A 72,089-nucleotide genomic window follows, 5' to 3' on the forward strand; every position below is an offset into this window, starting at 1 on the left:
TAAGTGAAATGAAGTTCTTATTTAAAATTCACTTTAATGTTGCCTCTTAAACTTTATTTAGAGGTTTTTTACATAATGTACTTAAACTAAAAATGCACTTTTAATTACAGGGAGGTTTTAAGGACAATAGTAATTGCAAGGAAAAGATTTAATTTAGATCCTGAATGTTCAAAACTCTCCAGAGAACAAAATATGGCTAAATATTTTTATACTATATATATATGTTTTAACAATTTGTATGAGCTCTTCTGTGAAAATAGTAATTGCTTCTTCTGAATTTGCCTCGTTGGGATGCCATTGGCCTACACTGAGCAGCCCTATCGGAAACAGACCTGTGAGACTCATAGCTGTGCTTGTTGAAAGGAAATTACTGAGACATTGTTCAAGTATATTGTAGGGTGTCCTCCTGATAGTGAACCCTTGGGAGAAATTCCTTTCTGGTCTTGGCAAGAACATGTGTGCTCTTGCATAGTTAGTTTGCTTTTAAACTACAAAAACTGGAAATTGAGTAACTGACCAGGTTTTCCTCATTACATCAACTGCTAGAAACCTAAAGTTCAGTTTGTGGCCTACCTAAAAAAAGCAGTTATATCATCAACACTCAATGGTAAATGCAAAGGACTCTGGTATTTAGTTTTATAATAGCGTTAGGCCTTGGTCATATACCTCTCTCCTTAAACTTTTCTTTTTTGCCTTCTTTTAGACCATATAGAGGGAACTTTTTTCTCATGTTTGTTTGTTTATCTGTTTACAAAATTTAGATTATACTATCTAAACCTGTTGGCCTGAAATTTTTTCCCACTGAAATTTATTTTAGATACATATTTTCAAGTCAATACCTAAAGATCTAACATACTATTTTTAGAAATTTCTAAACAGATGTTCTATTATCATTATAATGCATTATAGTTTGTTTAGTCATTTCTCCACTGATTGGCATTCACTAGAGTCCCAGTTTGACCACATTATTATACAATACATATCCTGTTCATAGATAGTGGCATCCTCATATAACTTTATCCCAGAGACCTTATTCTCCAAAATCTTACTTACTGCTATTTTATGTCATTTGATTATTTTATATCTTTTTTAGTTACTTAATATATTTTTTCAGAACAAGTTAAAGCATAATTCAACTAATTACATATATTAAAGCTTACTATGTATGCCATTAAACCTTTCCGTCTTATCCTTTCTGACTTCTTCAAAATTTAGAGTAATCAGCCTTCCACAGACTTGATATTCAAATGCACTTTCTCATTTTAACATGATTGATTTTTAAATGTTTATCTTTACTTCTGTGTTATTCTGGGACAGAAATTAAATTTAAATTATATTTACCAGTTTTTCCCAAAGTACTTAATAAACCTTGTCTTCTTGTCTACTGCCATTGCCAATACTTTAGTTAGACAACATTTACTTAAGGCAGCCAGACCCTGTAAATAGCTGTCTTGACTAAATCCATTCAATCCATCCTCTTTCTGTGTATTATATTTGGCTTTCATTCGAATTCATTCCTTTATTAATATCTATATTTAGAACTTACATTGACTATTCCATATATATTCAGTTTCTATTTTGTGAAGACATTGGCTAGGTACAAGAGATGTATTAGGGAACATATAGATATGGTCCCCGCCCATATAGATCTTAAAGTTGTTTGGGAAAGACAGACATTAATTAAGTGCATATACAAGTATACAATTATAACTAAAATATAAATAAAATTTACCTGTGATCTCTCTTTCCCACATAACCTCTTAGAAATATATGTTTTTCAATTATTTGAAAATTTAGTAATTATAGATTTGGTTGAGGAAAGGGCTATTTGAAATGAAAAAAACACATTGAGAAATGAAAAGAAGACAGGATTCAAGTGTTAAAAATACAAGACACTACAGCTATATGGGGAGCACTACACTATTACGTTGAATAATAGTGGTATAAGTAGCAACAGCATTCCCAGCTCTGTCTATGTGCCAGGCGATGTTTTTAGTGCCGTACATGTATTGATACATTTATTCCTCTCAACAATCACTCTTCAGAAAAAAGGGCTGTGTGAATCCACAGTACTGAATAAAGCTTGAGGGCAACTGAAATGATAAATAAAAAATGTCCTATGGAATTATGAAGCAAACAATGAGGACGCAATCTTAACACAAAACACTTCAGCTGTGTATTGGAGCAGAAGCTAGGTGAGAGACTCCATAATGGTTTCTTCTAGGTCTTGGCATTTGTTTGATAGTAAAGATCTCAAGAGAAGCTACTACTAAATAGATTACATTGCAAGTCGTGCTCATAATAGAAATCGATTATGAAACTAAATGACATATTTGGCCCTTATTGCTAAAAAACCTTGATTTTACTAATAAAAGTAATACTCTTGGTAGTAAAATAATAGTTAAGGCCAGGCGCCGTGGCTCACACCTGTAACTCCAGCACTTTGGGAGGCCAAGGCAGGTGGATCACCTGAGGTCAGGAGTTCGAGACCAGCCTGGCCAACGTGGTGAAAACCCATCTCTACTAGAAATACAAAAATTAGCTGGGCATGGTGGTGCACGCCTGTAATTCCAGCTACTCAGGAGTCTGGGGCAGTAGAACCACTTGAGCCTAGGAGGCGGAGGTTGCAGTGAGCCGAGATTGCATCAGGGCACTCCAGCCTGAATGACAGAGTGAGACTCTGTCTCAAAAAATAAAATAACATAAAATAAAGTGATAGTAGAATGAAATTAGTAGGATACAAATATAATAGAGAAGAGGATAGATAAGTTAAAATGGTAATGTCATTAATAAAAACATATGTGATACTACAATCATTATATTTGATTGATAAATGCAGGTACTAGCTACATACCTTATAAAAATAAGAATTTATCCGGGAGGCTGAGGCAGGAGAATGGCGTGAACCCAGGAGGCAGAGTTTGCAGTGAGCCGAGATCGCGCCACTGCACTCCAGCCTGGGCGACAGAGTGAGACTCTGTCTCAAAAAAATAAAAAATAATAAATAAATAAATAAATAAATAAATAAGAATTTACCTTTAATTTGTCATAGTATGAAAGACAGAGATCTGTATAGTTATCACATAAACAGAATAGTTCTATTCAAATAATAAACTGCAAAGATTCTGTAATCTTTTCGGACAAGATTTTATCTGAGAAATAGTGATAATTCTGCTCCCAGGATTCTTGAGAAATCCTGTGTCTCACAGTAAATTTTTGTTTGTCAAACTGAATTTGACTTTAGTTATCAAATACAACAAACCACTACAGTACATTTGTTGTTCTGTCTGACTTCCAGGGCCTTTGAGTCACATAATTGACAAGTACAAGGAAATAACAACTCTAAATTTATTTTATTGTCACTGAATAAACTATATTATGTTGATAAATAAGTGAATGAAAGATTCTGATTATTTTCTTGTTTCCCTACTCCATATTAAGAATTTAAGTGATCACTGCAATAAACCTTGAATAAGTCATAATTGACAAAAAATGTGAGTTATTTTTCAAAAAAATTATCTACATTATAATTTCATGAAGGAATTCTAATAGTAATTTATTTCAGTTCCCTGTGTAGTGAAAAATGAGGTTGTAAACTCAAAACTGAGTGAGATTTATGAATAGCTCAATTGTGCTTGAAGATAAAACTAGATCACTAATTTTCTAGGAGTTCTAAGTTGACAGAATTACAGCACTCTTTTCATATTGCCTAACTTTGATGTTGTCCTTTATTTATTTTCTTTTTTCTTGATGTGATTATTTATTGTCCAGGTGTTTGAAGCTATTACTAACTTGAGATTTACAGTTCCAACAGATGGTTGAAAAGAAAAAGATGGATTCAACACTCCTATAATTGTTGTCTTACAGTTCTTTTTAAAACTATATAACTGAAGCTACTCTATCAATGCCTATCTTTGGTACATATCATCTATCTAAAAGTATCTATAACCACAGTGAATCCATTATTTGCAACTTCTGGCACTTAAGACCATTTTGAAGGTCAATCTGATGTCTCTTTCAAGCCCGATTTCTCACTGCTCCCATGTTTGTGTGTTGCCCTGCAGTTAAGTGAAAAACTCACTATTCTCTGGCCTCATTTCACACTTTCCTCCTTACATGGCTTTTGTTCATTCAGCCAATATTCATTTATTGAGTACCAAGAATTATGCTAGCCGCTTTAGCTGCAGTATGAAGCAAGATATTAACAATTATAGTCATTTATCTTAGTGAATCTTTCAAATGAGAAAGTAGGGAATATAACATAATGTGATTTTTCCCCTCTTCCAAAATGCTTTCCATTGCTCCATTTTAACAGCAAAGATATTAAGCATTTTTCAAAATCAACTTATATGGAAACTTATCACATAAAGTTTTGCTATCTAGTTTCTTCTGTTACTGCTTATTATTGGAATCACTAAATTATTGTCTGAGGACATTCGGTACCAATTTTGTATCCTCAGTGGTGCCCCAGTGTGCAGTTTTGCACTTTGTAATAGTTTAAATATTTGTATGACATTTTAAAATATGATGTAATAGGCCGGGTGCAGTGGCTCACACCTGTAATCCCAGCACTTTGGGAGGCTGAGGTGGGTGGATCATCTGAGGTCAGGAGTTTGAGACCAGTCTGGTCAACATGGTGAAACCCTGTCTCTACTAAAAATACAAAAATTAGCTGGGCATGGTGGAGGGCGTCTGTAATCCCAGCTACTCGGGAGGCTGAGGCAGGAGAATCGCTTGAACCCGGGAGGTGGAGGTTGCAGTGAGCTGAGATTGTACCATTGCACTCCAGCCTGGGTGACAGAGCGAAACTCCATCTCAAAAAAGAAAAGAAAAGAAAATGTTGTAATAGGCACATAGTTCAGTAATTTTTCCCTTAGAAATGTTGGTATCCTTGCATTTTAATGCAATTGTGATTCTATTTTAGGGAAAAGCATAACATCTTTAAAATTTTAAGTCAAGGTTTAAAGTAGCATTATAGGCAAATTTAATAATTTACCTCTCTATAAAATTTGTACCAACCCAGAGTATTTATTTCAATTGTACTATTCTTCCAATTGCAAAAGTATTTACTGTAGTCTTTATGTTTTAGTACTGCCTTTTCTCCACTTATAGTATTTGTGCTACTGCTGACTTCTAAGATAATCCGTAGCACAGACTGCAATATATCTTATATCTTGAAATATTTTGTCTTTCCTAGAGTCTAATAAAAGTCACTTTTTAAGAACACTTGTTGAGCTTCAATCCTGCTTTAGTCTACCTTCATGAAGAAGATGAACATTTCAGATTATGTCCTGATTAGGCACTTTAATTTTAACAAATAGATATCATCTCTGTTCTTCTCACAAATGAGTGTTAAACGACATCTGCTTGTAGATGGTGCTACAGAATTTCTTTACTTCAGTTTTCTGATGAAGAGAATAACCTTGAATTATCATTAACTCAAGAATGAAAAATGTTATTCATGGAAAATTTTCTGAAAAATGGAATAATCTAGTCTAAACTTTTATCCTTAAATAAGCCAGAGAAATCTAGAATTTTCTTTATTTAAGCTAGGCTTTATCATTGACCTCATTTAATAATATAAAAACAGTCTTATGAAAATTGCCTTTTAACATACTTTATGGATACCATTGAAGGTTGATGCTATTCTACGGTTTCTCTTTTATGACAGTTGGCAGCAATATCCCATCTGTCCCTAAATCTGTGTTACTTCTAAACAGCAACTTTTCTCTCATCTTACAATGGCAATGAAGTCCAATGATCAAGGGTGGGTGCCTTGATCCAAATCCTGTGACCACCACTTATGTGTGACTGACTTTGTTTTCTCTTTTAGAAATCAGTGAAAAAGTAGTTTCTACCTCCTAGGATTATGAAAGGAGTAAACTATATCAAGCCTACAAAGCATCTACAAAAATCCCTGGCACAAAGTGGGCGTTCCTTGTTAGCTGTGATTCTTTGGAAAATGATAAATTTTGAAACTTTTTTTCCTGGCTTCTAAAAAATGTAAAGTCAAATGTGTTGCCTTTCTGACACTTTGGAAATGGACACAAAATCTTCTACTTATTTTTCTACTTTTATTCTCCCTTAATCTACAGTTATTTAATGTTATTCTCTGTCATATCACATACTGTTGGGTATAATTGTATGCTCCAGTATTTTAGGTTGAATTAAGAAGAATAAAAAGTGTGTATGCATAATATATTTTCATTTTAATCTTTTGCTACTTCAAGAAAAAATCTTTGGAATTAAATAGCTATCGAAAGAGGGAAGAAGAGAGTTCCTGGAAATGTCCTTGTTCTTGATTCATGTGATCAATTTGTGATAATTTAGTGACCTATAATTTTTGTATATTTTTCTATATTCTTACTATTATTGATGCATATTTCACATTTAAACATTTTTAAAACAATGAAAGTATTGTACCTTCTATACCTATTTGCACTGATTCTTCATCTTCTTTAACTATTTGCGCTGATTCTTTTTCAAACCTAATAAAAGAAAGTACATTTTCTCTATGTTGGGGTCAGCCGCCTCATTTTTCTTAGGCAAGGCTTAAAGACCAATTCTATAATTTCAGTTACAAATAACAAAAAATCAACTCGAAAAGACTTAAACAAAAAAAGGTAATTTTTCTGTTCACATAACTTCAAAATCCAAAGGTGGTTTATATTTTCAAGATGGTTTTTGTCAGGGCTTCTGCTGTTGTCTTCAACCATTTTTCCCAGGCCTCTTCTGTGATCCAAACTCACCTGCCCACTACCTCCATGACCCCAAAGTGGCTCCCAGCACCTATCAGGGCTGCGTACTGCCTTAAATGCATCCCCAATACAGAAGAGCAGCACTCTTGAGTTTCTCTCTAATAGGAATTACTTAGGTAATGTAACCCCTAAACTATTCACAGTGTCAAAGGAGAGATAGTTTTACCCTGGTTTAATCAAACCAACTAATTCTATCTCAGAAGCTGAGCACAGCAGCAACCCCACACAAAGAACATGAAGATTTTGCAGTGGAGAGCAGTGAAATAGTCTTGGGGTAGGAGATTAATTTATAATTACTGCCTTTTCTACATCTTGAACTTGTGACCGTGAAACCATTTATACTAATAGACAGGGCCATTAGTAGCTATTAGCACTAAGGGCAAATGTGTTGATTATTTCATTGGTTCTTTCATTCCTTTATACAACAGAATCTGCTGAAGTCTCTATGTAGACAGCCATTATTACCTAAGTCTTTGGGACACAAAAAGTCTAACTGGCTTCAATAGAGTGGTATGATGATAAGGGTGTGGAAAAAATTACTGGAAAACACATCAGTTTGCTTAGTGATATAATAAAAACATCAAAACTCCCCCTGTGAGAAGCATCAAAGCAATTTTACCCTCCTTGATAATTTTGCCCTTCCATTTGCTTTGCATCATGTGGCTTCAGTTGTAACTCAAGCATAGCTATCACGATTTTGCTCAGAACAAATTCTTAACTTATTTTATGTACTTTCTTTGGATCCAAAGAAATAGATTCTGAAGTATGTTACAATCAACCACTCTCTAATAGCATTTCCTGATTATAAAGCAATGGCTATGACTAGAAAGCGGGCTTCTTTTCAAAAAATGATGGTTTGTATTTTCATACATTGACTTCTGGAAAAATAAAATATAAATCAATTAAAATACTCATTTACCTCAAGGCAAGATAGTAATTTATGTCCTACCCTACTCACAATTACCTAAAGGTAATGATATGAAGAAAACAATGTTTGATTACTCAGCACTAGTAACAGGTCTGCATTTACTTTTCTATACAAATTTTTTTTGCAAAAACTTCAGGATTAAAGATCCATATTCTTTAATAGATACTTTCCTTAATTTTTAAAAAAATAAAACAAAATAAGGCTGGGCATGGCGGCTTATGCCTGTAATCCCAGCACTTTGTCAGGCTGAGGTAGGAGGATTACTTGAGTCCAGGACTTCAAGATCAGCTTGGGCAACATAGTGGGATGCCTGTCACTACAAACATTTAAAACAACAATCAAAAAAGAAAAACAAAGTAAAATTGAATTGTTATTCATTGGTACTCAAAAAGAGGGAAATTACATTTTTATGTGTTCGTATTAAATTGATCATTTCTTTAAAAGTTATTTTCTTTCCTTCTAAATTAATAAATTATTTGTCCCAAAGGATATATTATCTCTATATGCTGTTAGGGCACACAATAGCATATTATAAGTGATGTTTCAGTTTCTCTAATTAAGCACTAAGGAACACAGTTGACTTTGACAAATACTGTCATACTTTTCACTAATTGTACATTTCACTTGCTCAAATCACTATTCCATATATAAATTTACTGCCAATTCACTATTCACAATAGCAAAGACTTGGAACCAACCCAAATGTCCATCAATGATAGACTGGATTAAGAAAATGTGGCACATATACACCATGGAATACTATGCAGCCATAAAAAAGGATGAGTTCATGTCCTATGTAGCGACATGGATGAAGCTGGAAACCATCATTCTGAGCAAACTATCGCAAGGACAGAAAAGCAAACACCGCATGTTCTCACTCATAGGTGGGAATTGAACAATGAGAACACTTGGACACAGGGCGGGGAACATCACACACTGGGGACTGTCATGGGGTGAAGGGATGGGGGAGGGATAGCATTAGGAGAAATACCTAATGTAAATGATGAGTTAATGGGTGCAACAAACCAGCACGGCACATGTATACATATGTAACAACCTGCACGTTGTGCACATGTACCCTAGAACTTAAAGTATAATAAAAAATAAATAAATAAGTTTACTGCCAATTAAACACATGATATAAATATCTCTACTTACAACTTTACTTACAATTTCAATTTCCATTCTATTCCTGGAATAAATATATTCACTATGGGATTCTTTTTTCTTCACATCACTTATCAAATGACATATACAATAAGAGTTTACATTCATTTCTCTTGTTGTAATAGCTAATCTATCATGTAATAGCAGCATATTATAAAATATTATATTAATTACCTGCTATTTTACATAATTTCATAAATCAGAAAGAACTCACTTGGATGATAATAATGTTAATCTTTTAAAAATATTTATTTGATTGCATGCTTTTTAAGTGTAAGTGGATCATTATGGCAGGGTTGGAGGAAGTGGTGGCTAAGGGGAAATTTATTTGATAACAGACAATTGTGTACAATGTTTGCAGCACTGATTTTGGCCAAAGAATAAAGTATGTTATTCGTCTATGCTAATGGTAATTAGTGTGATATAACTGAACTTCCAGTGCACTTCTGTTAATTGAGATTTCCTTCTCATTTTTTAGAATTAAAAATTATCAACATGAGATTTTAAAATATGCAATATCATAAAGATAGACCCTTAAATATATCAAAAAATTTAAACAGTGTAGTGATTCTTTTCTCAGTGGGTTTATTTCTAATTAATTAGGGTAAGTTATTTTTTCATTCTACTTCTATTAATTTCCTTTTGGCTCATAATTTTTTCTCTAGCTCATGAAATTGTTTGACTTTGTAAAAGATTAATCTTATATTAGAAGTAATTATTTTTATAGGAGTGAACAATATGGTAGCTCTAAGGGTCTTTTTTAAGGAACTTAAGCCTTTAGGCATACGCATGTCAGTTTATGAAATGTATTCATATATTCATAATATAAAATCAAAGATAAAATTTTGTGCCATTTTTCTGATTCTCGATTTTTAAAAGAATCATCCTTTGATTGTACCTAATCTTTTTCTAACTTGTAGCTAATTTAAATTTATTTTCCAAAAAACTTTGGCCTTGCTGCAGGCACTCTGTTCAATTTCAGCAGGTTTTTATTTATGCAGAGATCCTTGAGATAGTCACTAGTTTTTACAAGTGGATGTCAGGTTTATCCTCAGTTTTATTTATTTTTAACACGTGTAGTTCTAGGGTACCTGGCAATGGAAAAGCTAACCATTAAAATCACTTCTACTCAATAATTTCCAAATTACAGGTGAAAGAAACAAAATGCATGGAGGATTGTCAGTAGGCTATTCTTGGTGTAACGCTTATAAAATTTCCTCTTGAATGGAGCTCCACCTGGGAGGTTTGTGCCCAGTTTAGTCTTAGTGATGATTCTCAACTCAAATAATTACTTTTATTATATTGAGCATTGAAGTAATTGGTCATTACCTACTAGGGCAGTACCTAGAAGGTATTGAGCACCTACTATGTACTATTCTGTAATGCTAGGAATACAGCAGTAAGCAGAAAACATCCCTGTTATCAACCAGTTTTCATTCTTATGAGTATACACTTGCATTAGTCTGGGTTCTCCAGAGAGTTAGAACCAATAGGAGCTATACATACATACACACACACACGCATATGTATGTAAGACACATACACTTACATAATTCCATAATACATATACTTATGTAAGACATATATGAACCCTGACATATATCTGTAAACATATATACATATATACATCTGTGTTCATGTGTGTGTGTGTATATGTGTGTGTGTATATATATATATATATATATATATATATATATATATATATAGTGTGTATATATAAACACAGTTAAGGAGGCTGGAAAGTTCCAAGATCTGCAGGGTGAGTTGGCAAGCTGGAGACCCAGAAGAACCTATGGTTTAGTTCCAGTCTGAGTTTAAAGGCCTGAGAACCAGGGAAAATAATGGTATCATTCCAGACTAAGGACCAGCAGGACTCAGGAAGAGCTTATGTTTCAGTTCAAGTACAAAAGCAGAAAAACAAACAAACAAAAAAGAACGCTGATGTTCCAAGTCAAAGGCTATCAAGGAAGAAAGATCCTCTCTTAATCAGCAGAGTCAGCCTTTTTGTTTTATTCAAGCCTTCAATTTATTGAATGAGGCTCACCCATGCTGTGGAGGGCAATCTGCTTTACTCAATTTACCAATATAAATGTTAGTGTCTTCCAAAAGTACCCTCACAGAAACACCCAATGAAGTTGGCACATAAAATTAACCATCCTAACACTTATGCTTCAAAATCTGTAACTTCTTCTCAGAAGTCTCCCTTGAGTTCCATGCTCACATATCTATCTGCCTACAAAACATATAATCTTGAATGTTAATAGTTATCTAAAACTTATTAATGTAAAAGGAGAACACTTTATTCCAAATGCTTAACTTCCAGAAAAAAGCCCCTGCCTTTCTCAATGTTTCTCCTACTCTGTCAATGACACCATTACTTGGCCAGTAACTCAGGCTAAAAGCTGTGGAATCATTCCTGATGTATATCTTTCCTAAAGTCCTTATTAAATATAACTTACTATCATAGCATTGCCTATCTTTCTCCAGTGTTGCTTCTTCCAGTGCATCCTTCATTGACAACAGAAAAAAAACTTACTAAAATAAGCAAATCTGATCATGTCAACTCTACCCTCCTCATCAGCTAAATATTCTTTAATAGCTCCCTATAACATATAAACTCTATTCTTCTTAGTGTAACATAAAGAACCTTTCATGAAGCCTGTCTCTCCCATCTCGTCTCTCTTCATAATGCACTCAAACTATGTGAATCAGCCATTCAGCTATCCTAGGCTCTTTGTATTTCTCTGAATGGCACAGCCCTTAGACATCTATGCCTTTACATATGACTTTATCTCTCCTTAGTTTGCCTGTCTCCAACCTTTTCTACTTCAAGCATTTTTGTCTTTCAGAACCCATCCAAATATCACTTCTTCCCAGAATCCTTCCTTGACCTCCTGAGTCGGTGCTACGTGCATAGCACTAAGTGGGTACTCCTATTAGTACTTTTATACTCTGTGATAACTATATGTTTACTTGTCCATCTCCACCCTTTACTGCAAGTTTCTTTTGAGGAGAAATTTGTATTTGTGATTTGTATGTGAAGTCTGTCTGAACTGCACATACAAATCACCATGCATAGAGCCTGATACAAGCAAAAAAGGAAGAGAGAGAAGAAAAAGAGATTGTATAAGGTTCACAGGTTGTTAAGCATCTGGAATTGTAATTCTATGTTACAACTGGGAAAGGCATGATTTCCTAGGGTGCTCAACAGAAAAGATCTAAAAGAATGAATCATGATGTAGAGTGAAAAACATTCTCTTCCTCCAGGCTGTAAGATTCTCTGCAAAGGATCACATCAGACCAATGGATGCGATTCTCCTGTTCAATGAAAGGAGCATTACCAATTCATGAGTGGTGCTAGTAATTTCCCTGTTCTAATGGGGCAAGGCCTTACAGCAAGGTCGACATTCCAGAAGGGAGAACTTAAATGATACAACCATGAATACCCAGGAACCTGCTTTATGCCCCAGTTGTTCCCCTACCATCCATCAATCTAAAGGGGCCCATGATATCGTTGGGAAACAACAATCAATATCCTAAGATTTTCCTTATTCCCCATAATATAAGAAAACTCTTTCTTAAAACAAGTAAACAAATCTTCATCAATTGATGAACATTATGTATAATTTCCCAAAATTCTTAAAAATATTTTTGTTTTGAGAAAAGGTCTTGTTGTCATCCAGGCTGTAGTACAGTGACACAATCACAGCTTACGGTAGCTTTGACCTCCGGGGCTCAAGCAATCCTCCCACCTCAGCTTCCAGAGTACCTGGGACTACAGGTAAGTGCCACCACACCCAGCGAATTTTTAAATTTTTTAGTTTTTTGGTAGAGATGGAGTCTCCCTATGTTACCTAGGCTGGTCTCAAATTCCTGGGCTCAAGCGATCCTCCTGCCTCAGCCCCCCAACTTGCTGTGATTATAGGCATGAGCCACCATGCCTGGCCTAAAAATAATTTTCCAGAAAAAAAAAAAAAACTCCTTCTGTCAGGCCTCTGAGCCCAAGCCAAGCCATCACATCCCCTGTGACCTGCACGTATATGCCCAGATGGCCTGAAGTAACTAAAGAATCACAAAAGAAGTGAATATGCCCTGCCCCACCTTAACTGATGACATTCCACCACAAAAGAAGTGTAAATGGCCAGTCCTTGCCTTAACTGATGACATTACCTTGTGAAAGTCCTTTTCCTGGCTCATCCTGGCTCAAAAAGCACCCCCACTGAGCACCTTGCGACCCCAACTCCTGCGCACTGAGCACCTTACGACCCCCACTCCTACCCGCCAGAGAACAAACCCCCTTTGACTGTAATTTTCCTTTACCTACCCAAATCCTATAAAACGGCCCCACCTTTATCTCCCTCCGCTGACTCTCTTTTCGGACTCAGGCGCCTGCACCCAGGTGAAATAAACAGCCATGTTGCTCACACAAAGCCTGTTTTGTGGTCTCTTCACACGGACGCGCATGAAATTTGGTGCCATGACTCGGATCGGGGGACCTCCCTTGGGAGATCAATCCCCTGTCCTCCTGCTCTTTGCTCCGTAAGAAAGATCCACCTACGACCTCAGGTCCTCAGACCTACCAGCCCAGGAAACATCTCACCAATTTCAAATCCGGTAAGCGGCCTCTTTTTACTCTCCTCTCCAACCTCCCTCACTATCCCTCAACCTCTTTCTCCTTTCAATCTTAGCGCCACACTTCAATCTCTCCCTTCTCTTAATTTCAATTCCTTTCATTTTCTGGTAGAGACAAAAGAGACATGTTTTATCCGTGAACCCAAAACTCCGGCGCCGGTCACAGACTGGGAAGGCAGCCTTCCCTTGGTGTTTAATCATTGCAGGGACGCCTCTCTGATTATACACTCATGTTTCAAGGGTGTCAGACCACGCAGGGACACCTGCCTTGGTCCTTCACCCTTAGCGGCAAGTCCCGCTTTCCTGGGGCAGGGGCAAGTACCCCTCAACCCCTTCTTCTTCACCCTTAGAGGCAAGTCCTGCTTTCCTAGGGGGCAAGAAGCCCCCAATCGCTTATTTCCGCACCCCAACCTCTTATCTCTGTGCCCCAATCCCTTATTTCCGTACCCTGACCTCTTATCTCTGTGCCCCAATCCCTTATTTCCATGCCCCAACCCCTTTTCTGCTTTTCTGGAGGGCAAGAACCCCCCACCCCTTCTCCGTGTCTCTACTCTTTTCTCTGGGCTTGCCTCCTTCACTATGGGTAAGCTTCCACCTTCCATTCCTCCTTCTTCTCCCTTAGCCTGTGTTCTCAAAAACTTAAAACCTCTTCAACTCACACCTGACCTAAAACCTAAATGCCTTATTTTCTTCTGCAATGCCGCTTGACCCCAATACAAACTCGACAGTAGTTCCAAATAGCCAGAAAATGGCACTTTGAATTTTTCCATCCTGCAAAATCTAAATAATTCTTTTCGTAAAATAGGCAAACGGTCTGAGGTGCCTGACATCCAGGCATTCTTTTACACATCAGTCCCTTCCTAGTCTCTGTGCCCAGTGCAACTCGTCCCAGATCCTCCTTCTTTCCCTCCCGCCTGTCCCCTCAGTCCCAACCCCAAGCATCGCTGAGTCTTCCCAGTCTTTCTTTTCTACAGACCCATCTGACCTTTCCCCTCCTCCCCAGGCTGCTCGTCGCCAGGCTGAGCTAAGTCCCAATACTTCCTCAGCCTCCACTCCTCCACCCTATAATCCTTCTATCACCTCCCCTCCTCACACCCGGTCCGGCTTACAGTTTAGTTCCACAACTAGCTCTTCCCCACCTGCCCAGCAATTTACTCTTAAAAAGGTGGCTAGAGCCAAAGGCATAATCAAGGTTAATGCTCCTTTTTCTTTATCCCAAATCAGATAGCGTTTAGGCTCTTTTTCATCAAATATAAAAACCCAGCCCAGTTCATGGCTCGTTCGGCAGCAACCCTGAGACACTTTACAGCCCTAGACCCTAAAAGGTCAAAAGGCCATCTTATTCTCAATATACATTTTATTACCCAATCTGCTCCCGACATTAAATAAAACTCCAAAAATTAAATTCCAGCCCTCAAACCCCACAACAGGATTTAATTAACCTCGCCTTCAAGGTGTAAAATAATAGAAAAAAGTTGCAATTCCTTGCCTCCACTGTGAGACAAACCCCAGCCACAATCTCCAGCACACAAGAACTTCCAAATGCCTGAACCGCAGTGGCCAGGCGTTCCTCCAGAACCTCCTCCCACAGGAGCTTGCTACATGTGCCGGAAATCTGGCCACTGGGCCAAGGAATGCCCGCAGCCTAGGATTCCTCCTAAGCCATGTCCCATCTGTGTGGGACCCCACTGAAAATCGGACTGTTCAACTCACCTGGCAGCCACTCCCAGCTTCCCTGGAACTCTGGCCCAAGCCTCTCTGACTGACTCCTTCCCAGATCTTCTCGGCTTAGCAGCTGAAGACTGACACTGCCTGATCGCCTCGGGAGCCCCCTAGACCATCACGGACGCCGAGCTTCGGGTAACTCTCACAGTGGAGGGTAAGCCCGTCCCCTTCTTAATCAATACGGAGGCTACTCACTCCACATTACCCTCTTTTCAAGGGCCTGTTTCCTTTGCCGCCATAACTGTTGTGGGTATTGACGGCCAGGCTTCTAAACCTCTTAAAACTCCCCAACTCTGGGGCCAACTTAGACAATACTCTTTTAAGCACTCCTTTTTAGTTATCCCCACCTGCCCAGTTCCCTTATTAGGCTGAGACACTTTAACTAAATTATCTGCTTCCCTGACTATTCCTGGACTACAGCTGTATCTCATTGCCGCCCTTCTTCCCAATCCAAAGCCTCCTTTGCGTCCTCCAAAGCCTCCTTTGCGTCCTCCTCTTCTATCCCCCAACCTTAACCCACAAGTATAAGATACCTCTACTCCCTCCTTGGCGACTGATCATGCACCCCTTACCATCTCATTAAAACCTAATCACTCTTACCCCACTCAACACCAATATCCCATCCCGCAGCATGCTTTAAAAAGATTAAAGGCTGTTATCACTCGCCTGCTACAGCATGGCCTTTTAAAGCCTATAAACTCTCCTTACAATTCCCCCATTTTACCTGTCCTAAAACCAGACAAGCCTTACAAGTTAGTTCAGGATCTGCGCCTTATCAACCAAATTGTTTTGCCTATACACCCCATGGTGCCAAACCCATATACTCTCCTATCCTCAATACCTGCCTCTACAACCCATTATTCTGTTCTGGATCTCAAACATGCTTTCTTTACTATTCCTTTGCACCCTTCATCCCAGCCTCTCTTTGCTTTCACTTAGACTGACCCTGACACCCATTAGGCTCAGCAAATTACCTGGGCTGTACTGCCACAAGGCTTCACAGACAGCCCCCATTACTTCAGTCAAGCCCAAATTTCATCCTCATCTGTTACCTATCTCGGCATAATTCTCATAAAAACACACGTGCTTTCCCTGCCGATCCTGTCCGATTAATCTCCCAAACCTCAATCCCTTACAAAACAACAACTCCTTTCCTTCCTAGGCATGGTTAGTGTGGTCAGAATTCTTACACAAGAGCCAAGACCGCACCCTGTAGCCTTTCTGTCCAAACAACTTGACCTTACTGTTTTAGCCTAGCCCTCATGTCTGTGTGCAGCAGCTGCCGCTGCTTTAATACTTTTAGAGGCCCTAAAAATCGCAAACTATGCTCAACTCACTCTCTACATTTCTCATAACTTCCAAAATCTATTTTCTTCCTCATACCTGACGCATATACTTTCTGCTCCCCGGCTACTTCAGCTGTACCCACTCTTTGTTGAGGCTCCCACAATTACCGTTGTTCCTGGCCCAGACTTCAATCCAGCCTCCCACATTATTCCTGATACCACACCTGACCCCCATGACTGTATCTCTCTGATCCACCTGACATTCACCCCATTTCCCCAAATTTCCTTCTTTCCTGTTCCTCACCCTGATCACGCTTGATTTATTGATGGCGGTTCCACCAGGCCTAATCGCCACACACCAGCAAAGGCAGGTTATGCTATAGTACAAGCCACTAGCCCGCCTCTTAGAACCTCTCACTTCCTTTCCATCGTGGAAATCTATCCTCAAGCAAATAACTTCTCAGTGTTCCATCTGCTGTTCTACTACTCCTCAGGGATTATTCAGGACCCCTCCCTTCCCTACACATCAAGCTCCAGGATTTGCCCCACCCAGGACTGGCAAATTAGCTTTACTCAACATGCCCTGAGTCAGATAACTAAAATACCTCTTAGTCTAGGTAGATACTTTCACTGGATAGGTAGAGGCCTTTCCTACAGGGTCTGAGAAGGCCACCGCAGTCATTTCTTCCATTCTGTCAGACATAATTCCTCAGTTTAGCCTTCCCACCTCAATACAGTCTGATAACAGACGAGCCTCTATTAGTCAAATCAGCCAAGCAGTTTTTCAGGCTCTTAGTATTCAGTGAAACCTTTATATCCCTTTATGGTCCTCCATCTTCAAGAAAAGTAGAATGGACTAAAGGTCTTTTAAAAACACACCTCACCAAGCTCAGCCACCAACTTAAAAAGGACTGGACAATACTTTTACCACTTTCCCTTCTCAGAATTCAGGCCTGTCCTCGGAATGCTACAGGGTACAGCCCATTTAACGTCCTGTATAGACGCTCCTTTTTATTAGGCCCCAGTCTCATTCCAGACACCAGACCAACTTAGACTGTGCCTCAAAAAAAAAAAAAAACTTGTCATCCCTACTATTTTCTGTCTAGTCATACTCCTATTCACCGTTCTCAACTACTCATACATGCCCTGCTCTTGTTTACACTGCCGGTTTACACTGTTTTTCCAAGCGATCACAGCTGATATCTCCTGGTGCTAGCCCCAAACTGCCACTCTTAACTCTTGAAGTAAATAAATAATCTTTGCTGGCAGGACTATGCCAAATCTCCTTAAGCACTCTCTAATCAGACCTCCTGAGTCGTCCCAATTCTTAGACCTTTTATACCTGTTTTTCTCCTTCTGTTATTCCATTTAGTTTTTCAATTCATACAAAACCGTATCCAGGCCATCACCAATCACTCTATATGACAAATGTTTCTTCTAACATCCCCACAATATCACCCCTTACCACAAGACCTCCCTTCAGCTTAATCTCTCCCACTCTAGGTTCCCACGCCGCCCCTAATCCCGCTTGAAGCAGCCCTGACAAACATCATCCATTCTCTCTCCATACCACCCCCCAAAAATTTTCGCCGCCCCAACACTGCAACACTATTTTGTTTTATTTTTCTTATTAAGAAGGCAGGAATGTCAGGCCTCTGAGCCCAAGCCAAGCCATCACATCCCCTGTGACCTGCACGTATATGCCCAGATGGCCTGAAGTAACTAAAGAATCACAAAAGAAGTGAATATGCCCTGCCCCACCTTAACTGATGACATTCCACCACAAAAGAAGTGTAAATGGCCAGTCCTTGCCTTAACTGATGACATTACCTTGTGAAAGTCCTTTTCCCGGCTCATCCTGGCTCAAAAGCACCCCCACTGAGCACCTTGCGACCCCAACTCCTGCGCACTGAGCACCTTACGACCCCCACTCCTACCCGCCAGAGAACAAACCCCCTTTGACTGTAATTTTCCTTTACCTACCCAAATCCTATAAAACGGCCCCACCCTTATCTCCCTCCGCTGACTCTCTTTTCGGACTCAGCCCGCCTGCACCCAGGTGAAATAAACAGCCATGTTGCTCACACAAAGCCTGTTTGGTGGTCTCTTCACATGGACGCGCATGAAACCTTCTACTTATAAATGCCTTGATAGTGCCCAGAAGTCCCATTTGTGTCCTGCTTCTTCAGTCATTTCTGTTTAAATTTACTTTTTTGTAAGTACTAGCCTTGAAGATATAATTTGAAAAAAATTATTAAATTATTTCATTATACTGTATTAGATATCTATTGCTATAAAAATTACCCTAAACATACAGCTTAAAACAACAGACATTTATTATCTTATGGTTTCTCTGTGTTAAAAAAATCGGATGTGGCTTAGCTGGATGGCTCTGGCTCAGCGTCTCTCATGATTTTGCAAGGCAACATGTCAGCTTGGACCGCCGTTATCTGAAGGCTCAACTGGGGCTAGAAAGTCCACTGCTAATCTAGCTCACTTACATGTGTTTGGCAGGAGGCCTCAGCTACTTGCTGGCTGTTTGCATTAGGCCTCAGTTTCTTGCCACATGGACCTCTCCATAGGGCTGCTTGAGTGTCCTTATGTCACTCGTTTACAGTCAGTAATGCAAGAGAGAGAGCAGGGAGGAAGTACGATGCCTTATATGACTAATACAGAAAGTGACATACACTTATTTCTGCTATATTCTACTCATTTAAAGCAAATTCATACATCCAGGTGACAGGCAAGAGGAGCTGAATTAAGCTCCATCTTTTTTTGTTTGTTTGGTTTATTATTATTATCATTTTTATTTCAACAATAGATTTTTGGGTAACAAGTGGTGTTTGGTTACATGGATAAGTTATTTAGTGGTGTTTCATGAGATTTTGCTGCACCCATCACCTGAGCAGTGTACACAATACCGCTATGTGTAATCTTTTATCCCTTATCCCCATCCACCATTCCCCTAGAGTCCCCAAAGTCCATTATATCATTCTTGCTGACATTTCCAGGAACATCTCTTATCACTGTTTCCCTAGATCTTTCCACTGATCCATCTGTTCTCCATGCAGTTATCTAGACATGATATACTCTATCCGCACAGCTGCAGTGGAGGTAGCAGGGGAGAGAAGCGGACTGCGTGAGGGTCCTTGGTTATAGTTTTGTTTAGTTCGCTGGTTTTGTGTTGGTTAGCCTCCAGCCAGGAGGTGGCACTTTCAAGAGTGCATCAGCGGCCCGGCATGGTGGCTCATGCCTGTAATCCCAGCACTTTGGGAGGCCGAGGTGGGTGGATCTCAAGGTCAGGAGATGGAGACAATCCTGGCTAACATGGTGAAACCCCGTCTCTACTAAAAATACAAAAAATTAGCCAGGCATGGTGGCAGGCACCTGTAGTCTCAGCTACTCAGGAGGCTGAGGCAGGAGAATGGCGTGAACCCTGGAGGCGGAGCTTGCAGTGAGCCAAGATTGTGCCACTGCACTGCAGCCTGGGCGACAGAGCTAGACTCCATCTCAAAAATAAATAAATGAATAAATAAATAAATAAATAAATAAATAAATAAATAAATAAAAGAGTGCATCAGCTGCAGTAGAATAGGGAGGATGCAAGCATGCTCTAGGGTCAGGTGGTGGGTGGGGTCCCAAGAGATTATATTCTTTGTCTTCGGCTACCAGAGCGGGTAGAGAAAGACCATCAGGTGAGGGATGGTTAGGCGTGTCTGAACTCACTCTTCTGGGGCAAAGCTTGCTGGGGCCTCTGTAGGGATGGGGGTGTAGGTATCAGGTCAATGGAGTTATGTTCCCAGAGGGATTATGGCTGTCTCTGCTGTGTCCCACAGGTTTCCAGGGAAGTGCGAGAAAGCTGGCAATGACAAGCCTCACCCAGCTCCCACGCAGCCCAAAAGACCAGTCTCACTCCCACTGTGCTCCCCCAACAGCACCGAATTTATTTCCAGGCAGCTGGTGGGCAGGGCTGAGAACTTGCCCCAGGCTACAAGCCTCCCTGCTGAGAAAGCAAGCTGGGCTTTCCGGTTTCACCCCTCCCCACCTGCCATGGCTTCTGTGCTGGTATCTGCACTCCTCATTTGCCCCCTCCGCGGATTCTGTCCAGGAAACGTCATGCTGGGTCAAAATTGTTACAAACGTCAGCTGGAAATTTCCTTCTCCCTGTGGTCTTTCCCCAGTTCCACTGGCAGCCCGCCCCCATCCCCACTCAAGGACCCCTATGAGACAAAGTCAGGAATGGCTTCCATGGGGACTGAAAGTGCCCACAGGACTCTTCCTGATGCTTCTTCTACCACTATATTTTGCTCGCCTCTCTAAATTTATCTTAGCTCCAGCTAAGGTCAAATCCTTTTCCAGAGATCTGGACCTTCAGGTTCCCCAGTGAGGATGTGTGTTCAAAGGTGAAATTTCCCCCCTCACACTTTTAGCACTCAGTTTTTTTGCTGTCTCATGGAGCCTGCAGTGGCAAGCCACTTCCTTTAAAGGTCTGTGGATTCTCTCGGCTTTCCTGGTATGTTCCTGCAGTAGTTCTTGGAGCAAAAGTTCACAATGTGAGTCTCTATACACTGCTCATCTGTGCTCACTCAGTTCCTCCTCTAAGCTCCGTCTTTTGAAAGGAGAAATATCAAAGAATTTTTAGGCATATTTTAACACTACTACATATGGGTATTATAAAAACAATTTTTTTTTTACTTAACACAAATGCACAGTATTTCAGCTTTATTAAGTCTGTTTTCAGAATGAAATTCTCAGATGAGAACATGCATTTTGAGGAACACTTAAACTCCAAAATTACTTTTTGGAATAAATTTATTTTTATATCTATATCTGTCTCTGTTTGCATTGAATGATAGGGGAAGAAAATACACAACTATTTCCTCTCTATCCTCAGACTAAAAGAAAAGAATACCAGATCTATTCAATTCTTTATGTCCCTCTTTTACTTCCTGCATTTTAACATATCTGGATTAGCCAGCCTGGCCAGTATGATGAAACCCCATCTCTACTAAAAATACAAATAAATTAGCTGGGCCTGGTGTTGCAAAAGAATTAGCTGGGCCTGGTGTTGCATGTCTGTAGTTCCAGCTACTTGGGAAGCTGAGGTAGGAGAATGACTTGAACCCAGGAGGCGGAGGTTGCAGTGAGCCGAGATCGCACCACTGCACACCAGCCTGGGCGACAGAGTGAGACTCCATCTAAATAAATAAATAAATACAATAAAATAAAATGTCTGGATCAGGAGACAAAGTATAGTGGACCACACAACAAATAAAAAGGAAGCTGAATGAGACTTTCCATTGCGGTGCATGTTTGGGGAGAGGGAGGAGTATGTTCATAGTGGAGAATTTTTGTGTTTTTTTTTTTTTTTTTTGAGACAGAGTCTCACTGTCACCTAGGCTGGGGTGCAGTGGTGCAATCTCGGCTCACTGCAACCTCCACTTCCTGGGTTCAAGCAGTTCTCCTGCCTCAGCCTCCCAAGTAGCTGGGACTATAGGCACGTGCCACCACGCCCAGCTAATTTTTTGTATTTTTAGTAGAGTGGGGGTTTCACCTAGTTAGCCAGGATGGTCTCCATCTCCTGACCTTGTAATCCACCCACCTCGGCCTCCCAAAGTGCTGGGATTACAGGCGTGAGCCATCGCACCTGGCCCATGGTGAAGACATTTGACTGTCATTTCCTCCTTCACCCTTCTCACTTTTCCTTATCCTCTTATCCTTCCTTTTCCCTCTCTCCTCTCTTTTGTTGGGAACTGAGATTTCAGTTGACATACCCAGCAAGGGGTATAGGCCTAGCATTTCCAAGCCTGAGACTTTAGCTGCCTTCAGTTTCCTAATTTATTTTGGTAATACAAATTAAGCAATATGCTTGTCAAAAAACTGATTTTATTGACTGCCCATTTATCTTGCCCCTGGGACATTATTCTCTCTTAAGCATTTCCAAATTCTCTGTAAGTCAGGACCCCTAGTTCAAATTCCAACCTTTGCCACTTATTACAGTCATTATACACATTTTGCTCTCCATCTGCACTCTATTGTCTCAGGTTCTCTCATCCCCAGTGGTATCATGGAGCTTAGGTCTATAATAGCATATTTTCCAGGCCCTCTACAGAACATACCTTGTTGGTGGGTTTTCCAGCTTTATGTATTCTATCTACTTCAAAATGTCCGGTCCTCTAAGCCTCTTGATTCCCTCCTCCTCAATATGGCACAGAGTTTCTTGCATTTCTACTTTATTTAGTGGAAAATTTCACTTGTTCCAAGAACTCAGAATATTCCAAGTTCACCCTAACAGCATGTTAGTTGTATCTACCAAAATTCTAATCATGGCATTAAATATCATATCGCAGAAAAGTACTCCCATATTAACAAACTCTCTCTAACATGAATTTATGTTTCCTTTTGTTGCAGTCCCCTTTTCCCCTGTTCAATGAGGTACAGCCTCTTGTCCCACGACCAAGAAGAACAAGGCACGCAGACACCAGTGGGTGAGTAAGGCAGAGCAGAATTTATTAAGCAAAAGGAAAGCTCCAAGCAGTGAAAGGGGACCCTGAAAGTGGGTTGTAAGCAATGGGGCTGAGTTCTGGGTGTTTTATGTGGCAAGAACAAGGAAGTCTTCTGTGGGTTCTGCCTAAATGGGAGAGGGCAGAGATACAATAGATACACCTCCTAGGGGTGTTGTATCTGTGCATGCCTGGAGTTGGTCATGGTAACTCCATCTTGGTTATTACCCATGAGTGCCTAACTGAAACACACATGGTGGAGGAGGCTAAAACTGCAATGCTAATATCATGTTAATGACATTATAATGAGCTGGGTTAAGTTAAGGGTATTTAGGTTGATTTATTGTGCCTGCACCTAAGCTGGGACAGTCCCTTCTGAGCAGACCTCCTGGCATAAGGGGAAGTTCTTAACTACATTTCTTCCCTTTAGCTGCAGAGGCAGTGTGGGTGCTGTCCCACGGGTGTTCCTATGACTGTTGATCTTCCCGCTAGCTGCAGAGGTGGTGTTGCTGCTGTTCTGCAGGCGTTTCTATTACTGTTGCTCTTCTGCTGAGTCCCTCCCTGTCTAATTGCCTAACCTAACTCCCTCCTCTCACTTTGTTCCAGTATTCTTAAGATTCAGACTCATATGTATTCTTTACTGTTGCTTCATGTTAGGTCTCATTGAGGTCTCTTTCCTACCCCCTGCATGCCTATAATGTCCCAGACCAAGAGTTTTTTTGTGAGTTTGTCCTACGTAAGTGGTCTAATGGCCAAGAGTGGAGAAGACAGTCAGTCCTGGGGTGTTCAATGTTGTCTTGCAAGGGAGAGGCCTATGCATCATCTTCAGGTAAGGGAGGAGCATTAGTCTTTGGTAGAGAGGAATGGGCTAGTTGTGTAACCCCAGAAGGTTCAGGAGAAGAAGAAGAATGAAAATTTTCAATGCATGTACCTGAATGCCTCCATCCCAAGTTTCAGGACCTTGTTGACACACAATAATGGACCTGACCTTGACAGAGAAGACTTCCAGGGATTGAGAATTCAACTCACTATACATCTCTACTTCCCTTAAGTCCTGGGCCTGACATTTAGCTTTTTCTTCCTGTGTTGAGAAAGATGAAAGACCATTTGTGCTGTTTAGGAGGTCATCTGGCTTTACACTTCACCCTAAATTGGTGATAACACTCAGACATTCATTAACATTTCCAATATTTACCTTCACCAACAGTCAGCAACTTTCATAGTCCTTATAAGTACTATTAATATTTACCCCAAATTTCTCAAAGATAAGACATTCTGCCCACTATTGGGTTCATTCCACTTATATTTCACCTCTTTTCAGCACTGATGAAAGTGGAACAGTTGCTCTGGTACAGCATGGGTGATGTCATTCTCACTTCTAGCCAACAAGTGGGCAACCCAGCAGAAGGGTGACTTTAGAATCTGCTTCCTCCAATCACATCTGGTACAAAATGTCTGTGTTAAATTCCCCAGGAACCCAACTCTGAAAGAGAGATTTTCATACATGCAGTTTATTTGGGAGTTCCCTACAGAACAACACCTGCAAGGGAGTGAGGGAAGCTGGATTGGGTAGAAGAAAAAGTCGAACTGCAATACGGTTGCAATAAAGACCTTATTGGTCCCCTCAGGGAGCTCTGGACCTAGGATGGATATTCTAAATTGTTCTCAATTGAAACAAAGGAACCAAATCTGTTTTAACAAGTCATTGATGTGGGTTGACCTCTGCAAGGAACCCAACTTTAGGCACAGGAGGTTCCTTGGGCAGAGAATTCCTAGAGTAGGACTCACCTGTGTTTAGTCAACATATCCAGCAGCTGAGCAAATGAGACTTCCTTAGAAGCAGGGGGTAGGAAATTGATCTGATTAGCAAACCACTGCATCTACTACACTGTGCTCCCAGTAGCAGACAAAATGAAAGTACCATAAAAGTTGAGAAGAGGGTAAGGAAACTTTGTATAAAAAATAATAAGGCATAAATATAGAAGAGCATACTTTTTTTGTGAGTGATAGCAAATTGTTTGGGTTATACTAAAAAATGCAACAAAAAAGTATACATGAAAGATGCCTAAAGTATAATAGGTATAAATGGGAAATAAGTCAATTGGAGCAGAGTGTGAAGGGGTATAGATACCAGAGGAAGGAGTATGGGCTTTATTTAGTAAGCAATTGGAAAGTTTTTTGAGTTAAAGATGACATAAACTTGAGTTGAAAATTAAATAAAACATTTTTCTGATTTGTCTAATTCAGTCTATTGATTGTTCAGTTTCAGTTTACAACACATTTTTATCTATTTTAAAGATACTTCCAATACGATTCCCTCCTTCATTTCCTCTTTCTGTGTATGTTATATACACTGCATTCTTCCCTTAATAGCAGAAAAAAAGAACCAAGTACCTGGTTGGCTTGCAAAAAAGAGATTTGCATAGAAAAAGTCTACTAGGAGTAATATATTTGACAGTTTTGAATAAGCAATAACATGTGATGATTTTCTTATTGTACTTCAATTATCTGAGAAGTATGAAAACCATTACTCGAGTCGTTAAAGTTAGAATGAACAGTGGGGAATTCACTCTAGGAAGAAAATGTTTCTGTTGGCAGAATGCTGAAACAGTTAATCACATAATTATGCAACCCCTCATATCTATTTACCTAAACTTTATTTAAATTAATATGACTTTTGCCTGTTGCCTTGGAATATCAACTTCTAAAGCCATTTGGTAGCTATACAATGTACTCTAACAGAGTACTTACTGATTTTCTATGTTTTCTACTTCTGCTTTTAGTCCAGGATGTGCTGACATAAACTCCTATAACTCCATCTCTGCTTTACTTGGGAACACCATGATAATCAGCAATTTCTACAATCTGTTTTCTAAATGGTAAGACAAGTGGTATTTCAACACTAAGTGCCAGAAAAGTAACGATGCCACCAGGTTGTTTACTTTTCCCTATTCTGTTTCTAATGACTCAAAGCAGAGTATGACTACACAGACTATCTTACAAATTCCCTTTTTACTTTACATTTGTCACTAAAATTCCACAGAACGTTTGCATTACAGTGTTTCAGTCTGAAAAGTAGTACAGCTTGCTGGTGAAATAAAACTTGCTGACACATCAATGAGTGAAAGCCTACAGGATAGGTGGTGGGAGTGGGGAGGCTGTCAGTGAAGTTAGCAAGTCTTTGAAAGGCAGTCAAAAAAAAAAATAAACAGTAAGAAATGTTTGCACCATCCTCTGGACACTAAGTATGGTCCTGATCAATTAACAGGGGATCAGTGTTCTCTCTGGGGATGGTTTCCTTCACATGGACATACAGGCAGAGACACACCTCAACTGTACAATGGACATATGGATCTCATTGGACCATTATGACATCTCTATGAGCTAGGAAGACTCAGGATCATTCACTATATACAGATGAGAGAATGAAACCAAAAGAAGTTATCCAAGATGGAATAATCCATACAAGTTATCCAGGATGGAATAATTCGTAAGTGGCAACAGAATCAGTGTTGAGCATAAGCCACCTCTTTCAAACTGTGCTAATTTCACCTCATCACACACCTTCTGACTTTGAGAGCTTAGCTATTTGGTTGACCTAAATTGTAACTTAGTAGAAAATACATACCTGAGTCTCTTCTGTTCATATCCAGAGAAAGAACTCTTCAAGGAATGGTTTGGTGCTTTTGATTACATCTCAAATTTCAAGATCAGAAACACAAAAGCTGAACCAAAGTCCCCAACTTAAAATTAAAGGCTTCACAGGGCACCACATCACCTATGAATTATTCTTACTCACAATTTGAATTCTTACCTAGTCACAATTTGAATATGGCACATTCTTCAAAACAGCTGGCCTGGATCCCTCAAAATCATCAGTGACATTGAAGACAATAAAAGGAGGTGACTGTTCTGGATTAATAGAAAAAAAAAATGGCAATTAAATGTAATGCGTGATTGGATCCCAGATCGGAGGAAGTTATTGGGACAATTGGTGGAATTTAAAATAGGGATTTTACACTAGGTAATATTATAGTGATGTGAAATTATGTGAGAGTGATTATGGCATGTAGGAGAATGGCACTGTTCTTACAAGATATATGCTGAAGTATGTAGAGGTGAAGAATCATGATATCTGCACATTATGTACAAATGATTCAGTAGAAATTATATGTCTATATGTATTAGACATGTTTCTATTTTATAAAGTTATATATTATATAATTATATATTATTAAATATATAAATATATAATTATATAATATATATTTTATAATTATATATTATTAAATATATAAATATATAATTATATAATTTATATTATATAATTATATATTATATAATTATATATTATATAATATATAATTTATAATATATAATATATAATTATATAATATATAATTTTATAAAATATAAATATGTTTAAATTTATATATAAATTATATTTATATAATTTTATAAAATATAAATTTTTATATAATAAAACATATAAATATATATAATTATTACATAAAATGTATATATACATATATTAAATAAAATAATTATATACATATAATTTTATATAGTATAAAATACATAGAGAAGCAATTGTGGTGAAATTAACAACTAGCAAGTCTAGGATGATACATGGGTGTTCTTTGTAATATTCTCTTAACTTTTCCATTGGTTTGAGATCTCTCAACAGAGAGTAGGGCAAAAATGGAAATAACACAATAAGATTTTTTTCTGAACTGTTTAATTAATTTTATTTGGATTATAGTAACTTTACATAAGCTATTATTAATGCTACTTGAACATCTGGTGAAGACATTACACAGTATTGGGTTTCTGTATGACTGGGCAAAACTTACTTTAAGCCTTGAGATAGTTTTGCTTTGTAGTATTATTTCTAGCATGAGTATTAACCTTTTCCTTTAGTAGTAATGAAATAAATAAAAATATGAGAAGAATGGGGAATGAGAGAAAAAAGAAAAATAGGGAGGAAAGAAAGAAAAGTGTCTTTCTATATTTTCATTGATTAGTTCCTTCTTTAGCTAAATTCAAGGCACTTTTCAAGTGTCATCTCCAACACCATCTACTACAGAAGGCCATAGATAAAGCCCCATATCTCCTTGTCTTTCCTTCTTCTTTTCTGCTCTTGGGATCCTCATCATCTCATGATGTAGTTCATATGACATTGGGCAGGAAGTGAAGTGGTTAAAAACTGTCTCAAGCTACTGTGACTGGGGAAACTTCAGAGGATATAACCAGACATTTCTGGCCAGGTGCTGGTGGTGTTAGTCTATACTTCCTCTTCCAGTAATCCCACAACATTTTTTACCTCCATTCATATTCCTGGATGTTTTTGTTTTGGAACTGAGGAATGACAAAAAGGAAAAGCCTAGAAAAAAAGGAGGGGAAGAATGGGCAAGCCTCTGACATCTATTTTGTTTTCATCCCTCTGGTCACAGTTTGACATCTATTATTAAGTGCTGAAACTAATAAGTTTTGCACTCTTCAATGAAGAATATTTGGGCATTTGGGGGAAAAGGAGGGCACAGAAAAGGAAGTGGCACCGAACAGGAAAAAGAATGTTCTTTCTGCCTCTGAGTAGAACCCAGCACCCTTCTGGCATCATGAAGAAAGTCAGGGAGCACCCAGGGGTGGCACTGTGATCAGAACATGGACATTTTCAAGATGATTAAAGTTTTTCCAAATAATTTCATAGGTAAAGGACAAGGACAGATGGAAATCAGAGCAAAAGATAAAAAGGAGGAAAGACATGAGGACGTGGCTCCATCTAACAAAATGGTCTGTAGGCACATGTAAGGGCTCCTTGTGGCCTCCTCTGCGAAGGTCCTGCCTTCATTTTGGAGAGGGCTAGCTACAGAACAAACCTTGATGTTATGAGTAAGACCCATGATCTTGTATAATGGCTGGGTTTTATTTTTAGCTCATGCTCCAACAGATATTTGCTCTTCCTACCAAAATAAACTTCCAATGCCCTTCTATCAACAGATAGTGCAGGGAACAAACCCTGCTGGGAAATGTCTCCATCTAAGAGCTGAAACACACTCAAAGAACTCTAATAGGGTCAGTAGGCCAGTGAGCTGCAGCCCCCACATACATTATTATTAACAAATTTAACAAGCATTCATTACTCAGCAGAGCATATGAAAAGGAAGAAAACCCCCCACAGAAATTGCTGAAAAAGACTCCTTAATTAAAGACTGTACTTACAGCAGTTGCAAAGTCAAAAAAGAAAGGAATTCCTAAGTTTACAAAGATGGGTCTCAAAGCAAGATGGTAACATACAGTGCACACATCCCAGGAGAGACAGAGAAACATGGAACATGTTAGAACATAACCACAGCCAGAAAATGAACTCTTCCTTGAAAAGCAGTACAATATATGACCTAGGAGTTAAGAAAAGAGCCTCTAAAGAGAGGCCTGGGTTGGAATTCTAACTCTGCCACCTTTCATCTATGTGACCTCAGGAAAGTTATTTAAACTTTTTGTACCACAGTTTCCCCATTTTAAAAGTGGATTTAATGGTATCCCCCTCATGTCGTGTTGTGAAAATCAAATGAGTTAATCTTTCTGAACAGTGTCTGGAACATAGTAAGCACCAATAAATGACAGCTATTATAAGATATTAATTATTGTTGGAGATAAGTAATCCAGAGGCTAAGTCATCTCAAACATCACTTCTTTCTGGGGGGGAAAACTTAAATAACAGCAAACCTCCCAGTGTCTTTCCTTTCCTCTTTTTGTTTATTAAATCTGACAACATATGCAAAACTGTATCTTGTTTTTGTCATGATCACTGTCAAATGAAGTTAAGACTTATGTTAACTGAGCCAATACACTTGAGTAGCACCACTTACAGGAATTTACCTTGATGGGGCTTATTCTTGTCTGGGTGTTTGCCTGTTGAAATAGCACCTAGGCCCACCTCCATCATGACACCACGTGGATGGATGGCCTCTTCAACTAAACAGTGAGCTCACTGATTCCAGGGCAATGGCCTTAATCAGGAGCTGAATCTGTGGTGCCTAAGCCAACACAGTGCCTGGCATTTGATAAAGTCTGCTGGTTTTACCTCCTGTTGTATGCCTGTTTTTGTTATAAGCAGCAAATATAATATTGTTATAAACTTCAAGCAGCTGGAAAAAGCCAGTGAAAGTGATTATCTTGGGATCCCAAAGATCAATTTTTCAACCTTCCCTTTTGTAATAACTTGCCTTCAAAGCAGCTAAGTTCACTGGTTTTGTTTCTATGGTCTTGCATTTCAATGTGGATTAATTTTACCTGATTATGAATATATAATGTCAATAAGAAAGTGATTAATTTTACCTGATAATAAGTAGGTTATGCAGTGAAGTTAAGCATCAAACTACCAAATGTATCACAAGGGAGGTGTCCTCTGGGATTACCTGCCAATGACACGTCAGCTCTGCTCAGTCCAGATGATCTGAGATCAGGATATTAAAAGCCAAGAGTTGACAAATATTATAAAGGTTTAATAGTAAGGTGGAATTAGAATGACTAAAACTGAAGGAGCAAAAACCTCTAAAATGTGACCTCTTCTTCATTTCTTCCTAGTACCAGACATTTTATCTTCCGGTAGAATAGTCTTCTATCTCTGAATGGCCAGTCAATTACATAATTTGTTGTTGTTGCTCTTAAAATGTATCTGAAAGCTAATGATTTGTTCAGGATCACTCTGCAATCCAATGATGAACACAAAATCAAATTCATTACTATTAAATATTTAATAACATGAAAGATTCTGAAACTTTACATTAAAAAAATTTAAGTTCAGGATCACATGTGCAGTTTGTTATATAGAGAAACTCGTGTCAGGGGGTGTTGTTGTACAGATTATTTCATCACCCAGATATTAAGCCCAGTACCCAATTTTTCTGATCTCTCCCTGCTCCCACCCTCCACCCTCAGGTAGACCCCAGTGTTTGTTATTCCCCTCTATGTGTCCGTGTGTTCTCATAATTTAGCTTCCACTTATAAGCGAGAACATGCAGTATTTGGTTTTATGTTCCTGTGTTAGTTCACTAAGGATAATGGCCTCCAGCTCCATTCATATTCCTGCAAAGGACATAATCTCATTCATTTTTATGGCTGCACAGTATTCAATATTGTGTATGTACCACATTTTCTTTATCCAATCTGCCACTGATGGGCGTTTAAGTTGATTCCTAAACAGGATTAACCTAAATTAGGTTAATTAGGTTGATTCCTAAATGCCCATCAATGGCAGATTGGATAAAGTGCTGCAATTTGAATAGCGCTGCAATGAATATACACTTGCATGTGCCTTTATGGTAGAACAATTTATATTCCTTTGAGTATACAGCCAGTAATGGGATTACTGGGTGGAATGGTAGTTCTGTTTTTAGCTCTTCTACATATGAGATCTCAACTTTTAAAAGTCTTTATCTGAGATGTATTTTACCTTGATGATCAGAATTTGAATTACAATAGATTTCTAAAATGCCTCTCATTATAGTAAGAAGGTATATTTTTTTCCATAATGTATACTGTGCACATGTACTTCAAGATTTCTCCTTTAGATTTGTTAGTACTTGGTTTGTTTTCAGATCTTTGTCATAAGCCAATATAAAATGACCTAGATATTTCCCCAAATTTAAAAGTATTTACATAGAAGAAATTACAACAAAATGTGAAGTGATTTATTGAATTTGATTCTCCATTTTACATCTGGTAGGAATTGATGTAGACTTGGGATGTTACCACATGCCCCAAGCAGCTATTTTGGCTGAACAGGAAATTAAACTATATACCTAACTGTCTGCAGTGTGTGGCACTTGTAAACTACCGGAGAGAATGGAAATACTATGACAGAATTTCCTATGATTCCTTTCTTCAGGGATGCCTGGACGTCTGTTTAGATCCCTTCAAGCTTGTAAGGTGCCTGAGGCAAAAGTCAAATGTATTCAGATGCAAGGCAGTTAGTCTCTGTCTCTTCTGCCCTTCCCAATTTTCTGCCATATTTGACTATTTTAGTACATAAATTAAGCAGATTTATGTATTAAAATAGTCAAATATGGCAGAAAATTGGAAAATTATTTTCTGTACATAAATTATTCCAATCTTCAGGAAACTAGCACAGTGAAATTTTGAATATTTGCTAAGTGGAATTCAGTAAGTGCTGATTGAATTTAATAAAAATTCTGGCCAGGCACGGTAGCTCATGCCTGTAATCCCAGAACTTTGGGAGGCCAAGGCAGGTGGATCACGAGGTCAGGAGATCAAGACCATCCTGGCCAACATGGTGAAACCCCGTCTCTACTAAAAATACAAAAATTAGCCGGGTGTGGTGGCGTGCGCATGTTGTCCCAGATACTCGGGAGGCTGAGGCAGGAGAATCACTTGAACCTGGGAGGCGGAGGTTGCAGTGAGCCGAGATCGTGCTACTGCACTCCAGCCTGGTGACAGAGTGAGAATTTATCTCAAAAAAATAAATAAATAAAAACAAAAAATAAAAATTTAAATACCATACTATTCTAGTTATCTCTACCTGTATAAGTCAGCAAAAACTTAGTGGTGTATAACAATAATCATTTTTTATCATTACCTCTAACAGTTGTAATGAGGACTGGGCTCAGCTATACAGTTTTTCATCAGGGTCTCTCATGCAGTTGCTGTCGTATAGTATTGAAGATGAAGTCAGCTTGGAGACTTTCTCACTCACAAGTCTGGTGATTGCTGCTGTCTGCTGGCTGTGACGTCAGCTAGGGCTATATGCCTGGACACCTCCTACACATGATCCCACGACGTGGCCTGGACTTCCTCACAGCATGAAGGATGGATTCCAAGAGCAAAAGTCTGAAGACACACAGTCAGGCAGATGCCGTATTGCCTTGTTATGCTAAGCCTCAGGAGTCAGAGTCACAAAAACCAACATATTTTCAAAGTGAGAATAAACAACCCCGTCTCCTGATGGAAGCATGGCAAAGCATTTGCAAACATATTTTAAAGCCACCACCTAAATATGACATTTAAACTTTTCTATAGATAGGATCTTAATTTAACAACAAAAGGAAGGGAAACAAAGAACTACCAAGACATCTAAGAAAATAGGAAATTTGGGATGTTTAGAAAACTAAAAAGGCTTACACAATGTGTGTGTGTGTGTGTGTGTGTGTGCGCGCGCGTATGTGTATGAACTGTCAACTGAATTAACCATAAATTTGGGCTGATTATTGTTTATTACTACACAGTTTCATGAAAGCACATATTTTAGACAGATTTTCCTTCTTGTCCAGCAAGTAAGGATTAAGTGATTTTTATATGGTGGCAATAAAATAAATTGGAAGATAAAAAATTGAAAAAATTAGATACTGTCTTAATAAGTCAGACTGATTTAAAAGCAGCATTTAATATTTGTTGCAAACAGAACTAACAAAATGATACAGGAAGGCTTTCCATTAACAAATGAATAAATATGTTCAACTAAGCATGGACGTATTATTATCAAGGTAAAATTAAAATAAAAAACCGTAAACCACGACAGAAATGCTGTTTTATATTGAAAAAGCCAGAATTAATAGTGTAGATACAGCAGTATTGAACTTTTAAGCATGGAGAAATTAATAGAAATACAAGCGAAATGGCAGAATTTAAACTCTATTGGCCCATGATAAATCATGTGGTTAAAATACATAAAATATCAGAAAATGTAATAATGGAGTGATCCCAAATTATTTGACTCACAGAGAATATCCCTTATTTTAAAATAGCCATGGATCATCTGATTTTAGAAAATACCATAAAAATAGATTAACAGTATATATCCTACTAAAAATTTGGTCATGACATATTCTCATATCACAAATACAAATGGTTAGTAATGTATATAATAAATGAACAAACAAATGAGAAAAATTTTTCTAAAATCACTTAACACTATCCTAAGTAATCTCTAGGAAATAATGCAGAAGGATTATTTAGAAAATAATCAAAAGAAATATTACATAGCAAACCTACGTACTGTTGACTATAATCAGAAACAAATTTATATACTCAGATGCTTTCATTAGAAAAATGATAAAAGAAATTACTTAATTCTCCAGTTTAGACCAAAAGACTTTAAAGATTTAGGAAAAGAACAAAAGGTTGACCTGAGAAAATATTTAAAAGATAATAATAAAAGATACAAAAATTTATTTAATGTAAAATAGGAAAATAATTTACAGGTTTAATGAGAAAAAATAATTATACTAACATAAATGGAAAAATCTATTCTTAAGATTTAATTTGCATTCCTAATAATGATACTACTAAAATATGGAATAGAAAGACATTTTCTCAACATCAAAAAATGTATATTCAGAGGAAAATGACTAACATTATAAATATGATTTAGTACTAATGTTATTCCTAATAAAATAAGAAATAAGATGTGTTCCCTATATCTTTTGTAGGCAATATTGCTTTGACAATCTGATTAACAAGGCATGAAACAAAATTGAAAATCATGCATTTTTATAATTGTTCTGTATTTCTAATTTATTAATTTTTGATTGACAAATCACAATTTTGTGTGTTTATGGGGTACAATGTAATTTTTTGGTCTATAAAAAAGCAAGAATTATTGAAAGGAAGAAATATAATTATATGTAAACATTTGCATGTGATTACATAGCTAGAAAACCAAACAAATTAACAAAAATCTATTAGAACTTAAAAAATAATTTAGCAAGATAGCACAACAGAGCTTTCCAAATTTTAAAAATCTTCGATATATGACTACTTTTCATTTTCTCCTTTAAGGATGATCTCAAGGTATGGGGAGACTACAATAAGTTGCTGCTTGGCAACCCACACAAAAATTAGGAAACTGTAGTAGTTTCCTAGAGATGCTGTAACAGATTACCACAAACTTGATAACTTAAAACTCCAGGCATTTGTTGTCTCACAATTTTGAAGTCTAGAAGTTGGAAATCAAGGTATCAGCAGCTCCATGCTTTCTCTGAAGTCTCTAGGGAAGAATCCTTCCTTGCCTCTTCTACCTTCTGGTAGTTTCCAGCCATTCTTGGGCCTCCTTGGCTAAGTGCTGCATCACTCCAATTGCTGCTTTTGTCTTCACATGGCTTTCTTCTCTGTGTGTGTGTATCTTGGTGTCTCTCTTTATAAGGACACAAGTCACTGGATTTAGGACTGACCCCAGTCTAGTATGACTTCAACTTAATTACATCTGCAAAGACCCTATTTCCAAATATGGTCACATACACAGGTTGTGGGTGGATATGAATTTTGGTGGAACACTATTCAACTTGATACAAAAAATATCCCCACCTTGCTTCAATTCCATCTGTTTACACATATATCAAATCTCTTGCTTTTTGCATTTTGCCCCCAGTTTCCATCTAATCTCAACTCTCAATATGGCCAACTGTGTTTGTACTATTTACAATGGCATGGGCTGTGACTCCATGTCTGAATGGAAGTCCCATATTTACCAGGCTGGAAAAATGCAACTTTAAGAAAGAGAAGACCACTCTCATTCTTTTACCAGTGGGTTGTTCTTGTTTTGTTTTGTTTTGTTTTTCTCGTTTGACAGAGTCTTGCTCTGTTGTCCAGGCTAGAGTATAGTGTCACAATCTCAGCTCACCGCAACCTCTGCCTCCCAGGTTCAAGCGATTCTCCTGCCTCAGCATCCCAAGTAGCTGGGATTACAGGTGTGTGCCACCATGCCCAGTTAATTTTTGTATTTTTAGTATTTTTAATTTTTGAATTTTAGTAGGGGTTTCACCATGTTGGCCAGGCTGGTCTCGAACTCAGGTGAACCGCCCACTTTGGCCTCCCAAAGTGCTGGGATTACAGGTGTGAGCCACAGCACCTGGCCTACCAATGGGTCTTAATCCTTACTTAGGATCAGAATTACCTAGTGAAATTCTTAAGAACACAATTGCCTGGGCTCCCATCCTGTCCTCCCAGATTGATTCAATCAGACATAGGTGGAGCCCAAGCATTTGATTCCAATGTGTGGCCGAGTTGAAAGCTACCGCCTCGTACCTTTAACTGTATCCCCAATACACAGTGAACAGAATGATCATTTAGAAAATGTGGTCAATATGGATTCACAACAGCAAAAAAGTGCACAAATAATCAGCTAAGATTATAGGGCAGCATTGAACAAATCATTGATCTGTGACACACTATAGGGGTTGTGGATGTTAAGAAAAGGTAAGAACAAATGACAGCTTCAGTCCTAAGGAAGGTGTTTTCAATTAAGATGGAGTACAAGGGAGTAGAAAAGGAACAATACGGTCATGTTAATATGGCTGACTAATCAAACCTTTTATTTTCAGAATTTAAAAAAATAAAAAATGTTTGTTGCTAACTACATAGATAAATAGAAGAGTGCTTACCCTCTGGCAATTCAACCTAGTGAGGAAGCAGTTATGTAAAATAAAACAAAAATTAAAATGCAATATATTATATGAAAGGAACATGTAAGAATATACTACAATTTAAAATGTGCTCATCCTTTGACCCAGAAATCCCATCTAGGGAACTCTAGTCTAATAATATAGAGTTTTATGTTAGGATATTTGTAAAAGAATGTTTATGCACACATCATTATAGTAGGAAAAGAAAAGGAAAATAATAGAAAAAAAGAGATAAAACATACATGTCCACTAATAGAAGCAGGCTGAATAAATTATAAAACATTTGTTTACAGAAAGACTGAGGTATATACATGATACTTTGGTTTTAGAAAAGCAAGTTCCAACATAAAGCATACTGCATAACCATATTTTTGTAAAAAGAAAATAAAAAATCTCTACATGTTTTTAAAGTTATGTATTTATTTGTTGGAATAAAGACAGAAGAGTTTAAAACAAGTTACAAGCATTGAGTATACTGGAGAAATCTGATTGGAGGGAGTAAGAGTACAGTCCATTTACCATTTTTCGAGTATACTTATTTTGTTTTGCTTTTGACAACAGCATGTATTACATTTGTAATTTAAATATCTGATAAAATAATATAAGAAAATACATTATGATATTCTTTTATTTTTTTCTCAGTTCAAGTTTAATACAAACTACAAAAGATCAATGGGTTGATGCCCTCTACTGACACATCATACAAATCAGTGGCCTCCCCACAATACGACTCAGGCCATCCCTTCCAAAAGAAGAAAGGCTGGTCTCTCCACCCCCTGTAGGAAAGGCCTGCCTTGTAACACACCACAGTTCGGCTGAATCTGAAGTCTTGTATTTTACTCATGGAAAAAAAAAACCACAAAAGAGACTTTGTTCTCAGGGGTTCCCACTGCAGCCTGGCACTAAAACAGCCCAGCACTCACTCCTGCTTGGATAAATATTCTTTGCTCTTTTGGACATCAGTCTTGATAGTATCACTGCCAGGTTTCCAGCCAGCTGGGCACACTTCCCTATGTTTGTCAGTGAACTGGAAGGCCTGAACTAGTCTCAAAGTCTCATCCACAGAGCAGTCAACAGGGAGGTCATTTACAGTGATCTGCCGAAGAATACCCATATCATCAACGATAAAGAGGCCCCTGAATGAGATGCCTTCTTCAGCCTTTAAGATCCCATAATCCTGAGCAATGGTGCACTTCGGGTCTGAGGCCAAAGGAATGTTCCTGGGTCCCAGTCCTCCTTGTTTCTTAGGGGTGTGGATCCATGCCAGCTGACAGAAGTGAGAATCCACAGAAGCACCAATCACTTGGCAGTTGAATTTCTTAAATTCTTCTGTATCACTGAAAGCAATGTTCTCTGTGGGGCACACAAAAGTGAAGTCAAGCCGGTAAAAGAAGAATACAACATATTTCCTTTGTAGTCAGACAGGCTGATATCTTTAAACTGACTGTCTGGCATAATGGCTGTGGCTTTGAAGTTGGGGGCAGGGTGCCCAATTTTAGCGTTTCCTGAAGACATCTTCCTATCAGCAGTCCTGACACAAGCCTCTGAGAACAAACCACCAACACCAGGCAGGAAGAGGACGCTGTGATAGTTATTCTTAATGAAACATGAAAGCAATAATATTTTATGCTATATGACTTCCTATTTCAAATTAATTGGAACTGTTCTGTAGACACCAACAGAATCAAAAACTATTTTATATCAGTGTCAGCTCATAGAGACAGTAGATAATAGAAATATAAAGCACAATTTTTAAGGGAATTGCATATAAAAGGAGATGAGAACCAGGTCTGAAAACATTTTGTTTATTTTAGCAACTGGTGATTTTCATCCAAGATTGAAATTATATGGGTCTCATTGTTCTTTCTTCCAAAAGATAACGTTGCACCTGTCTTTTTATCATGACTAAACCACTAAATTTATCATTGGTGTGACCAAAATGCATTGATGAGTCAAACATGGGTGAGGTATTCAAAAGCCATAAGAGACTTGCACAATCATTCTAATAATCTTCCTTTTCCAGAAGCCTCAACCACCTCTTCAGCCCTGAGTGCCAGCAGTGGGCCAAAGAGTCTCTCTTGCCAGCATTAGGCTGAAGCAATGGAGTAGAGAGAACTCCAATTATTGTTCCATGATACAGGTTATTTATTCTTTTTGAGAGTCTGTCCCCCCAGAAAGTGCTTAATTGCATACCAATTAATATCTAACTGGCATTCTTCAAGGTGTGTCTATTTTATTAAAACATTTCAGTAACATAAATTACAATTGTCTATTCTTGCCTCTACATAATGGTGTTATATTTCATATCATTTTATAAGCTGATGTATTTACAGTGTTAAATTTGTAACAGCAAATTTTATTAATGTGGGGAAATACAGTTTAATTAATATACATTATTTCGTATACATTAGCATGACAATCATACCCCCTCAATGGAAATACATGAACACAGCCACAGCGCCCCCAGTTTTCAGACCCTCACGGGTTGATTTCTGTTGTTAGATGTTGCTGCTCTGTGTTCTCTATTGGACAGGTTCTTAAAAATCAGAAATGAAAAGTCCCACAATTAAAGCTAGGTTATATCACAATGTATTATTAAAAGACAGTGATCATTTTTTCTCTATAGTAATAATTTCTCAGTTTTTATTAGCCAAATTATATTGCCTTCTGAAAACTTCCAGAGAGTAAGCACAATAGAATATTTCTAGGAAAATGGGGAACTTTCATAAATACGGGCTTGGCTTCCAAGTTGAAGCCAAAGCCAATTTTATGAATTTAATTTTTGTTCTACAAGGTCATGAACTTACAGGAAAACCAAGGGCTAAATTTAAAGCAACATTGATCTTATATATGAATCTGGACGAAAACTATGCAAGGCAAGGCAGTTTATGCTGAATTAAGCTGTGTTTGCAAAATGTGATAAAAAGCACTGCCTATTTTGGAACCCATTTCAATGGGTGTGCACTCATGAGGGCTAAGTCAAATAAAAAAGTCTGCCCAAATTTATCTTGGGGTGAGGCTGTCAGATTTCACACAGCTTTCATTGCCAATAGCAAGCATTTCTCAGTCAGAGTGGACCATAAAGTTGCCATTTTTCAGAATTGAAGTTTACTCTTGAAGAAATTTAACATTAGAACAAAAAGCCAAATACCTATGTCTAAAACCAGCCCAAAGAATTAGCTGTTTCATATATACGATATATATATTACACACACATACATATGTACATGTATATGTTTATTTGTGTACGATAGAGATATATATTCTGTGTGTGTATATATATATGTGTGTATAAATATATAAAGAGTGAGAGAGCCAGAAAGAGATAGGCAAGAGGGAGATACACACACACACACACACACACACACACACACACACATCACTGGTTAATTATATTTGAAGACAATAAAAGGAAAAAAGTTTATAGTATTTTTTCTAGTAATATTGAGGACCAAGCCAGGCCTTTTCAGGTACATTATCTTATGAATCATACAACAATTATATGAAATAGCTATATCCTTTTATATAGCCTTTTTTTTTTTTTTAAATCGAAGACAGAGAATTTCAGGGACTTTCACAAGAAACACAGCAAAGCTGGGTTGTAAAATAAGGTACCACAACTCCAGATCCTTTCTTCTAGCTTTTAACTTTTTATAAGTCAGTGATTCTGCTCCTTAACTAAGAGGAATGGAATTATGAAAATACCAGCCTAGGCCAAGTATGCATGTTTTTGATCCACTTTAAATGAGTTAGCATTTGAATAGAACACAGGACAAAGCTTAAGGAACAAATAAACAGACAAGACGATAGTGTATATTAAAAATTCAATCAAGATACTACATAAACATTTAAAAGCAAATACCTAGGGGGAAGAACTGTGCAGAAAAGAAAAACTGAGGTATGGAAGAGACGGGCTAGACTGCTCTGTGGAAAATGTGATGATTTTGTTAAGTTAAATTTATGGCTAGTGCAGATTTAAAGAAAGAGAAATAAACAGAATAACAGCTTAATGTTACATTCGAGTAGAATTCAAGTTATCCTGTAACAATTTTAATTTAAATATAATATGCCAACCTCCACCTTTAAAGCAAAATAAAAGCATACGTAATGTCCCATTTTTCCACATAATGAAATTGTGTTCCATTATGTCACCAAATGGTTATTATGAGCCATATACATTTTACTGAAAAATAATCTGCACCTGAAAAAGGTAAAGTAGAATTTAAGGGGCTTAATAACATTTGCAGATATGTTGATTATTGGTTCACTTAAAGTAAACCTTTGAAACCCAATATTATTTCAAAGTATAGGAAAAATGTAATAGATGCCTATTTAAAAATTCCCACATAGCTATAACCCCTAATATTTTACCAATCCAAAAGCACAAAATCTTTTGAAATTACTTGGATTTGTAAAACTATCAACTTAGAGAAGGCATGTGAATGAACCCTTAGAGAAAAATGAGTTTTAAGATGAGAGAAATTAGGGCAACATTTTCCCCAACTCCCTTATAAATGAGTCTAGTATGTTACTCATACTACATTTTAATGGGAACATATTCAATAAAAAACATATAATACTAATTTTTAAAAATATTATAAACTATATAAAACTTGCAATATAAAATATTAACTTTCTGCTTGGGTTAATTACATTTTTATAAATAAAATATAAGCTATTCATAAAAATGAGAAAAATAAGGGAAAAATGAACATAACTTATGAATAAACTTATTAGTAGGAGGATGACAAGGGCTAAAACTATTTACTCCCATGCTACTTAATATGATATTAAAGTGTATACATTTCTTGGGAAAATGCATGTGGAAACATTTCATTTAAGGTAGGAAGGTAGGAGGGACTGTGGATATTTGTCCAGGGAGTGTAAAGATTCAGCTGGTGTAGGATAAGGAGGAAAATATCTGCAGAGCTGTATTGAAACATTTGAGAAGCTATGCATGCAAGAAGAATTAGGTATTTTTCCCCTGAGCTCTAAGGCAGTGGTAATCAAACTTTAAAGTACATTTAAGTGTGATGGTTAATTTTATGTGCTAACTTGCCTGCACTGAGGGATGCCCAGATAGCTGGTAAAGCATTATTTATGAATGTGTCCACTGAGGGCCACTTTCTGACTCATAGCTAGTGCCTTCTTTCTGTGTCCTCACATAGCAAAATAGGAGAGAGGTCTCTTTCTGGCCTTTTTCATAAAGGTACTAAGCCCATTCATGAGAGCTCTGCCCCTATGGCCTAATCACCTCCTAGTGGCCCTACCTTATAATACCATCATCTTGGGGGTGAGTATTACAGCATATACATTTTGAGGGGATGTAAACATACAAACCACAGCAATAGGAATCTTCACACAAGTTGTTTACAATTTTTATTTCTGGATTCCATGCCTGGACAATCTGATTCCAAAAGTAAGAGTTGACATTTTCAAAAGCAGCATCAAAGCTTGCAATGAATATGGTTAATAAATTAGACTCTAGAAAAACCAGTGGGTTGAGGGTGTGACATTACATCCATGTATGAAAAGCAAGGAAATAATTAATTGATAGTCTATTTATAGTCCGTCAGTCTGACAGTCTATTCATTTCTGTTGGGGAGCAGATGCCGTACAGCCTACACACCCCCTCCCTTATTGATGATCACTTGAAGATATTCATCAACAAAAACTGAATGCTCAATTTTTTTTTTTTTTTTTTTTTTTTAGACAGAGTCTCGCTCTGTCGCCCAGGCTGGAGTGCAGTGGCGTGATCTCGCTCACTGCAAGCTCCGCCTCCCGGGTTCATGACATTCTCCTGCCTCAGCCTCCTGAGTAGCTGGGACTACACGCGCCCGCCACCACGCCCGGCTAGTTTTTTGTATTTTTAGTAGAGACGGGGTTTCACAGTGTTAGCCGGGATGGTCTCGATCCCCTGACCTCGTGATCCACCCGCCTCGGCCTCCCAAAGTGCTAGGATTACACGTGTGAGCCACCGCGCCCGCTGAATGCTCAATTTTTAAAATATATTCAACAATCAGACATTGCTCATCAAGTTCAAGTCTATTCCCCTGCCTCTCACCTGGATTATTGCAACAGCCTCCTTACTGGTGTTCCTGATTTTACCAGTGCTTCCCTGCAGTCTATGTTCAACAAAGCAAGGCAGAGATCATTCTAAAACATACGTCAGATCAAAACTGTACTCAGCTCAAACCCCCAAATTTTACTATGGTGTAGAAGGCCCCATACGTTCTACCTTTTGTGACTACCCTGACCTCATCTCCCTCTTCTCTCTACCTTCCAAGCAGACAGGCACACAGCTTCCTCACCTGACCACTTCAGTCTTTTTCTCAGGTGTTACTTTCTCAATGAGGCTTTTCCTGACCACTCTAGTCATAATTGCAATATCCTTTTCTCTGTTTTATTTTTCCCAAGTTATTTATCACATTCTACACAATGTACACCATGTATTTTGTTAATTGTTTTCTTGTGTATCACCCCACACAGAACTGCATGTTTTATGAGGGCAGAGATTTCTACCTGTTGTTTACTACAGTATCTTCATCTAGGAGATCAATAAATGTTTGCTGAATAAAAGAATAAAGAAAAACTTAATGTTGAACATGTAACTATAATACATTTTTCTGCATATCAAAAGTCCTCAAAAGCACAGCTGGGACAACTATGTTTGGTAATGGATTATTGCATTTCAGTTAAGTTCCCATGTTCTTGTAAAGGAATTTAGGAACATAGATGGATGAGACTTTATGACTTTAAAGTCCTTTCCAGGGTTAAAATTTACTCCATCTATAAGCAATTCTCCCAAACAAATTGTGGCAGAGATGACTAATTACCCACCCTCCAATCTATACTGTTCATATACACTACATGCTATTTCCCCCTTCCTCTATAGTAGTAGATTCTTTAGCTGAACACATGACCTCCTAGCTAAACACCACAATGCCCAGTTCCTAGACTGCTTTCCATTTTGATGTGAGGCATGTGAGTAGGGTCTTGAAAACAGGATGTGAGTGTGTGTGTGGCAGGGCGGGGGTGGGGGTAGGCTGTAAATTATACATAAGTAGTCCTTAAAATAAATGAACATACCAATGCAGTCCTCTTTCCCATTTTATACTGGTGTGATAAGTCATCTTATCCTCAACCATTGGCTAAAGATAACTCTTTAGGATAACACAACCACAAGATGATAGGACCCCGCCAATTCCATCAAGCTACCAAATCTGCTGCTCTGGACTGTTATAGGAGAGAGAAATAAAATAAATAAAACTCTCTTGTTTAAGCCAACGTTTTATTCTAGTAACCTAGCCTGTGTTGTAAATAATATATAGCATTTTGTTTCTTTTTTTTTTCTTTTTGAGACAGAGTCTCGCTCTGTCGCCCAGGCTGGAGTCCAATGGCGCCATCTGGGCTCAGTGCAACTTCCACCTCCCGGGTTCAAGCAATTCTCCTGCCTCAGCCTCCCGAGTAGCTGGGATTACAGGCACCTGCCACCATGCCCAGCTAATTTTGTATTTTTAGTAGAGATGGGGTTTCGCCATGTGGGCCAGGCTGGTCTGGAACTCCTGACCTCAGATGATCCATCTGCCTTGGCCTCCCAAAGTGTTGGGATTACAAGCGTGAGCCACCGCACTTGGCCAGCATTTTCATAGATAAAATAATCCTTGAAACTCTAAAAAAAAAAAATTAAAATTCCAATATAAAGGTGGTAAAATTATGGCAGTAGTTCATTGATTTATTTAGAGGTGAAGGGCGGAAATCAAAATCATGTAGAAGTAGGAACTTTAAAAATATAACTTTATTGACTATTTATTTAATAAATATCAGTCACTTTGCTGGGATTGTATATGTATATGTTATTTAGTCTTTACAATAACCTCCAAAGGTAGGTATTATTATAAATGCTTTACAGGTAAAACAGATAATGCTCAAGATGTTTAGAATTTTTTAAGGCAGCACTATAAGTAAGTGCTAGAACAAAGAGCCCAAGTCTATGAGCATTTCTCATTTCTCAGTGTCTTTCCCACTCTCTGATCTTTAGATTTAGATGGATGCTTTGCTCCAGAGGTCTTTGAGAATTTTAAATAGAAGTAGTTGATTTACCACTTGACAAATACATCCCCAGTCTTCCTTCCTTGGAACGAAGTTCTGTGGAAGCAATGTGATTCAAAACCCTGAGTAATGGGTGTAATAACTATTAAGTTGAGGGCTAATCCCCAATTTGGACTTGGATTTCCAGAGTAAGATATTTAACCTGTCTGGACCTTAACCTGTTTGTCTAGTTCCTGCTGTAAGATAACTCAAATAACTGAGTCTGCTTAAATGAGCTACAAAAGCATTGGCATTAAGTGGAATTTGGTAACCCCAGACAGAATCCCCATTCATTTGAGCAGTCTGGAGTCAAAAGCAAAATTTAAATCCAAAAAACACATACACAGTCCGGATTCAATAATTCCACAGATGTGGTTACAAAGTAGATTCAAATGTTTATGACTTTTTTTCCTGGCTAGAAAGAAGGGAATTCATTCAAGAAGTTTAACAAAAACAGCAAAGAAACTAAAGGTACAGTCTTGAGGCATTTACATATATGTATGCACATATATGCATACATATATACATATACATGTATACATATGCATGTATAACCTGGTGAATTCCCTGCACCCACATAGACTGCTGTCACCCAGCCTGCAATGAACTCTGGTGGATCATCACTGCACTGTGTGCTCAGCAGCCTTCAGACCTGAGACAACTCGACTATTTGGGACATTTATCTCTTGAATCTGGAAGCCTTCCACATTGGCAAGAGCTCAACCTTAGTCTGCTGAGAATACTAACAAAGTGTAAAAGACCTGACTTTTTAGACAGCTTTACCTGCCAACACCTTGATTTGACATCCAACACAGAGTGGAGCCTGTGGCCTTAACGTTTGGCTGGAGAAAGAATGAATACTTTTCTCGTTAAACTCTCCAATTCATCATTATGGCCCTCATGTCAAGGCAAGATTTTTCTTCCCAGCCTATTATTAAGAAAAGTGTTGCACCTGGTTTCCCTGGTTTCTCCTCCTGTCTCTCCACTTTCCTCTCCCTCCACCCTCCATAAACATGGACAAAGGTTTTTGGTCTCCTCTAGTTCATACTAGACAAGGAAATATTTGGGGACAAGCTGAGGGGACAGCTGCGCAAGAATAATGGACACCTGTGATTTTCTTCCCTTTGCTGTAAATAATTAGATAATTTGCATCATCTTCTAAAACTATTTTTACTATTTATCCAGAGTTTGGAGAATGTAACTTACTATTTCATTTCTATTCAGTGCTGTGTTTCTATTCATTCCATATTGCTACAACTTTGAGGTGTTCTTTGATTCATATGTTACATATCTATCAGACAAACCTATAGTAAATCATTTTCTGCCTCATTCATGATGTGAGCTATTATATGTGTTTACAGTAACTAAAATTTGTTAATAAGGGAAATTGCAGAGATTCTCTGACGATTAATAAAGTATGTAAGAAAGGTTTCCAGAGCTCATTTTCTCTTTAGGGATTTTGCTTTTCTTGCTTATTATATGCATGTGTGTAGGAAATGAGAAACCATTCCATGTGTACTGTTGGAAATATTACTGTTAAAGGTGAAAAAGTCTGTAGTATATGTAGCCAATGGATCAAACATTTAATGAGCATTTTTCTTGATCTTCAGCTTAAATTTTTTTTTAAGTTTCTTGATAAATATAGTAAATGTGACTGGATAGAATCCTTTCTTTAAAAAAAAGGTACACTTATGGGAAATGTCCAGATAAGATCTTAAGAATTCAAGTATTTACCATAGAGATGCATTGCAGTATATTAGAAAGAACATCCCGTGTGAGATTTAAAAAAAAAAAAAATACTACATACAAAGTGCCTTGTAGATGTCACGCTTTGCCTGACATGTATTATTACAAACTCTCTTATTTTTAAAAGGAGGCACAATCTATTTAGACATCTGCATCATATAGCTATATCTGAGTTACAAATCATCTCAAAACACAGTTGCTTAAAACACCAATTGTGTACTATTTTTCGTGAGTCTATGGGCCACCTGTGCACTTCTCCTAACCTAGTCTTGGCTCAGCTAATCTCAGCTGGGCTTGTTCATGCATCTGCATTCAACTGATAGGTTAGCCAGAGGCATGCTGATCTAGGATGGCCTGAGATGCATGACCTGACTCTGCTCCACATGATCTCACATCCTCCAGCAGCTTAGCCAAAGCTTGTTCTCATGGCAAAAGCAAGGGTCCAAGAGAGTGGGTGCAAACTTGAAAGGTCTTTGGGGCCTCAATTCAGAATGGGCATGCCATCACTTCCATCATATGCTTTGGCCTAAGGGCCTAAGGAAGTCATAAGTCCAGCCTAGATTTAAGAGGTAGAGAAACAGACTTCATCTTTGAATGGGAAGAGCTGCAAAGTTAGACTACAAATAGCTTGGATACAGGGAGAACTCATACCCTTGCTTTTGCCATGAGAACAAACATTGGCTAAGCTGCTGGAGGATGAGAGATCACGTGGAGCAGAGTCAGGTCATGCATCTCAGGCCATCCTAAATCAGCATGCCTCCAGCTAACCTATCAGTTGGATGCAAATACATTTGTTGGGTTCTTGGGTTGTAGTTGTTACCTGCCTCATAGCTACTGCTTACTTGAATGTGCCTGACAAACCCAAAATGCACAGGTTAGAGATGACACTTTTGAACTTCAACAGGAAGTATGCTCAAGTATGTCAGAGTATGGCATTGTCTTTTACATGGAAATATGTGTGTTATCTTTTACTTTCTGTTAATCCTGTCTTTAAAGTTGATGCCCACAAGTCCCCAATATCTAGACCCACAAAACAACATAAGAACAAAGAGAAGTCGATCTCCTACAGCTAACTTTATCATACAGGGGAGGCCGAGTCAAGAAACTATAATTCTTCAGGACTGTTTGGACCAAACTAATCTCCTTCAGCTTAAAAGTACTGTGGTAATGCCATTGCATATGGCTGTGTACACAGTAACCTTGCACTTAAGTGTTTAAGGATGTCTGCCGGGTCAAATGGTATTTCTAGTTCTAGATCCCTGAGGAATCGCCACACTGACTTCCACAAAGGTTGAACTAGTTTACAGTCCCACCAACAGTGTAAAAGTGTTCCTATTTCTCCACATCTTCTCCAGCACCTGTTGTTTCCTGACTTTTTAATGATTGCCATTCTAACTGGTGTGAGACAGTATCTCATTGTGGTTTTGATTTGCAATTCTCTGATGGCCAGTGATATATACCCAAAGGACTATAAATCATGCTGCTATAAAGACACATGCACACGTATGTTTATTGCAGCACTATTCACAATAGCAAGGACTTGGAACCAACCCAAATGTCCAACAATGATAGACTGGATTAAGAAAATGTGGCACATATACACCGTGGAATACTATGCAGCCATAAAAAATGATGAGTTCATGTCCTTTGTAGGGACATGGATGAAATTGGAAATCATCATTCTCAGTAAACTATCGCAAGAACAAAAAACCAAACACCGCATATTCTCACTCATAGGTGGGAGTTGAACAATGAGAACACATGGACACAGGAAGGGGAACATCACACTCTGGGGACTGTTGTGGGGTGGGGGGAGGGGGGAGGGATAGCTTTAGGAGATTTACCTAATGCTAAATGATGAGTTAATGGGTGCAGCACACCAGCATGGCACATGTAACTAACCTGCACATTGTGCACATGTACCCTAAAACTTAAAGTATAATAATAATAAAATTAAAAAAAAAAAAAAAGGATTTCTGCCCCTTCAATGTTTACCATGACAATGAGGAAGAAGAGAAAATCCATGTTGAGCCTAATGTCTTCTCTGCAGGAGTAAATCTCAAGCATACTTCCTGTTTCTAGATGTCTGTAGATTTCCATAGAAAAATAAATTGACTTGCTGAGCCAGCCAAGGATACACATTCTCAGGAACCTCACACAACAATCTTCTTCTGATCTCTTTTCCCAAAGTGTCAGCTTTGGGACACTTCGAGAGTTCTGAGCTTTTCAGCAACATCGGTAACACCATTGTAGGACCTAACATTATAGGACCATAATATTGGCCCACCATAACATTGTAAGACCTTGAAACAAAAGACTTATCTCTTTATTCATTTTTTAAAAAAAGAAGTGTTGAATGAATGCATTATGAAGTGAAATCTACACATAAGGCCATGTTATTAATGAAATAATTCTTATCAAATTATTTGGCAGGTATTTTGTTAGATTCCAAAAGAGTGAAACTTCTGCCTGGAGTTCAGTGAAGCATATCAAGATATGACCCATAAGAAATCAGTAAACCTCTGTAAATTAGACAAGAATTGTTTATTTTGTCCCATTTACTGGCAAGATGATGATTTATGGCTCTAGTTTTCACAATGTCAGTAGCATTCATGGAAGAAGAAGAGGTTTATTTTAGGACTGCAGGCAGCATTATTTTATTCCAATGTATACTGATGTAGAAAGTCCTAAATCACAATGGTAAGTAAAGCTTTGTTTCTTCACAAAAGTTAGGAACAATAAGATCTGCTAAACTCTTATGGTGCTTCATCATGCATAAAGTATAAAAAGTTTCATCCCAGCAAAATTTTACTTGGCAAAGAAACTACACCAATTGAAGACCTTTAAATAGTCCCAAAGAGATGCACAAAAATAGGAATTCTTCCTTAATGGATTAGTGTGCACACAGCAGATGAATACCAGGAGCTGGCTTCACTCAGAGACAAGAACAACTTCTTTCCGTTGTTGTCGATTCTTTTATGACCTCCTTCTAAGTCATAAAAGCAATGTCAATAATCTGAAATTGATGATACTGGTGGACCAAGGCACTGCTTTACATTTTTTTCTTGCTCTTAGTTACAGATCATGCCATGACTTCACCAAGTTCTTTCAGTTTTTGGCTTCCTTAGCTAAAGGATTCTCTGAGTAGCATTTGAGACAAAGTTTTAATATTTCAACAAATTTGAGATTTTTTTCCAACTACATGCATTTATAATTGAAAATTCTTCTCATAGAAAAATATATGAATCTTTCAAGATATTTTAAATGTGGGACAATATGAAATACATAAGCAGTCTCATTGTCTTCCTTTTCTCCTTGTCTAGAACCATATAATATGTGAGTAGTGCCTTACAGCAATGCTTTCAGTGATAGAATATGTGAATTTTCTATTTCTCATTTTAACACTTTCGAATTAACTTAGACCAAATACATAAAGATAGATATCCACAAGCCTGATGTCAGGACATGTTTTATTTAACGCCTATAAAGAGAAATCCATTACAGAAATTATAACACAAAAAAGATGGTTATAACTATTTAAATTATACAGTAGGATCTCCTGGCTCACTACAATTTGTTTAGGGTGAAACATTGCTTCCAAAACATTTTATATAAAAGTAATTTATTTAAAAATAATTTTCACTGAAACAAGAAAAATACCAGAAGAAAAAATATATATAATTGAACGTGGCTCATGGACTCCTAATTAGGAACCTCTGGTCTAGGCCGGGCCATTCTTCCATTATGTGATATTTTCAAATATTTTGAAGCAAAGAGGGTTGAAATTCTCATTTTAACCAATTTTCCCCTCTGTATTCAGGGGCATGGAACACATCTCAATAAACTATGGGGAAAACAATAACTCTTTTATTTCAACCTGGCTTACATTCATATATAGGAAAGTCTTCTGTGCTTTTAACTAAAGCACACTTTAACTAGATCTTTCCAGAACACTTCTGTATACTAATAATTAATAATCATGATAAAGACTATGTGGTTTAGAAAATTTATAAAAGGTTAATGAATTATCCAAAAAAAGCTGAATTATGCATAAGGTATTTTTAGCTTTGAAACCCTTGTGATTTCAAATACTTCTGGTGCTCTGTATCAGCTAATGTCTTACCCAGCCAGTACAGCTTAACCCTTTATCCTCTAATGATTACTTTTGTGAGAAAGTAGCTGGTAAGTACTAAGTACTAACTTATTATTTGATATCCTGTAGCTGAGTGCTCTGCAAAAATGTTGACCATGACAACCAATAAGACATACCTTTTATATGTCTATCTAAAACACACATGTGCATAAGTATTGAATTTAACTATGCTTGCCATAAATCATTCTCATCATTATTAAGTTAAATGCACTGTAATTTTTTTTATCAAATGTTAATCTATTACATATGGTAATGCTGGTCTTGACCTACTAAATTTATTTCATCAACCTACAATACACTACAACTTACAGTTTGGATCACACCAGCCTAATCCCCCCCAAAATGGCTTTTTTTTCTCTGAAAAATTAATGAATTTACTTAGTCAAATGTGTTTCTAGAGTTTATCTTTTGAAAATGAGGACTACCTATTCTATTTTCTTGAAAATTTATAATTCTCAATTTACAGGAACATTCTACTATCCAGAGCACATTATTCTTTAGATAATCAACCATTATATAATAATAATTATTATTGCTATGTGATTTGTAGATTTATTTCTAATCTTCACTATAAGCCTGAAATGTATATGTTGTATGATTCCCATTTTGTATTTGAGAAAACTGAGGCTCAAAAAGTTGAAGTATCTTATATGATCCCATTGACAGGGTGTGACTTCAGGTTCCTGGACTCCAATGCCTCCTATGTTCATTGTCCTCATTGCCCCATGGCTAACATTTTCCAGCATAAACAAGGCAGCCACCATTTTCATGGGTACTCACAAAATAGATCTGCAGACCACAGGTTAAAAAATTAAGATGACTTCTTGTGTATTTCTCTTCATTTGTTTGAGAGAATTTTATTGAAAATTGTTAGGTACATTGATGATAATACATAGATGAAGAACATAAGAATCCTCTCACCAAGAATCTTAAAATCTGCTAAGTAATTTCCATGAAGAAAGGACCAGAAAATTGACCGGGGAACACAGAGAAGGACTGACGTGTGCATCAATTAGAATGTTGCAAAAACTTTTTTGACCATGACACATAGAGGGAGGAGTGATATTTGGTCTCAACCATAAAGGATTTCAAAGGATAAAAAAGAGAGGTATGGTTATTTCAGGCTTACCGAAGGAGCTTGATATAAAGTATGGGAAGCAAGAAGCACATTGGGTGTCTGGAGCCCTGAGCAGGCCGCCCAGTGTAGCAAGCAAACAAGATAGAGGGAGGATTCAGGAACCAACCACATTCTTGAAGGGACAAAATACCCTACCATTAAAAACTCAGACTGTATTCTCTGTTCTTGGTTTTTATTTTTTTTAAATGTTTTTCCTTACTTTAAAAATTTCACTTGAAAAAGTAGGTTTGACTCAACTTCTATCAGTCTTCAGTTAGTCAGAAAAAAAAATCAAATACAGCTGAATTCAAATGTTAAATTTTAAATCGTTTGACCAAATGGTCATAAAGTCTGGAAACAAAGGTGAATACATATAATGGTATACACACTCACACATAGGTTATTGATATTACATTACAGCACATAATGTGTTGAATGATATTGTATTAAAATGTTTTCCAGACTTTATGGCCATTCAGTATTTTACAGCTCTATTGCATAAATAGTTTCTATCACTTGATAGCAACATGTAGCAGCCTAAACAATACACTGTATTCACAGTGGGAAGAATACTGTAGCCTGAAAATTTAAGTAGCATCATCCAAATAGTCTTTTAATTTACTATATGCTGACAAAACTTAAGCCTCAAAAAAAAAAAAAGCTTGTCATACCTCAGAGTATCAAACTTGCTGATAAGAATTAGAAAAACAGGTAAAATGCAGCTGTTTTTATCAAAGTATTTTATTTAGTCTATTTTTTTTCACCAGAACCAGTCTATCATCTAGTGACACAGACACAAATTAGAACCAAAGGTAAATATTTTACAAAACCCCATTCTTAAGCTGTTTATGTTTTTGCTCTAAATATCATGCTTTCCTATAGGTATGTTCAGAGTTAAACACAAGTTCTGGTCTGCCAGCTGTAACTTCATTCCATTTTCATATCAGATTATAAGTGAATAGTGACAATGCTATCAATGGGTATAACTGCTAATGCACGTCAGTTTATGAATAATTCACTAACCCGGTAAAAGCTTTAAGAAATTAGGCATTATTTTTCCAATGAAATTAAACGTCATATCCCTACCACCTAACGCAATGCACATAGCAGACAGTCAATAAATATCTGTTGAATAAAAGACTAAATTAAGTCATATAAGCTCCAGCTGTGACAACTCTACCATAATATTCTTTAGAAGTGCAAACAACTATAGGCCTTTCAAATATACTTAAATGGATACAGAAATAGATTAAGATAAAGAGGTTAATTATGTGTGGTTTCATATTTCATTTTAGAAAACCAATGAATAACAGAATGGTAAGGGATGCTCCACCATAAGAACACTCACTATTGTGAAAATTTACAGGATTTGTAAAGTAAGATTCTCTGTTCTTTTCACCTGTGTTAATTCTACTGTCTATCTTTGCTGCCCTCCTCTGGAATTCTTATATCACCTGGTCCTCTTTTCCAAAGAATATGTACTTTATACTTCACTTTAGAATAGAACTATAAGAGATAATTCAAACTTTTTCATTTCTATTTTGCAGTGCTCTTTTTATCGAATTTTATAGCACAGGCTTGGAGGCAGAGAAGTGACAGTGTAATGACTGCAGGTTATTTCTAGGATTTATCCCAGGACACATTTGTTCTATTTTGTATAACATTTAATGACACTTTCTGAACAACCTATGAAACGGTTTGGTCTTTCAAAATATCTTCTGTAAGACTACTATTTGACTAAGACTGTGAGGCACGCTCATGATCAGAGGTATTACACTATTTTTTGTTCCAGAACTGACTTTGTCTAGTCTTGTGTACATACCATGAGTATATTTTACAATAGAAGACCTTTCTAATAAAAATAAGTCAGTGCTAATTTGTTAATTCACAAAATTTTTTTGAGACAGAATCTTGCTCTGCCACCCAGGTTGGAGTACAGTGACACAATCATAACTCACAGTAGCCTCAACTCCTGGGCTCCATGCCACCATAACAGGCTAATTATTATTTTTTTTATTTTTGATAAAGTAAGGGTCTCACTATGATGCCCATGCTGTAACTCATAATTTTTAAACATTCTTATGTACAAAGGCAATTTGTATCAGTGTACAATAAAAAGCACATATAAAATATAATATTTAAACATTAAAAGAAATGTAAAAAGAAATCATGTGAAAGGAAGAGAAATAGAGAGTGGTCTAGCACCAAAAGTATACCAGATATTGTGCCTGTTGGTATTTTCACTTTATCTCATTTGTTTTTCCCAGCAGGCCTGCTCAGTCAGCAGGAGTCACCATTGCATAGTGGCTAGAATTAAAACCAATAATAATAGTAATAGTAAAAGACAGAAGCAGTTGCATTTGAATAAACTCCAAAACTTACTTAGCTTTGCTGGGCCTTAATTTTTCACCTACAAGGTAGAGGGAGATAATGTTCAATATGTACCTCATTCAGTGGGTCTGAAGACTAAAATAAGTTTTTTTCTTTTTTAACAATACAATGATTCAACAAAATTTTACTGAGAGCTGTGTTTCAAGATGTTCCAAGCCTTGGGGATTCAGCAGTGACCAAAGTGATCAATGTCCCTACCCTCATGAAGCCAATATTCTAGTGAAGGAAAATAATAAAACAAAAAATCAGTAAATATTATGTCAGATGTGATAAGTGCTATGACAAAAATAAAGCAGAATAGGGACAATGAAGAATGACTGGCAGCTATTGTATATGGAGTGACCAAGGAAGGCATCTTAGGAGAGGTGATATCTGAGCAGAGCACTGAAGGAAGTCATGGAATGAGCCCCATGATTATACAAAGGAGCACTTCTCAGGCAAAGAGAACAAGTGCAAAGCCTTTGTAGTAGGAATGCACTCAGTAAGTACAAGGAATGGCAGATAAGCTAGTATGGTTAGAACAGAGTGAGTGAGGAGAAAAATGATAGGAAATGAGATCAGAGAGGCTGTGAGACATTCAAGCATGTGCAGCCTTGTGGGCTAGGTTAAGAACTTTGCATTCAACTCTCAGTGAAATGCATTGAGAAAAGGAGTAACATAATCTCATTTATGTTTTTATTCTGGATTACACAGCTGCTATACAGGCAATAGACAAAAGGGAAGAGAGCAAAAGCAGAAACTAAGACAAAGTTCCATGTGATGGCAGGGACCAGTGTAGCTGTTATAGAAATGATGAGAACTGGTTGTTGTATTAGTCAGGGTTCTCTAGAGAGACAGAACTAATAGGATATATATGTAAGTTAATAGTTTATCAAGTATTAACTTATATGATCACAAGCTCCCACAATAGGCTGTCTGCAAGCTGAGGATCAAGGAGAGCCAGTCTGGTCCCAAAACTGAAGAACTCAGAGTTTGATGTTTGAGGACAGGAAGCATCCAGCACAGGAGAAAGATGTAGTCTGGGAGGCTAGGCCAGTCTCACCTCTTCACATTTTCCTGCCTGCTTTATATTTGCTGGCAGCTGATTAGATTGTGGCCACCAGATTAAGGGTGGATCTGCTATCCCCAACCCACTGACTCAAATATTAATCTCTTTTGGCAACATCCTCACAGACACACTCAGGATCAATACTTTGTATCCTTCAATCCAATAAAGTTGTCACTCAGTATTAACCTTCATAAGTCCACCCTTTGTCAACTTGAACCCATACTCATCTCCTGAGATCATACTTAATCTTCAAATAAAGAAAATAATAAGGTCATAGTTATGCCTAACATAATACAACTATCCTTCGTACAGCCAGAAACGCACAAATCCCCAACCCAAATACTATACCATAAAGTTAACAATACTTAAATGCTGACATGAAGTCAGTAAATCTTCAGTCCAATCAAGTTGGCACTTGGTATTAACAATCACATTTGTATTTTGCATCTCTTTGAGTGGTAGTGCCATCAGATTTGCTGATCTACTGGAAGTGAAGATGAAAGAAAATTAAGTTTTATATATCAATTTTTGGTCTAAGTAACCAGAGAATAAAGACGGCATTTACCAATGTGAGAAACAATATATGAGTAGGAAGTTTGGAGTGGGAAAAAAAAATAAGAGTTTGTTTTGGACATATTAAGTTTGATACTATAGTAGAAAGCCTAGTAAGCAGTTGTATGTCCAAGTGTGGATGTTGAGTGAACAATCTTGGCTGCAGATATAAATTTGGTAAAAATATGATATTTAAAGCTATGAGACTGGATAAGATTGTTTAGGGCTCAGTGAAAACCCAAGACCATTCCATGAACTAAGCCCCGGAGTATTTCAATATTTAAAAGTTAAGGAAAAGAAGAGGAACCAGAAAAGAAAACTGAGAAAGAATGGTGAATGAAAATCAAGAGAGGTGCAACTCGGGTGACAAATGAACAATTTTTTTCAAAAAGGATGGGGGCTAGCAATTCAAACCAAATGGTTGTAACAGGTTGATTACATGAGAATTAAAACTGACCTTTGAATTTGACAATGTAGAGATCATGGCCATGTTTACAAGAATAGGTTTTCATTCTTCCTTTTAAAGGATGGAAGGAGAGGAATAGAGGGAGTGAGTATGGAAACTTTTTCATTAAGATTTTCTCTGAAAGGAAGCAGAAAAAGGGGATAGTAGGTGGAAGAGCAATAGGATGAAAAGTACAAAAAAAAATTTGCAAAAATGACCATAATTATTCTCTTCCCTGTATTCATTTCCCCTTTGCATTGTGACTTTGCAGATCTTCTCATCAACAGATGGAATCTGAAATGACCGTGCAGCTTGTTTGACCGTCAGAAGGCAGTGAAAGTGATATTGTTCTGAGCTTCATCATGCCTTGCAAACTCTCCACTTTCTCTTGAAATACCTTCCAATCACCATGTTAACAAGCCCAAGCTAGTCTGCTGGATGATGAGAGACATGTGTCTCCATCACCTCAACTCTCCTTTTCACCCCCTCACTCTGTCACTCAAGTACGGGCAATCAACCCCCCGAAGCAGAGCCACCTAACCAAATAAAAATTAACCAAGATACATGAGGGAGCCCAGGCAAGAACAAAACAGCCCCACTGAGCCCAACCTAAACTACCAACCAAGAGAATCATGAACTGACAACATAGCTGCTATTTTAAAGACAATGATTTTGGGGGTGCAGCAAAACGAAACTGACATAGAAAGGAGTTTTTTGCCATTGTTTTGTCATTATGGTTATTTGTTTTAATATGGGAGATAATGTAGCATGTTTGCTTGTGGGAATAATTCAGCAAGAGGAAAAAATAATGGTGATCAGAGAGGAGACCATTTTAAAAGCAATATTTTGAGTAGGATAGGAAATGTGAGTTTCAGTCCACTGGTAGGAATTTTGGCCTTATATGGAAGCATAGATAAATAGCATGTGCAAAGAGGAGATGACAGAGTGCCATGTACACTATATGTAAGTGCTCAATGAACACAAATCAATATGTTTAAATGATATGGCTATCCTTGGAAACATTAATTACAGACCTAAATTTTAAAGTAAGTTTTTCTGGTCTCAAAGCCCTTTCTAAAATAACTGCCAGGGATCTTTTTTTTGCTTTATGTAGAATTATTTTCTTAATTATCTCCATATATCCAAATCCCATCCATTATTTGAAAATAAGTATCACCTTTCCATGAACTCTTCCTTCATATTCCCATCTTAAAGCAATCTGTCATTCCTAATACAACTAAGGCCCATAATAATTGTATCTCAGTGTTTTCAAATACACTTACAAATTTCTTACTTGTCTTATAATTATATGGATTAATAGAAACTCCTCATTAATGAATTATATGCTAACTATAATTGATTATAGAATTATGAGTTATTAGAATCTATATCTGATTTATCTTTTAACCACCTCAAGATCTACCTAATATAATATGGAATGTATAAATATGAATGAATGAAAATGTTAAGGTAATTAAGCATTACATTTAATGTCCTGACATAGACAGTCAAATGGGGGTAAATTTAAAGGCTGACATAGTTTAACACATTATTTTAGGTGTATATTTATTATCCACTTTTTAAAATTTTAATATTTATTTGTTTATTTAAGGAGGGAGCCTCGCTCTGGCACCCAGGCTTGAGTGCAATGGTGGAATCTCAGCTGCAACCTCCGCCTCCTTGAGTTCAAGCAATTCTCATACTTCAGCTTCCCAAGTGGCTGGGACTACAGGCATGCACCACCATGCCCACCTAATTTTTGTATTTTTTTTGTAGAGATGGGGTTTTACCATGTTGGCCAGGCTGGTCTTGAACTTTTGACATCACGTGATCCACCCGCCTCGGCCTCCCAAAGTGCTGGGATTTACAGGCATGAGCCACCATGTCCAGCCTATTGTCCACTTTTAGATATATGAAAAGCCTACTCATTCATTTGTGTACACGTATGGATAGACTAGATATTATGGAATAGTTTATCAGTAATTTCCTGCAAATAACAATTGCATCTTAATTTCTGAACTGGAGAATATTTAGCAACTATTTTTGTAAGCTTTTGTCCTTTTTAAGAACAGATTGTTGATCCCTTCTCTGATCTCTAACAGTTCATTTAAATTATCTAAATATTGCTGCAGCTGGATGTAGGAAGCTATCTTTATGAACTCCAGCCAATTGCAACATACAAAGAAACACTCAAAAATGCCTAAAATAAACATGCAAAATAGAATATGATGCTTCCTACATAGAAAATTCCTTTTCTCGCTTTTGCAATAAAAATATATTCCAAAGCATTAAATCATTATAGAAATAAATGCCAAATAGTTCTTCTAAAGACCACTAATATTTGCTTAATCGTATAAGTTTCCCTAAAAAGAAAAGATATCATGCAACAAAAATGCCCCAATTCAGCTACACAACCAACTGATCCTTAGGAAAAAGTAAAATCCTGTTTCTCTGTTATCTATTAGATTGATTAGTAAGGATACTACTTGAGGGACAATAGAACTGGCATCTGTAAGCTGTAGAGAGCACCATTGTGCATACCTCCATTGCATAAATTCATCTTCTAAAATAGTTTTAAAATGTAAATGAAACAAGAACAATTGTGAGTTCTCCCAAATAGCTGTGACTATATATCCCTGAAAACTTGAAAAGCCAACTCTCATAGAAGATTATTTGCTGGTTAGTTTTCTGTCTAAAAGTGGGTACCATCTTTAAAGACATGAAGCATACTCTGTGATAAGAAAGAGGAGAAAAATCTAAGCATGATAAAGCCAAAACTAGAAAATCTGAGTAACAGACTGTTAAGTCAAAGAAGCATTAGCTGCACAATGAGATGAGAGCAGCTCATATAAAGACTAGAGAGCAGGAGAAGGGCCTGAGACAAAAGAATGAAGTGCCCAGAGATGTGAACTTTCCTGTATCTCATAAAATTATAATGAATTCTTAAAGACCAACTGGGGGCTAAATCGACATTTCAGAGTCTCTGGAGCCGCACATACAAGTGGAGTCCATATCCGCTCATGAAGTCTTTTCCAAGGGCATCCACCAGGCACTCATGAGAAAGATTGCTGGCAAAGCATAAGACCTGTGTGCCTCCCTCAATGGCACAAGCATGCATGACCTGCCAAAGAGTAAAAGTGGAGCAGGAGTATCTACAGAAGCCTATCCATTCTCCAAAAACTCTGTAAATACCAAGAAATGATCAGCTGCCACTAGCAGCAGGCACAGAACCTCCCACGTCCTGATTTCCTTTCAAATACAAAGCAAAAGCCATCTACCACTGAAGTGGTAAGAATCATGCCCATATCTCAGAGTTGACCTTGGTGTGCCATGAAACAAAAGCCAGCTTCCTCTGGGGCAGAGCAGGACCCTTCCATCCCTCATCCGAGGCAAAGATAAGCTGCAGCTGAGGAAGTGGCAAAAATCCCACTTGTGCATAGAATTCTGCCCTTTTCAAGGCAATGTTCAGCTACTACCCCGGAAGGACAAAAAACTTACTCACACCCAAGATCTCCCACCTATACAAGATAGTTTTGTTGACACTAGGAGGAGAAGCAGGAAATTTGCTTACACTCTCCAAGTGCACTGGGGAACAAGCAGGAAGGTTGAGAAAACCCCACTTCCTGGGCTCATATATATATAAGACCGGCCCAAGTCTGAGGGTGGAGTAGGGGAATGAGAAACCACTCCCGTTACCACCAGAGACCTTGCATCAAATAACAAGGAACATAGTTGTGCCTTAGGAGAAGGGCAAGAGCATGGACAAAGAACCCTTCTGTGATGCAGGTGAGCAAGGCTTGCTGAAGACTGGGGGTGAAGCAAAAACATTGAGAAACACACTCTGGAACCCCAAGCCCCACTCTGGGCCAAGATAATAGCAGCCCAACACTAGAGGATATCCACTGACAAAAAGAATGTACTTTGATTTTTATGTCACCATGTATAAAAACTAACTCAAAATGGACCATACACCTAGGTGGAAGAGCTGAAGCTCTAAAACTTCTAGAAGAAAACGCAAGTAACTTCTAAATTCAATAAGAAGACAAACAAGATATAAGAATAGCAAATAAGCACCTAAAAGATGCTCATTATCTTTAATCATTAGGAAAGTGCAAGTTTTTAAACCACTGTGAGATGTTATCAATGCTATGTACCTGTTAGGATTACTAATGTAAAAAGACTGGTCATACCAAATTCTAGATAGAATGCGGGAAAATTTGAAATTTTCATTTATTGTTGGGGGAATGCAAAATGCCACTTTGAAAATATGAATGCACAGCCACTTTGAAAAACAGTTTGACTTTTTTTATAAAGGTAAGCATGCATTTACTATATGGGATAATAATTCCACTCCTATTCATAAACCGAAGAGAACTGAAAACATGTTTCTGTACAAGGACCTGTACGTGAATGGTTTTAGCAGTTTGGGCCGTAAATGCCCCAAACTGTAAAAAATCCAAATGTCCTTCAAATGGTGAGTGGATAGACAGATGGTGATTAATCCATAAGTGGAACACTATTCATCAAGAGAAAGAAACAAACTACTGACATATGCAACAAAATGGATGATTCTTGAAGCATTGAACTAAGTAAAAAAAAGCCAAGCAAAAGACATATATTGTATGAGTCCATGATTTGACATTCTAGAAACTTCAAAACTGTGGGAATACAAAACAGATCAGTGGTTTCTAGCAGGTATGATGGAGGAAGAGGATTGCCTGAAAGGTGTGTGAAGAAAGCTTCTGGAGTGATGAAAATTCCATATCTTGATTGCAGTGGCCATTATACAACTGTAGACATTTTTCAAAACTGGTAAATGAGCTTTTTTGGTACGTAAAATATATCACAATAAAAAGAGAGAGAAAATTAAAATCTTCAACATTTAACCCTGTTCAAAATCAGAGTTAAGAACCACTGCATCCTCATTAGTATAGAGATGAGTTAAAAAAAAAAAAACTGCAATAGTCAAGCAGAAGTATAGCATTTGTACATGAGTAGAAGTTGTTGACTATCCAGCAGCACCTGGAATTTCTTGGTCACAACTTGACTTCATTGGAGACAGAAAAGGTGCATCCTGATTCCAAAAGGTCTGTTTAAGTCAAGGAAACAGGTGTGATTTACCTTACACTACTTTTCTCCAAAAGAATTAATAAAGGAAATTGTCACTACAGGATGTACAATTGCTGAGAAAAACTCAGCAATAAAGGCTAGCAAAAAAATACGGGAGGTTGGTTGATGAGGTCCTTAGAGAGAAATAATAAACAAAATTCAGAAATGAACTTCCTTAGCTTTGTTCTTTTAGATTATCCTGTTCAAAATAAATCCTACCCAAGCCAATGGGGAAGGGGAGTTCTGTGCTTCCTTGAAGATTTTAGCAAAACTTGTTTATGTTTTCGATTATTGTAAAATCTCTGAAAATGGAACAACTAGTTGGCCCTGAAGAGTAGCTCTTTGCTTTTATTTTCCATTATGAGAAAAAGTATGAAGTAGGTATATAAGCTCTTACCCTGTGTTGGTCACCGCACACAGTAGGGTTTGAGGTACAAAGTGTGGAGAAAGTGTTCTGAATGTTTGCATCACAGTTCTCTAGTGAGCAAGACGTTCCACCTTCTTACCTACAAATACACTGACACATAAGCTGTCTGAGTTCCTGCTGGAGTTGGTTTAAGCAGAACACATTTATCCAGCGATATGATGTGGTTGGATGTGACTGCCAACAATGCTTAGTGGCATAATTTATTATGCATGTCCTTTATTGGGAACTCCTTTTCAGTGGTATTCAATGGACTATAAATATCACTTGCTGTGAAATGCAGATTGTTCTTACAGATGCTTTACCACATCCCAGAGTTAATTTCCAGTTCTCCTTTAGCACACTTCCCAACGTTTTATATCTTTGTTGTATTCTTTTCTTTTGAAATACCATCTCCTTCTCTTGTTGACTTTAAATAAAAAATAACACTCCAAAATCATTAAAGAGGCTCCTTCTAGCTCTAAGTTTCATGAGCATATTAAAATAAAATCTATTGAAATCAATCTCTTCACTGAGCCAGTATCCAAACCAGAAAAAAATATTTAGGAACAATTTTTTCTGAACTAAATAAAAATGAATTTTCAAAAAAAGTGTCCCAAATTCTGAATAAAAAATTAAACTTTTTAATATCATATTAAAAAAATGATTACTGAAGGAGATTTATACATGTCTGATGTTTTATTCAGACCACTCAAGCTATTTTTGTGATTGTCAAAACCATAAAATGTCTGTTTAATCACAAAATGTCTGTTTGTACTTTCTTTTTCCTCTTTGGGAGGCCCCAATTGTAACATAAAATGAGTTGCAAAAAAGAAAGGAAAACTTACTGTATCAGAATCTGTCTAGAAGTCATTACTAATAAACATAGACTTTTTAATCAATTTCATCAGATGTTCTAAAATAACTTGCAGGTCTCTGATCACCTCCTTTTTAATAAATAAAATATTAAACAGGACATTTAACTCATCCACATTTGGGAAATGTACTTCATGCTGTGTTCCATTCTCTGAAATCAGATATCCTGGGGTTATTGACAAACTATTCTAACTTTTTTGATTTTTATCAGAGCTTGGTTTATAATGTACAACATTAAAAAAACATTAACTGCTTGACATAGGAATGTAGTTTAAGAAGATTAAGATACATCCATAAAATGGAATATTACAAAGGCATTATAAGGTATTCTATAAATCTATAGTAAAATATATAGATATATGTTCATGACATATTGCAAAGTGAAACAATCAGGTTATAAAATAATGTATATGATAAATTAAATTTGAAAAGAATAAATATGTTGTGTATACATGGAGGCATGGAAATTTAGAGGAAGAAGATTTAAAAGAACAAACACTAAGTAACTGCAGTCATCATTTGGTAGCATTACGGGTGATAGTTTCTGCTTTTACTTTTTTATATTTTCTAATTTTTATGATGAACATGAAATACTTGCATAATCAAAATAAATATCTAAAACACATTATAAACTTTCAAGTCACATACTTGGACAAAAGAAAATACAGTAATTGGAGAGCAAAATCTAAAATAAATGCAGAAAACCATATATTCAATCTATAAGTGTTATGCATATGCCAATATCAAGATAATGTTTTTCTACATAACTAATGATAAAGCCAAGCATGAGGCATAACAAACACTTAGGTTGGAATAGCTAAGGTACTTTAATGATAAGTCAAGAAGGGGTACATAAGAGTACCCCTTCTTGAGTTTTGTAAGTAGTTGCACAGAAATAGTCACAGAATACTACCTATGAGTTACCTATTCTCTCTTAGTGACTCAGGAAGCTATCTGCTGATTTAAAGTAAGGCACACTCCTACATTAAAATACATACTTATAAAGAAACATGTAATAGAAGCACTAGTGTAGTGCTTCACTATAAGCCAGGCACTATTCTAAATGTTTCACATGTAAAACCCATTTAATCCTCTCAACACTATGATGTCATATTACTATTATCCCCATTTTTCAGATGAGGAAACGGATGCAAATAGGGGTTAAGTAATTTATTAAAATACTTAGGGCTCACCAGTGGCAGAGAAGAATCCAGATCTAGGTAGCCAGGATCTATATTTTTAGCCACTATGTTATACTACTTCTCAAAAGAAAATTAATAGAATATTAACAGAAAATAAAATTCTGATGTATATACTACATATATATGTATAGACATATATAGATACATATATATGTATAGACATATATAGATACATATATATGTATAGACATATATAGATACATATATATGTATAGACATATATATATACACATGTGTGTATATATATATATATATATATATATATATTTTTTTTTTTTTTTTTTTTGAGACAGGTCTCACTCTTTCGCCCTGACTGGAGTGCAGTGGCCCAATCTGGGCTCACTGCAACCTCCACCTCCCAGGCTCAAGTGATTCTCTGGTCTCAGCCTCCCCAGTAGCTGGGACTACAGGGATGCCCCATTACCACCCGGCTAATTTTTGTGTTTCTATACAGATAGGGTTTCACCATGTTGGCCAGGCTGATCTTGAACTCCTGACCTCAAGTGATCCACCCACCTCGGCCTCACAAAGTGCTAGGATTGCAGGCATGAGCCACTGTGCCTGGCCTACTTTTATATATATTTTTATATTAGAAACTAGGCCAGCTGCGGTGGCTCACGCCTGTAATCCTAGCACTTTGGGAGGCCGAGGCAAGTGGATCACCTAAGGCGGGAGTTTGAGACCAGCCTGGCCAAAATAGTGAAACCCCATCTCCACTAAAAATCCAAAAAGTAGCCAGGCGCGGTGGGGGGTGCTTGTAATCCCAGCTACTTGGGAGGCTGAGGCATGAGAATCGCTTGAACCTGGGAGGTGGAGATTGTGGTGAGCCGAGATCCCACCACTGCACTCCAGCCTGGGTGACACAGTGAGACTCTGTCTCAAAAAAAAAAAAAAAAGCTATTTTGGTATTTTGGTGGACTTTTTATAATCACAGACTTTTATCAGGCAATCCCATGTGCAAGTTCCTGAAGCTGATGCACTAGTTTTCAGATGTTTGCTTTCTGCCCAGAGTGGGGGGCTTGCATGCTCCAAGTCTAGATAATCTCCGAGGTTTCCATTGTTGCCTACAAAGTCCCTGGGTAATTTTTACTTTCTCTACCCTCTGAGACACTCTCAGCATGCTCTGACTCAATGGAATATTCTTGATACACAGAATAACTAGGGGAGAGAAGAAAATAGTCCCTTCCACATCTCTCCGGAAGAGGCCACTATGAATTTTCTCACCTCATTGACCCTTCCATATTTTCTGGCCTATTTTAAATTTAGTCCAGATGAGGAAAAATAAGGTCTCACCATGACCCGACAGGTAAAGGAAAGGCATGAACTTGGCTGACACTTTCCCTTGGTGACAGTCTAATTAATCCTACCACATTTCTTTCTCTTTTTTTATTATTTGTTTATTATTTTTGATACAGAGTCTCACTCTGTTGCCCAGGCTGGAGTGCATGGTGCGATCTCAGCTCACTGCAACCTCCACCTCCCCAGGTTCAAGCAATTCTCGTGCCTCAGCCTCCCAAGTAGCTGGGATTACAGGCATGCACCACCAGGCCTGGCTAATCTTTGTATTTTTAGTACAGGTGGGGTTTCACCATGTTAGCCAAGCTGGTCTCAAACTCCTGGCCTCAAGTGATCTGCCCACCTCGGCCTCCCAAAGTGCTGGGATTACAGGCTGAGCCACCGTGTCCTACCCTAATCCTACCACATTTCTACTGGGTTTCATATGTTACAGCTCAAGACCAAGTCTGACTAATGATTAAAATTGTTAGTATGCTAAAGTTTGGTGCTTGTGAAACCCAGACAGCAATACTCAATTAAAAACAGGGCTACTTAAAAGGTTAAACAAAAGCACAGTTGATAAATGTATACGTTCATTTCTCATTAATTATCTTAGCCATTATTTAATGTTTGGGCAAAAAAATACAATTCAACAATATGATGAAATTCAAAGTAATGTTTTGACCATCTAATTCATAATTTATAATATCCCAGCACCAAATTTTTATAGCATTGTTCAGCTAATGGGTTCAGAGAAATATTCTGTGATTGTTCTGGGGAAATTAGAGACAATAGTTCAGCTGAAAAACGCCTGAGTGGGCTAGGCGTGGTGGCTCATGCCTGTAATCCCAACACTGAGAGGCTGAGGTGAATGGATCACTTGAGGTCAAGAGTTTGAGACCAGCCTGGGCAACATAGTGAAATCCCGTCTCTAATAAAAATACAAAAAAAATTAGCCAGGCATGGTGGCAGACGTCCATAACCCCAGTTACTCTGTAGTCTGAGACAGGAGAATCATTTGAACCCGGGATGTTGAGACTGCAGTGAGCCATGATCATGCCACTGCACTCCAGCCTGGGCAACAGAGTGAAACCCTGTCGCAAAATCAATCAATCAATCAATCAATCAAACAAACAAAAAACACCTGAGTGTCTTTTCCTCTTATCAATCTTAAACTTTCTGGGGATGTGTGAGGTGATTCCGTAACTACTATAAACACAGAAGGAAACACTGGGGAAATGTAGCAGCTCAATCACCTTCTCCCTGCTTTCATTTAATGCTGAACTTTCTATAATCAATAATTGATTCTGATTATGCTCCTATCACTAATTTCAACTGAACTATATATGGGGGAAAAAACGTCTCATAATGACCACTTCTCCGTAGGTAAAATGCCATATCTCTGAGATAAGAGAGAAAGCATAAGAGCTTTTGTCAGTTCCCCTGGCTCCCTCTGTGTCTTCAATTCCAGCCCCTTTCTCAAGGTCAATATTCAGGGAAGCACTTAGGTTTGGAAGTATCACAGGAAATCTGTATGCAAATACCTAAGTGATTTGAGTATTTTCCCTCTTCTGCATAAAAGCATTTGAAGTCCTTGAATTATTTGTTAGCCTTTCTCCTAGATGATTGAGCAAATTTGTTGATACAACAGAATACATTTGAAAATCTTGTGGAATAAACACAAAACGGGTCAGCTTTTTAAAAAAGAAATGTGCCTTTTAAAGAACATCTGAAATTTTCTCAATGACAAATATTCTTTGATCTTTGGGGTAGAAGAAATAGTCATTAAAAAGTGAAAGTAGGTTAATCCACATTGCTATCGTTCTCACTCTACCGAATCACTCTTGTTCAGTCTGGGTAATGATTACAATCATATGATAACCCAAAATTTCCACCTCCAAGCTGTTCATTTGTCCTAAGGCTGTTGCAGAACAACAGAATTGCCTCAGGTGACTATGCTCCTGTGCATGAAATTATTTTCAACAGCCTGAAGCATAACAGAATGTTTTATGTGACAAGTTTAAGAAATGTTACTTATCAGACTGCACAAGGGTCACATTTTACCTCTGCTGTCAATCTGATCTGTCTGGTTGGATTTTTTTTTAAAAGCTTTCATCATACTTGCTCTGCATCTCAGATACAGTGTCAAACTAACACATAAATGAAGTTGCTCTCTAAAGCCTGGGCACCCTAACTTAGACGTCCTCCATCTCCTTGTGCCTGACATTTTCTAGCTCCCCTTGGATTATTATAAATGTTTGAAGAACTACAGAGACAAATCTTTTCAAAGAACAGGAACTGAATGTTTACAATGACAGGTAACTAATTAAAAATGACTTTTGTATTTTTCAGTTATCCGAAACTAAAAAATACTTTTATATCATACAAAACAGAGATACTTTTGTATTACACAAAACTAAAAAATACTAGTTTGACGTTTGATGACATTCAGAAATTAGGAGCACAATTTGGAAGAATCATTTAAGTATTCTCTAAGCACCAGAATTACATAACACTTGTCTTCAGAAAATGTAAAGTATTTCTCAGCATAAGCCTGTCTAGACCAGAATAACCATGGGGCTAACAGAGGTCAGCCCAGAGATTAGCAGAGGCCCATGGGTGCATGTGCTGTTCCCTTTGTTATATTGTGCAGGCAGGTGATTCACCCTGGGCCTTTCAACAAGTTGAAGTGGAGAAGGTGTCAGGCAAGCATAATTTGAAAGAACTCAGATGAATCTCTTTTGCTTCCAGTTATGATTGGTGTCAACCGAACTCTTTTAAAATCTTATCAATTAATCATCCATTCATTCAAACATGCACCAAGAAAATATCTATGAAGGGAAAAATCTAGTAACCTGGCAGGTGTGTTAGTCACAATTTTCCATTAGTGGGTCGGCATGTTGTCAGCTCAGGATAGTTAATACACTTCCAGGCATCATCTAGAGGAAAGAAAGGCAGGGAAGAGGAAACAAGAAAAAGAAAAGGAAGCAAAAAATACAAAAATAGAATGGAGATGAACTAGAATGGAAATTGGCAGCACTGAGTGTATGGCTACCTAGTAAATTTGTGATTCCAAATCTGGAAATTTATAAAACAGATTTACCTGATTTCCTGGATGATTTTCAAATTCAAATCCTGATATGACTTGGTCTCCCTTTTCCCTGTTTCTTCCTCTCTCTTCAGTGCTTTTCATTATTAAGTACATTGTATAAAGTCCATAGAGATTGTAGAAGTTGTGTGCAACAAATGGTATAGCAGGCTTCAGGTAGAAAGACATGAGGTCATTCTGAGCTTGTGGAAGAATGTGGGCAAAAGAATAAAAACAAGACTATAATAGCAGATTATAATGCTTTGGTGAGCACTGTGCAAAGAGACCACATTGTAACAAAAGGTTCAGGTGGAAAATGGTGGAATATTAGATTACGTAGATATGAGACAGCTTTCAGAGCATCTGACCCCTGGATGGGAATTTAATCCTTATGCACTGCTATTAGTCTCCATTGCTGTTGTAATAAATGAACACAAAGTTACCAGCCTAAAACAACATCCATTTGCTGTGAGGTGGCAGCAGCAGGATAAGGTATCACGTCGCATTGTTTCACACCTTCATTAACTTCATATTCTGTTTTCTACATGCCCTCCAGCCTGGGCTCACACCTTCTAAATAAAATATTACCCCTGTAACCCTTCCCTCAGTCTCTACTTTCTAGAGGATGTTAACTAAGATTATCCCTTTGTTAACTGTGCACCTCATAGAGATATACGCCAGCATGTTCATAGGACATTTGACCCATTGGCCAAAATTACCTGGAAGGACTTTAAGAGAATACCTCTCTCTTAGAAATATAAAATTGGGCTGGTAAACACTAATTTCTGACTCTGCTTGCAGCCAAAATCGAGGTGACGTAGATCACTATGTATACTGAAAAGCAGAGAAAGCTGACCTGCTCAGACAGAAAAGAATGAACCAGTCCAGGCGCGGTGGCTCATGCCGGGTGGATCAAGAGGTTAGGAGATCGAGACCATCCTGGCTAACATGGTGAAACCCCGTCTCTACTAAAAACACAAAAAATTAGCCGGGCATGGTGGCAGGCGCCTGTAGTCCCAGCTACTCGGGAGGCTGTAGCAGGAGAATGGCGTGAACCCGGGAGGCAGAGCTTGCAGTGAGCAGAGATCGCGGCACTGCACTCCAGCCTGGGCGACAGAGCGAGACTCCATCTCAAAAATTAAAATAAAATAAAATAAATAAATAAACAAACCAGATTTACAGATAAGCAGAGATCTGAAACCATAGGACCTCAGAGAGATAAGCTGATCCTCAGGAAAATGGAATTAATGCTTGCCTTCATTTCTGATGAGTTTTCAGTTTTTTGTTTTCCTTCCCTTTTAATCGGATGCACTTATATCTTCTTAAGTTCCCTCCCCTTGGATTGAGCTAGTCTGAAATGTGGTTCAGCTGCTTGCAATCAGAGGGACTATTTCAATTATTGTTGCTACGTAACAAACCATCCCAAGATCTGATGACAAAAATCATCCACTTTATGATGCTCACAGATTCTGTGGGTCCAGAATTTGAACAGGGCATCAGAGGAATTACTTACCTCTGCTTCACAATGCTTGGGGCCTCGGCTGGGAAGACTTGAAAGCTAGATGTGATTCACTGGCTGGAAGCTGGAATCATCTGGAGGGTCGTCACTCATATGTCTGGTGAAAGATGCTGGCTGTTGGCTAGGGCCGAGCAGGGCTGTAAGCTGGAACATCTCAAAGTAGTCATTCTATATGGTCTCTCCACAGGGGCTCATTGGACTTCCTCACAACATGGCCTCAGCATTCCAAGAGAGGAAGGAAGTGTGTGGCATTTTTATGATCCAATCTCATAAGTGACATAACAGCACTTCTGCCATACTCCAATGGCTGCAGCAGTCACAAAGCTCCACTCAGTCTCCAGGAGAGGGGACGTAGACTCCACCACTCTATGGGAGGAATGTCAAGGTCACATCAAGATCTTGTTGCAGCCAACATTGGAAAATACAATCTGATGCAGGACTTGACCCTCAGATAATAGGTGGGTTGGAGCCAGATTCTGAAGGTTTCCAGGCAAAGTGGGAGGTTTGGAGTCCATCCTGGAGTCAGTGGGAACCAGAGATATTGGAGCAGAGAAGTGAAATGGAAACAGAGGACTAAAAAAAGGTAACTAAATAGAAAAGACAAGAATTACAGTCTCCTGAGATTGTCCCATTTAATATGGCCAGGATTTTATTGTCTGATGCCTTATCTTTTGTGTTTTGAAGACGAGCCAGACTGACACTATCATAAAAATTATCAAATTTATTCCCAATGATTTTGTGTTACTGCACCAATTTTGTTCCACAATAGAACTAAAAGCTAATGGAGGCCTATATGTGGCAATATGAGTATGCAAAGTAAATCAGCATGTACCAGTTTATGGAAGTGATCTTGTTTTATTCTATTAGAAAAAAAATGATTTTCATTGTTTATCATAGCACTGACTACACACAAAGCGCTATTCTCTCGCCCCCATTTGAGGTCTACGTTGGAGGTTTTCTACACACAGGAAGTGTTGGCTTCAGTGGAAAACTTTTGAACAACACATGACATTCTCACACATCTACAGAATGTGGATGTGATTTCAGGTTTAGCATGGAAGTTTAGTAGCCTGTAAGGAAAGGCTGTGGAGTAAATTATTAGTAAAGTATTCATCAAAGAAAATAGTCTAAAATCTTTTAAGAGCAACAGTATGTATTTCTTTCTTTTTGCCAAGAACCTATTTAATTTTTATGCTACAGAAATACACACTTTTATCCATCACAAGTTTAGGTCAAACATTGTATCTAAAGACATTTAAAGAAATCCAAAAGAGTAATACTAAATTAAAGATACTATGTAGAATTTTTTGTACCCAAAAAATTTCCTAGTACATTTATTTCATCTATTTCAACAGCTGTATATGCAGCCTTCGATTTACTAGAAATCTCTCAGCTTATTTATGTCTCCCAATTGCATTTTTCATTGCTTGTTTAATAAGAAGATATACGGATAACTTCAGCCATTTTTTCCAAGTATCCCTCGTTAAAAATCACAGGAAATGATTCTCGAATAAAATAAAGGTTACATGTACCTTAGACTTTACAAATCAGTACTTATATAGAAAGAGACATATTGTTTTATGAAAAGATATTGGTTTAATGATCTATATGGAAGTAATATTTCATTCTTAAAATAACTCTAGTTTTCATAAGGGATCCAGTTTTGTACTCACAATGCGTTTTACGCTGGGGAGATCTGCCATTTCCATAGAACTGATATACAGTGTCTTCACTTTTGAAGCCAAGGTAGGGAACATTCTCTCTCAGAGTAGGCACACAGGAGAATCTTGCACCTTATTTGTTTCACATGTTTAAATATTGTCTTTATCTTCCAAGTGTTTCAAATTTCTTAAGGTCTGAGACAGTATCTCTTCCTTGTTAAGGCGTTAAATAAGAACTTACTGAACTGTTGGATTCTGTACAAGAAGTAATGGCTAAACTTACTGCAATCTTGCTATTAGTGTTTTGACACGTATCCACCATCTGATGAGTAAAATTTTGGATGATTTGGACAAAAATTCCATATATATATTAGGTTAATATATGTACAATCTGTGATCACGATGTTTACAATAAAGATATTTTATTCCTTCATTCATTGCAAAAAGCTGACAGATACTTTCTAGGTGATGGAATAGTACCTATGTGGAACTTACACACCAGAGGGCAAGAAAGGCGATGAATAAATAAGTAATCCAAGAGGATGGTTTGTTCTATCTTAAAAATGAGGTCTAAAGCAGCAATAAAACACCACAGTCAGCTTTCTGCTGTTGCTGCCTTTCCAGCCCTAGCCACAGAACTGAAGCTCTCCTCAACCTCAGACCATGAGATAATCTAATTTTTCAATTTGTAATGAGGCTTAGTATCTGAAGCTGTGGGAATAAATTATTCAGGCACTAGCTCAGGGGGCAGAAGCGACAGAGACCTCTACTTTAAGGCATACCCAAAGGGTTCCTAAATGAAACCCACCAAAGAATTAGTCACTGGGACATGCAGCAAACTGGAATCAGGGAAGCCACATCAACCAGCCTGTCAGAAATGTGAGACAGATGTTTGTCTGAGAACAGATGGAAATAAAGACTGGCTGATCCTTCTGCCCTCAGATGGGTCTCTGTTCCTCCAGTATTTATGTGTGCCTTCACACAAAGTGGTAGCTA

The 72,089-nt window shown here is 37.6% G+C and overlaps 1 non-coding gene and 1 pseudogene across 1 annotated transcript, besides 2 other annotated features; both read right to left on the reverse strand.

The window, feature by feature from the left end:
• Positions 12,723-13,561: an enhancer, noted in NCBI's record as "OCT4-NANOG-H3K27ac hESC enhancer chr9:12948228-12949066 (GRCh37/hg19 assembly coordinates)". NCBI's record gives its function as "activates a minimal SCP1, AML or CMV promoter by ChIP-STARR-seq in primed H9 embryonic stem cells {active_cell/tissue: H9 hESC(primed)}" and the evidence as "EXISTENCE:reporter gene assay evidence [ECO:0000049][PMID:30033119]".
• Positions 18,020-18,678: an enhancer, noted in NCBI's record as "OCT4-NANOG-H3K27ac hESC enhancer chr9:12953525-12954183 (GRCh37/hg19 assembly coordinates)". NCBI's record gives its function as "activates a minimal SCP1, AML or CMV promoter by ChIP-STARR-seq in primed H9 embryonic stem cells {active_cell/tissue: H9 hESC(primed)}" and the evidence as "EXISTENCE:reporter gene assay evidence [ECO:0000049][PMID:30033119]".
• On the reverse strand, positions 37,049-37,127 carry SNORD137 (small nucleolar RNA, C/D box 137). The gene has a single exon (NR_132976.1). It is a non-coding gene; the product is annotated as a small nucleolar RNA, C/D box 137 (small nucleolar RNA).
• On the reverse strand, positions 37,054-38,000 carry PRDX1P1 (peroxiredoxin 1 pseudogene 1; annotated as a pseudogene).

The sequence above is a fragment of the Homo sapiens genome, chromosome 9, assembly GCF_000001405.40.
Source record: "Homo sapiens chromosome 9, GRCh38.p14 Primary Assembly".
In the NCBI taxonomy this organism is placed as follows: domain Eukaryota; kingdom Metazoa; phylum Chordata; class Mammalia; order Primates; family Hominidae; genus Homo; species Homo sapiens.